Source organism: Sceloporus undulatus, chromosome 5, assembly GCF_019175285.1.
Source record: "Sceloporus undulatus isolate JIND9_A2432 ecotype Alabama chromosome 5, SceUnd_v1.1, whole genome shotgun sequence".
Classification (NCBI taxonomy): domain Eukaryota; kingdom Metazoa; phylum Chordata; class Lepidosauria; order Squamata; family Phrynosomatidae; genus Sceloporus; species Sceloporus undulatus.
This window is the reverse complement of record NC_056526.1, coordinates 150,119,602-150,191,334: the sequence shown is the minus strand read 5'-3', so window position 1 is coordinate 150,191,334 and position 71,733 is coordinate 150,119,602. Positions and strand designations below refer to the sequence as shown.

At 39.9% G+C, this 71,733-nt stretch overlaps 2 protein-coding genes across 3 annotated transcripts; one reads left to right on the top strand and one right to left on the bottom strand.

Annotated features, from left to right (window-relative positions):
• The first annotated feature begins 13,032 nt into the window (after positions 1-13,032).
• Positions 13,033-38,053, top strand: SCOC (short coiled-coil protein). 2 transcript variants are annotated; one of them, XM_042469945.1, is made up of 4 exons: positions 13,033-13,240; positions 32,552-32,623; positions 32,710-32,793; positions 35,326-38,053. In XM_042469945.1, the coding sequence occupies exons 1-4, from the start codon at positions 13,177-13,179 to the stop codon at positions 35,466-35,468; spliced, it is 363 nt and encodes a 120-aa protein (XP_042325879.1). In that variant the 5' UTR covers positions 13,033-13,176; the 3' UTR covers positions 35,469-38,053. The 2 variants fall into 2 exon arrangements, with proteins under 2 accessions (XP_042325879.1, XP_042325880.1); XM_042469946.1 differs by lacking the exon at positions 13,033-13,240 and adding an exon at positions 28,552-28,668.
• Positions 38,054-41,833: 3,780 nt separating this feature from the next.
• Positions 41,834-68,896, bottom strand: CLGN (calmegin). The gene is made up of 15 exons (XM_042470668.1): positions 68,772-68,896; positions 62,561-62,716; positions 60,170-60,240; positions 58,506-58,564; positions 57,187-57,328; positions 56,828-56,909; positions 53,174-53,366; positions 51,619-51,808; positions 50,394-50,507; positions 48,982-49,138; positions 46,697-46,912; positions 44,580-44,699; positions 44,227-44,353; positions 43,914-44,005; positions 41,834-43,018 (listed from the first exon to the last, which is right to left on the bottom strand). Exons 2-15 carry the CDS (start codon positions 62,705-62,707, stop codon positions 42,938-42,940), a joined length of 1,791 nt encoding a protein of 596 aa, XP_042326602.1. The 5' UTR covers positions 62,708-62,716; positions 68,772-68,896; the 3' UTR covers positions 41,834-42,937.
• Between the last annotated feature and the right edge of the window lie 2,837 nt (positions 68,897-71,733).

The following is a 71,733-nucleotide window of genomic DNA, read 5'->3' as shown; positions in this document are numbered from 1 at the left end:
TGATTTTGAAAGGGATTTCAAAAGACCCCTAGATCTCATTATGAAAGATTTTTTTTTGTCCTTACCCTGTGTGATCAGGGTTTTTGTTTGTTTGTTTGTTTGTTTGTTTTTTTGAGGCAATTGTGGTTCCCACTGGCAGCACCGCTTTAAACTCACCTATCAATCATCTGATGTAAGCCCAGCTTGGAAATTGGGAGGGGGGGACTGGAGGCTGAGAGAGTGTGTTCTGAGGCTGAGAGAGTGTGAGGCAGAGATAGTGTGACAAGGAGGATGGCAATGGAGCAAGGCAAGGTGGAGGGGTAGCGGAGAAGAGGAAGAGGAGGAGATGGAGCCAAGGCTGGGAAGGGAGCTTGGAGCCAGGGAAAGGACATCGCTAGGCTGGGAAGGGAGATGAGGAGGAGGAGGGTGACGGAAATGGAGGGCACCAGGACCCAGGGAGGCTTGTGAGAAGGAGGACAGGGCATGTTTTCTTTTCTTTCTTTACTTTTTTTTGTAAATACAATTAAGCGCTTAAGGACAGAGTGGTTTAACACGTTTGCAAGTAGTTGCTAAACCATTCTGTCACTTCATTGCTTAGTTTTATTTTTTTAAAAAGGGAACCAAACATCACACCAATAATGACAAGAAAGCATGGGGGGGTATGACATCTCCAAAAAATGGGGACGAATGGTAAGCACCCCTCTGCCATTAGTCCCTCCCCTCCAGAATGCTGTGATTCCTATCTTTCGTTCCCACTTGCTCGACAAGCTTTGGAATCATATTTTAGCTAGTGTCTGGAAAAACTGTTTTTTTGCCTTTGCCTCACTTCATCATGACATTCAATCACATTGCGACAGGAACCAGTTTTCAAATGGGAATGAGGGTCATTTAATTCACTCAGCAATCCAATTATTTTTATAGTGGGAACAGGGCCATGGATTCCAATCATATATAGAGTATTGTCAGATGTCCAAGCGGGGTCAAGGAAAGGAAGAGACACTGAGGACCACATCAGAAATAGACAATGGATAATGGAGGAGGCCAAAGAATCCCAGGAAAAAAAATCTGCATGTGCTTTATAGATGAAAGCAAGGCCTTTAAGCTACAGAATGCCCTTAAAGAAATGGAAATGCCACTACATTTGCTAGTGCTGATGAGGAATCTATAGTTAGAACAAGAGGCTACTGTTAAGAACAGAATACAGAGAAACAGAATGGTTCCCAAATAGTGAAGAGGTCAGGCAGGATGCATTTTATCACCCTATCTGTTTGACTTGTATGCAGAAAATATAATACGTAGACACAGAAGGAGGTGGCATGAAGATCAGAGGAAGGATCACCAACAATCTAAGATGTGCAGATGACATCATACTACTAGTGGAATGCATGGCAGACTTGGAACAATCATTAAAGAAAGTCAAAGAAGAAAGCACAGAAGCAAGCCTAATGTTAAACATAAAGAAAACAAAAATAATGACCATGGAAGATATGCATAAATTCAACCTGAATAACGAGAAAATCAAAATAGTTAAAGACAGCAATAGCAAATACATAGCAAGTACATTTCTATACTGTTTATTAGTGAATTGCAGTCCCTAAACTAGTGGTCCCCAAACTGTGCTCTTTAAGGGATTTTGGACTTCAGCTGCCAGAAGCCCAGATTGGCCAACATGGCTGAGGCTTCTGGGAGCTGAATTCCAAAATCTCTTAAAGGGCACAGCTCCGCAGCAAAAAAGAAGCTGCTTAGAGCGGCTTCTTTTTTGTGGCATTGTAAGGGCTGTGATGCAGCCCTATGATGCCGCTTGCTGTAAAAGACATGTGGACACTCAGACACCCACACGTCATAGACACGCCCCCCGTGTGGGCAGTGCTGCATAATAATGGTGCCGCCTACACATAGTAGGGCTCGGGAGCGTGTGGTTGGTGCGCGCTCCTGAGCCCTACTATCGTTGCCAGGATGTTGCTTCCTGGTGCTGTGAACCGGGCCAGGAAGAGGTTTCATATTGTTAGTGCCGAATAAAAAGCTTCCTGAAGTGTTGAGCTGCTCTTGTTTTTTTATAGTGTTGGCATCTATTTGTGATCTTTCAATGTTATTTCTGCCTGTAGCACCAGATTTTCTGTTAAAGAAGTAATGTCTTGGAACACATCTTTATTAAATGAGATATATCTGCAGTTGATTTTGCTTACAGTGATAATGTAAGGAAACTCGAGGCTCCCACCTCCTGCCTTTTGTTATTAGTCCTACACCTTCACTAGAGAGGTTAATAGCTTCCCTGTGAAGCTCTCTGGGTACAGTACAATCCAAATGCTCTTTCTATACAGATCAGTTTAGCCTTTTCTTTATGTTGTTATTGCCCAAGTTACTATTATGTTTATAACATTTAATTTTCAGAATCAAGAGCAAGAAACTAAAGATTGACATGCATTAAACAAATATTTTTTCCAGTTAATTATAAGAAACACCCACTAGCAGGTGTCATTCCATCACCACTTCCACTACTAAGATACACGCTTCCAAATTGCCACATTTTGCATACTGCTCATGTTCAAGAACTCAGGAATTCTTTACTCAGTTATGTGGAAGAGAAGTAAATATACTTGCATGCTTTGAACTAATTAAATGCTGAATAATAAATATACAAATATGTAACCTGAGCATGTCATGGGCATGATTCCGCTAGACTTAATAGGTATATTTTTCTGCTCAGAATGTTATGTGACTTGATTATTATGAAAAGAACCTGACATGAGGCACATCAAAACTCTATAATAAGTAATGCCAACTAGGCTAAGAAAAAGGTATATATCATAACTGCAGTCTTATCAGGTAATTATTATGCAGCAAGCACAATTTTTCTCTTGGATATAATGAATGGTTTAAAGGTATGTATCATTTTTATATATATAAATAATGCTACATTTAGATGTTGTCTTGTGTGACAAGAAGTGCCCATTGTGATTTGTGCTGCAATATCAATGTAATGTCTATTTTAATAAGGCTAATAAACATTAATCTCCTTCAGGCACAATAAACTAAGACATATTGAATCCAATGAAAAAGTTACTGACTGATTCTGTCTCTGAGTTAAGCCTGCAACTTGAGATGGGATGTGTGATGGATCTCTGTGTCCCTCTCCTGCTTCTGCCTCAGCTGGATGGGACCCCTTGAGACCAACTATGAATTAAGGTGCCACCACCTATTGAATTTACCATCACCACCTTTCCTAGTAACTCAGTAGGAAATTACTGGTACAGTACTTTTGGGTTACTTTCCATCTCTGATGCTGCAGAGACTTTCCTACTTTCACCCAACAGATGAAACCGAACAAGTGAGGAGTGTGAGAGAGGGAATACTTCCATGAAAATAGTTTTATTCTAAGTAAGGAAATTCTATAGCAAAAGGATATCTCTTACATGAAGAGCCATCTTGACCTTCAGACACAGATGGAAAGTATAAATTACACAATACATCATTTCAGCCAAATCAAGAAAAGAATCAAAATATCCTAATGTGATCAACTGGTACATTGTCCTAATCTTACTCATAGATCAGATGCAGTTTGTAGTCCTTGATATTCATGGGATTATCTGAGAGCCTGGATTCCATGGTCCTGCTCTGCTGGCTTCCTCCCATGGAGTCTCTGCTCCAGATGTTCCTTTAAAAAAACCTCCTCATGGAGCTTCTCAAGCCTTTTAAAAACCTCTGCGCAAAAGCATCTTGAAGGTTTGCGCTTCTGCTTAACTGCCCATCCCATTGGAGAACTGCTATCTCACCACCTGTAATGTTAATGCTCATTAAAATGTAACTGTATCTCACCGCACATTTAACCCTTTGTGATCTGGGAAGAAAGCTCTGATAAATAGAAGGACTCCCATTTATCACAGAATAGCTGCTAAATTTGCACCTATCTTGAGAGGATAGCTTCTCTGTGTTGGCAGAACACAGCACTACTGTTCATGGGCAGGGGGAGGAAGAGATATGCAAGTACAACAATATTGTTGCATTACCAAGATGTCTTTTTTGTAGAACCTATATGCCAGCAGAGTGCCAGCAGTGTAAAGGTCATAAAGTGGCTAGAGCTGGGTTGTGGCAAGGAAAAAGCAGAACTTAGGAGAAAAAAGTAATAGGATTTTTTATCTATGATCTTCAGAGGTGTGCTGTTATGGCTACTAGAGGACTAGTCTCAGCAGAATATTCTTTTTGGAATGAATTGAGAGTGAAATACAGTGGACCCTTGTTATACCCTGGGGTTTGGTTCCAAGATCCCCTGTGGATAACAAAATCCATGTATGCTCAAGTCTCATTAAATATAATGACATAGCAAAATGGTGTCCACTATAAAAAATGGAAAATCAAGGTTTGATATTTGAAATTCATACTTCTTTGGAACATTTTCAAACCGTGGATGCTTGAATGCATGTATAAGAAGGGCCGACTGTATGACTTTTCCACAGAGGTATCCCTCTCTACCACTAACCACCATAACAGCACACTACTCAGTAATAAACCAGCTCATACACTATAAAATTCTAGGATCTTTCACATGAGGCCACACTGCTTTGGGTTCGTGTCACCCACCAAAAAGACCATCTTCATGACTTCCTCAGGATATGTAAGCAAACAATTAGTTTTAGTGTTTCATAAGGAATAAATTGACTAAGATTAGTCCAAAAACTGTCTAGTTGTAACCTTCCTTTCTTTTTGCATCCTTTTTTTAGCACTGGAAAGTCCATTAACTAGAAAAACATGGAAATAGTTGCACAGGGCCTTCTAATTGTTAGCAGGAGAAACCTTCCATCTGAAAACAACCAAACAGAAAAGCTGATTTTATAATTTTCTGGCATGTAACAAGTTATGGCATTGAAGTCTAAATTTCTTCTTTTCTGGTGAATTTCCCCATTTTCTTTTCTAGGAATATACAGTAGAAATTTATTACAAAATTGGACTAACCACACCATTAAATAGGGAGTAATCATTGCATCATTCCTGAATGTCAAGACAATAGCTATGTTATCTCTCTCTCTTTTTTTTTAATATATAAGGAGGAATATTCTGTTTTATGAACAGATGATACCAGCACTACCAGCATTGAAGTGATGAGGATTTATTATTTCTATGTTGATTCCTAATCGCGTAACAAGATCAGACAAGAAAAAGACCATGAATAAGTTACTAACATAAATATTTAAGTTTAGATTTACATTTCTTTTGCACCATCTATTCCTACGCAGCTAATTAAGAAAGGAAGGCACAGTACTCAATAACCTGATATTAACTTTACTAATATTAATCTTACTTATAAGACACCAATGAATTTTGTGTCAATTATCTTCCAAAGGAAAGCCACATGCCCAGAATAATAGAAACCATTTGATACTAGCAAGAAACATTAATTAGACATTGTAGATAAGAGGTACAGATTAACAGTGCGTACTTTGTAGTTCTACAAGCATACAGGTTAACCAAAGGCAGATATAACATCAGCATGTGCTGTAGTGCATTGAGTGTTGGACTACGACCCTGGAGACCAGAGTCTGAATCCCTGCACAGCCATGGGAAACATGGGCAAGTCACTCTCTCTCAGCCTCAGAGGAAGACAAAGGCAAACCCCTTCTGAACAAATCTTGCCAAGAAAACTCTATGAAGTTTATCGCGTGGGCCCTAAAATGCGCCCATTGCGTTGCAAAACGTGTGCGTGTGCAGGCGTGCACGGAACGGGATGGGGCTAAGAACCCCATTTTTACTGTATGAGGGAATGTCGCCGCTGCCGCCAGGTGTTCCAATCATGTCCTCCCTCCGTTCCAGAAGGCGCGATTTCTGAGAACTGTTCTAAAGCGTTCTCAGAAATCGTGCCCTCTGGAACGGAGGGAGGACGTGATTGGAACGCCTGGCAGCAGTGGCAGCATTCCCTCATGCAGTTAAATGGGGTTCTTAGCCCATTTTAGAACAGTTCTCAGAAATTGCACCTTCTGGAACGGAGGGAGGACGCGATTGGAACACCTGGCGGCAGCGGCGACATTCCCTCATGCAGTAAAATGGGGTTCTTAGCCCCATCCCGTTCCGTGCACGCACCCGTTGTGTAACACAACGGACCCTTTTTAGGGCCCGTGTGATAAACTCTAATGATTTGCCTTAGGGTTGCCATAGCTGGGAACAACTTGAAGGCACACAACAACAACCACTACAACTACAACAGCAACAATTATTAAAATACTTTAGCCAGATGCACATCATAGATTATACTTGTTCTGACTCTGCAGAATGAAGCACATAAAATATGTGCAATAGGTACTGTATTCAGAATGGTCATTAAAATGATAATTCTTCATTTCCCTACTTTTCCTAACTAACTTCTGTTAATTACCTTGAGCCTCTTTAAAAAAACAACAACCAAGTTTAAATATTCGTAAGTTATACAACATTAAAGCTTTTACTGAATGATTTGAAACTACACAAGTTCTGAAATACATGAAATGCATTTTGTCATGATAGCAGCCTCAACATTAACTTCTTTGAACAATAACTATTAATGGAAAAAATGCATCTGTTTTGAAATGGCACTAAAAATTACATCAAGATGGAAACTTCAACACAAATAACAACAATTGTGGAACATTTTTGTTCTTATTTTAAACTTGTAATGTCTTCCTGTAGTAGTAGGGAGGAGAGGTCCCTCTACCAAACTATAGATAATAATGAATTTCCCAGGAAACAAAACAAATATTTTTTTTTAGATTTTAAAATATTTTTCCTTCTATTAATTAAATACCATATATAAGGCCTATTTCTGAACCAATGTCTTTTTATTTTTAATGATATTGCAGTATTATGGTAGGACTGGGCACAGCTGACTAGAAGGGCTAATGGGTTCACTACCAGCATGGTGTAGTATTGAACATTGAATTATGACTCTGGAGATCAGGGTTCAGGTCCCTGCTTCGTCATGGAAGCCCACTGGGTAACATTGGTCAAGGCACACACAGAAAACTCTGTGATAGGTTTGCCTTAGACGTGCCGTAAGTCAGATACACCTGGAAGGCACCTAACAACAACAACAAATTAAGTATTTACTATTTTACTCAGTATTTACTATTACTACCACTTTTTACTGATTCATATCAAAATATTAATATCATCAACTGAAGCTGATTTCAGCTTCTTTGAACTTGCAAATTACCTTGTTGAAAGACACTAATCAGTTTCACTACAATAAAATAATCCTACTGCACACAGAATCATGCCATTCTGTATCACTGTTAATCACATTTTTTGAAAATACTTTCAAATAATATAACAATATTATGGAATACAAATGTACATTATTACATTATTATATTCTTCAGTGTTACTATTCCAACCGCTACAAGTTTAGACTGCTCTCTTCCAGAGGTAACTAAAAAAACCAACAATACATTACAAGTACAACTTAATTACAATTGTCTAGATTTTCCCTCACTTTCTAGAAAGCAGTAACCATTTTATTTCATTATGCCACCTGGCTGCTGAAACATATTCACAGACTGATGGATTAATTAATTAATTTATATTCCACCTTTCTCCCAAAATTGGGACTCAGAGGCTTGCAATTAAAAAAAAAAACAATACAGCTAAAAGCAACCAAAAATATGAACAATAAAATGGGATTAAATGATAAATATTAAAGTTGTGCAAAACTACACTTAAAAATATACAATACCATTAAAAGATAATGGTAGGGAGCCCTGGTGGCGCAGTGGTTAAATAATAATGATGATAATAATAATAATAATAATAATAATAATAATAATAATAATAATATTTATTTATATTCCCCGCCTCTCCCTGCGGATCGAGGTGGGATTACAACAATAAAAACAACAATTACAAGATTAAAACTACAATGTCATGCACTCAGTAAAACAATATACCATTACCAATACAATGTATTGACTAAATCAGTGATGGCAAACCTATAGCATGTGTGCCAGAGGTGGCACTCAGAGCCCTCTCTGTGGGCACATGTGCCATTGCCCCAGCACAGAGTTTACCAGAGTTTGTTACTAGAAAGCCAGAGGGACATGGCACTTTGCAATAAATAAGTGGGTTTGGAGTTGCAGTTTGGGCACTTGGCTTCTAAAAGGTTCACCATCACTGGACTAAATCGTCATTTAAAATGCACAGCATTACAAATAGAGGTGGAGGTAAATGCTGGTATTGCAGCCACAATGTTGTAAATGTGATCCTAGAGGAGGGCTCCAAGGTCCACTCAGCCTTCCATCCTTTTGTAGGTTCATAAAATGAGTACCCAGCCTATTGGGGGAAATTGGCTTACACATTGTAAACCGCTTAAGGAGTGCTAGTTCACTGATTAGAAATATACTTGCTATTGCTAAAAGATAAGAAAGCAATTAAAACAGACGAGTTTACAACATTTCCAGTACAGTAACCTTAGCAAATTAACTCAAAACTTACCATTTTAACAGCCTGCTGGAATAAAAATGTCTTTGCCTATTGACAGAAGGAAAGCACGGACTGGACCATTCTGGGAAAGGTGTTCCAAAGTGTAAAGCCACTGAGAAAGCCCTCTGTCATGTTCCTACCAACTTTGGTTGTGACAGTGATGGGACTGAAAGATGACCATCTTTCTCATGATCTGAGGGACCAGGAAAGCTGATATAGGAAAATACAATCTGTGGCTCTAGGGCATATAGGGCTTTATAGATGTTAATTCTTACATGATTCTCTTTAATTCATGTGTTCAAAGCAAAACAAAATATGGCCAACCCTCCATTTTCATAGATGTGGCATCCGCGTCCCTTGCCCGTTCGTGGGGGGCAAACAGAGGGGGACAAAATGGGGTGTGCTCCCATGGTGCATACCTGTAGGTGCCCCTAGGCGCATGTCACTTTTCAAGCCAATTGGGCTTGAATATTGGCGATTTTTCATGGGGGGTGGGTTGGAACAGATCCCCACGAAAACAGAGGGGTGACTGAATATTGATTAGGATCCAAAGGGCCCATCCTTTGCACACACAAAGGCTTTTAAACACACTTTCCTTCTTACAGGGTGAGATTTTCTCTTACAGAAGGTGACTGTCTTTCTTACTTTATAAAGGATAGTCCTCTGTTTGAAGGGTTATCAGAGGATAGTGTTTAGCGACAGGAGGAGCAAAATCAGGGCATTACCCCTCCAAATAAGAATTAAGTTCCCCCCCCCATGAAATTTTCCTTCAGTCCAAAACTTCTAACATTGCAGAGAGTAAGAAACTGAAAAATATCCACACTTAGAACTCTTACATTTTCTCTCTTCACGTTCCCTTGATAAATCTGTCTGCCTTGTTTCTTCAGATGCCTAAACTCTTTTTCTGAATGCTCAACTGATTTTTTTTTTTTTTAAATTGAGTGTCAGTTACCACACTGATGGGTTCTGTTGATCATAGTGAGAAGCGGGAACAGTTGACAGATGCAATTCTTTTATTGTGAGGCATTCATATTCCATGAGTCTTCTGGTGGATTCTAGTTCAACTTAAAGCCATGTCCAAACCTGTTGCTATTATTTATTATGGTGTTCTGAGAGACCTACTTTGATGGGTAGCAGTTAGAGAGGGAAGAGAAGATACAGCTTTCAATCCTTGTTCACCCATGGAGGTCATATGGTGATCGTAAACTAATCCTTCTCAGTTTCACTTAGATCACACTGCTGTTAAGAGGAAACAGGATGAGGAGAGGAAGGGTCAACACTGTTAGCTTTTTGAGGGAAAAGATGTCATATTTACTATCAAACTGAAACCTTTAATTTGTACCCATCATTCCTAGCTTGTTAGTGTTTCCTCAAAATATCAATCTCATTTTGTAATAATTGACACATCACTTGTCTTACTCTGAAATATTAAACAGATAATGGATGCAACTGATATGCTTCCTCAGCACAAATAAAATCTGGTAGTGGAGAATTTCTTTTTAAAAATAATTAAAATTGTTAGTCTTAAATGTATCAATGCAGTTCAAATGTATTAAATCAAATTAAAGTAACATGTTGTTGTTGTTGTTGTTAACTGCCCTCAGGTCAACCATGACTCATGGCAACCCCAGTTGCGCCCCTACCCCTGGTGTCACCCAGTGTGTGTATGTGTGTGGGGTGTCAGGGATGTGGAGGCACCCAAAAGGGCATGCTCGGTCCACTCTTTCACCACCATGGTGAGGAAGCCTCTGCTGCTGTGGTGAAGGTGGGAGGGGCACAGTGGGAGAAGAGCTCAGCCAGGTATCCCCCTCTTCTGGGGTGTCATTCAGTACAGGCCACATCCCCACATCCCCTAGTGATGTCATTGGGCGACCGTATGAATCAGACATCTCCAAGAACTCCTACCCTTCACTGCAATGCTTAGTCCCTGCAGATTCAGGCCCATGATCTCCTTCATTGAGTTAATCAATTTGGAGTGCAATCTGCCACGCTTTCTTCTACCTTTCCTAGCATTATTGTATTTTCCAGTGAGTCATGCCTTCTCATGATATGGCCAAAGTACAACAGCCTCAGTTTAGTCATCTTGGCTTCCAGGGAGAGTTCATGCTTCATTTGTTCAAGGGCCCATATGTTTGTCTTTTGGGCCATCTACAGTATCCTCAGTACTTTTCTCCAGCACCACATCTCAAATGTGTTTATTTCCTTCCTCTCCACTACTACTTCTTTTTAGCCCATTGACCATTCCTTCCACCACTCTGCCAATCTGCCTGTGACTTTTTAAAATAAACCAGGAAGGGTAAGGGTTGAATATACAGTGGGCCCTCCCCTTATGTGGGGATCTGTTCTGGATCCCTCCAGGTAAGGGGAAATCAGCGTATGCTGAAGCCCCATGGGAAGTAATGGGGCTCGTGCCTGTGGCGTGTAGCTGTGTGGGTGTGCACCATGGGGCGCACCCCATTACTACTTCTGGGATGTACAAGGGGCTTTTCCAGCGCAGCTTTCAGTGTATGTGCCTCATGACTTGAGTCTTCATATTTCCCAGCTTTCTGTGGACTCTGTCTTCAAAACAGATAGCCGTAAGACTCTGCTATCCCTTCTATTTTTCTATATCAGTTAGCTCTGTATGCTAGTTGATTGAATGGGTTATCTTCATATACACGTATGGAGCACCCGTGTAAAACGCGGGCGCACTTTATATGGGATAGCCCTCACCCCTCCAAGAATTTTGGACCCATTCTAGGGCTTACAAATTGAAAACGATTAGCTTGGCTTTGTGAGAGGGGGTAACATACGCAGGAACAAAGCACCAGCTATATTGGGAATAACTGATAGAGACTCCAGGCATGGGGAACTACATTCACTTTTATTATAAGAAATATGAAAGAGCACACATACACATGAAGATAACCTGTTCAATCAACTAGCATACAGAGCTAACTGAGATAGAAAAATGGAAGGGGATAGCAGAGTCTTAGGGCTGGATGGGGTAATAGCTATCTGTCTTGAAGATAGAGTCCACAGAAAGCTGGGAAGTATGAAGACTTAAGTCACGAGGCTTGGAATGCATGTTTAATGAGGCAGATGGGAGAAGACAAAGAAATCAGACTGAGGCTTGAGGGCAACAGTCACCATGCATGTGGTGGGAGGAGAAGTACAACTGTAGCAAAAAGGTTTTGTTCTGGGGTACTATATCCTTAAAGCCAGCTCCAATCCATAGAGGTTTTGTGGGAAACTAAAAGTGTGACTGCCCCTCAGCAAAACATGAGAAAGTTTCCCAAAGTAAAGAGTTTGTTTTGATATTCAGGAGGTGAGAAGTTTTGGGTTTGATCAATAATGCTTCAAAGACTTTACAACACCTAGACAAGATCTGGAGTCCCCAGAAATGAAAACTCGGGAAGAGTGTTTGGGGATACACAAGAGATGAAAGGGAGAATCTGGTCTTGTTTAATCTGGCAGAACCCATCTTTTGGCTTTCCTTTTCCTTCAGGAATGCAGAGTGGTGTGTGTGTGAGACAGTGCTCTTTCTAAGTTTCTCCATCTCCACACTTTTCCACATAGCTGGACCTGCATGTGGTTCACACTACCTATTCTGATGCTGTACATGCCACTGCACCTGTGCCCATTCATGCTGATGTCTAATTAAACTACAGTCCGTCCTTCCTATCCATGGGGATCCGTTCTGGATTTCCCCCATGCCTTTGTGGATAAAGAAAAACATGGGACCTGAAGTCCCATTGTCCTCAATGGCGGGCATGACATGCATGCGGCTGCTAATACAGTTGGGTGCATGCACCCCATTGAAAGCAATGTGGCTTGTCATCCACGGATGCTTAAATCTGTGGACGGCAAGCCAACAGATGTCAAGAGTCCACTATACAGCTGGATTGATAAACATATTAGGGGATGTTTGAATGCTTAAACATCCAAGCTGGAATGGATCTGAATAATTTTATCTGCAATGTACTGGGCAAGCTATTCACTGCAGGCTTTTAGTCATCTGGATTCTTCTCATGTGGGCCAGTGTATACAAGACTCCTGACCACTCAAAACAGGTATGATGCCAAAAACAATTATGTGTGGTAAATATGATTACATCAGACATGAGCCATGCATACCAAGTACCTCAGACAGAACCTCCAACATGATGCTTTTCAATAGTGTTAGTTCACAAACATAGCTATGATAAGAAATCATGAATCGTCTCACATATTTGAGCAAGCTACAGGTTTTCATGTCATAATTATCAGGTAGGAGAGGCAGGGTTAAAAATAATTTGTCTAAATACAGTACAAAACAAATCCCGAAAACATCCTCTACACATGATTAAGCATATTCCACCATTCAATCTCATTAGGAGTTATTTCCCTGTTAATGTGCTCAGGATCATACTTGGATAGGGCTTTTAATATCAAGATTCTGTTTATAATATTTCCTGAAGTGAACAACAAATAATCTGGTAAAATACATTGCTAAACTAAAACAATGGTGATTATTCAGCACCTGCTGGTGAAAGCTGTTGTAACTATTTAACTTTGTATTATAACAATTTCCGGGAGGCAGCTCAAGGTTGGTGAGATTCTTCTGTGAACAAGTGCACTGTTGTTCATAAGAACAAGAAGTGTGCCGCCTTTAGGAGAAGGATCAAGTAGCCTTTGGTGGGTGCGCAGAATCATTAAAGATTTAACAAAAGGAAAATAGGATATGCAGCTTTCTCTGTAATGTGTTTCTAAAAATTAAAAAATAACTTGCTGAAACAAAATGGAAGGATCACTGGAAGAAGAGGACGACAGCTTTACCAACATTTCCTTGACTGATGACTCAGGTAAGGAGACATAGGTGGTTTGTTTGTTATATAAATATATTAAACGATACAAAATATCTTGCCTGTTGTTTGAAAATGTCTGCATACATAGAAATGTTGATCTCCTACTCCATACTAGCAACTAGACTGATTTTTAATGCAAAACTCTGGGAGCACACTTGGCTAATAGGTTAAGGCATGAACGATCATAACTGTATGCTTTTTTGTGGAAAGCATTATATCCTGCACAGCTCCAGCTATTAAGTTATCTACAACTGAGAGACAGTATTGTGCTGAACTTTGATGGGAAATGCCCTTAACTATGAGACTGCTGTTTTTACAAGTACAATTATTTTTGCTACATTAAAAAACATGGCCATTGTTGCCCACGATAATAGAGTATTATTATAATCAATATGTAATGACACAGATTAATCACTAACCAGAATTAACTAGCATAATTAAATTACAAATACCAATATTTTAATGTAGTGCACTAATGAAGAGGGTAAGAATAATATTCAACCTGTTTTCCTTGCATGTGAGATTTTTATGGGGAAAAAATTCCACTGAAAAATATGTGTTGTTAATAATATTATTCCAACTAGTGCAAGACTGGTAAAAATTTGGATTGTATAATCTACCATATGAAAACATCAATACTTTAAAACAATATTGTGATAAGAACAATAGAAAATGCAGCACATACTTCCCATTAGAGACCAGTCAACATTGCCACTTAGTCACCAAATGATTGTTCAAATAAAAATGTATTTACGTGCCAGTGGGAGGACAGTCGGGAAGGGGCAACCTAACTTCTTGTGGCAGAGAGTTACAGGACCTAGGAGCAGCCACTGAGAAGAGTTTCACCCATGTCCTCACCAAACATTTGAAGGTGGTAGGATTGAGAGACGGTAGTTGGAAAGCAAGTTTGTATTGGGAGACATGGTCTTTCAAATAGGCTGGAACTAGGCCAAACAGGGTTTTATAGGTCATGACCAGCAGTTTGGATTGGGCGCGGAAATGAATCTGCAGCTAGTTATGTTATTATGACAAAGGAGTTATATATGCTCCTTGTAACCAGTCCTGGTCAGAAATCTGGCCACAGCATATTGGACTTGCTGAAGTTTCTAGTTTCCAAAGGCAGAATATGTTACAGTAAATCAAACAAGATATAATCACTGCTGCAGCTATATAGATGTTGAATATACTATTCTATGTTATCTTCTTGCCACTGGATAAGAAGAAATGTGACCTGGTATTTCTTTTTTAAAAAGTATATTAGTACAGAGTTCTAAAGAGCAATGTATCATTGGAACCACCTCACAAAAACAAGGAAAAACTCTTGAGCCTTCCCCAAGAAAATGCATTGTGCATAATGGTATATAATTTTAATTTGGATACCTTACTGAGCCTGCACTGTTGTAAGAAAAGAATAGAAATGACAAGAAAAGAACTTTTATTTATTGATTCAGAATGTACATAGTAGAAAGTTTCCCAGGGCAGATGAATGTGCTTGCAAACAAAACTTCTAAAGGTGCCACCCCAAGAAGTGACAGGTTATTACTATTTGCCTGTTATGTGAGGGGCAACATCATGCAGAGCTTCTGTGGTGTAATTGCATATATTCCTGCAAGGTGACAAGCAGCCTTTACAAGTCCTGGTGATGACTCTCACACCAAATGTATTAGTATTATATGGGGGGACGGAGTCTTTTCTATTGAGTTGAATAAATTCATTGCTTTTGAAAGCAGTGACAGCTGGTTTTGAGGAAGTCTTAATTAAAATTTAGAATATGTTTAAGTATGGATGATTAGTGCTTTACTATAAAAAATTGCAGTTTCTGTAGGTTGAAGATAATACAAAGTTATGGCACAAATGTTAAGCAAATGTGAGAGAAGAATTAACAGAGAAATAAATGGATTAGCACTGGTTCTCAGTTACATTCAATTTAACTCTGACATCAGGGTCACTGGTATCTTGCCCTCCTCCCAACTTTCTTTGTAAACTGAAATGTGAAAATACGTATTACACAAGTATATATATCTAAATGTCTTAATGAACAGAAAGAGAGCAAAAGCTGTAGGACATCATTCATGGTAATTTTAAGTCATTCCAAAAATGGAATGAATTATTTCAATATTTTCTAAGCAACGATGAGTGGGTATTTCTTGAAGGGATGCTTTATAATATAGGACACTCAGTCTACACCATAGCACATATATTATACTGAATAGCAATGTATTATACAGGTGTCCTTCCCAATTCATGGGGATCCATTCCAGACACACACACCCCTAGTGAATCCAGAAAAATGCAAATGTTCAAGTTGCCATTGGTTATAATGGCTGTATGCCATGTGCGTGCCTTGGACATGGGCACCATTTTATCCCTCCCCGCTTGTCGTCCATGAAGGACTAAGACCGCGGACTCCAAGTCCGCAAATCGGAAGGGATTACGGTGTATACTGAATTTTCTCCATGAGAAATTTCATTAAGACAGAGCTTACAATGCTGCTAACTACCCCAGTGACTTTGAGGGCAATATATTACAAATCATTCTAACAGCTGAAGCTTTTTTAAAAAATGGCATAAAGAAATGTAAAAGGCTTCACCTGATTAGTGTATCTATGGGCCCAAACAGATAGGCCAAAATAAAGTTGCTTCGGGTCTCTTTGGAGGTATGCTCTCTAAATGACATGCACATCTTAAGAAGCCAGAAGTTGTGCCAAAGCTGTGCTCCAGTCCTTAGGGCTGGAGCATGGCTTTGGTGCATCTTCCAACCTCTTAGGATGCATGTATTATTTAAAGAGCATACCTCCAAAGAGACCAGAAGCAGCTCTATTTTGGCTTGTCTGTTCAGGCCCTATGTTAGAATGCTGTTAGAGCCACAAAAATGCCCTGAAAGAAAATACACTCATATATATTTTAATCTAATTTATGTATTAGAACTAATGTGGTGTAGTGATTTGAGCATTGTACGATGTCTCTGGAGATCAGGGTTTGAACCCACAGGGTTTGAATCCCTCTTGGGCAAGTCACACTTTCTCAGCCTCAGAGGATGGCTTTGACAACCCTCCTCTGAAGAAACTTGCCAAGAAAACCCCATTATAGATTTGTCTTAGGGTCACCATAAGTTGGAAACTTTGGCGGGTTACAAACCGCCAAAAAATACGTATGGAATACGTATTAGGGTTAGGAAGGGGTGGTGCTTCCGCACCCCCCTAACCCTAGTACGTATTCCATACGTACAACATGGCGGCACCCCTTCCACATGGGGGCCGCCATATTTACGTATCGGACGCTGTGCGTCCGCACGTGTCGCGGCGTCTATGATGTCGCGAGTCCGCCCCTGGCGCCTCGCGACGTCATAGAGGCGCCGCTTAAAGAAGCTCCATTTTGGAGCTTCTTTTTTGCTCTGCAAGGGAGCCGCGCAGTGTGGCTGCGGCGGCTCCCTTACGGAGCAAACGGCGGCGGCGGCAGACCGCCTCAAAGCGGCGGTCTATAACCCGCCAAAGACACACAGCAGCAACATCTGTATGCGACAGAGGTATAGCTTGGGGTGGAGGTGGAATAAGAACATTGCTCCAATGACATTTTCTTTCAGTCCTCGAATTTCTTGCATTGCAGAGAGTGGGACACTGAAAAGTAAAACCCTTTACTTTGTTCTTATTCACTTGGTAAATTTGCCTTCCCGCTTTTCTTCATAGGCCTAAACTCATATTTCTAAACATTCAACTGCAGTTTTCTCACACTGTGATGATAGTGGAGGGATTGTGTCTCCTCTCTCAAGATGCATGGGCAGTTAATACCTGGGAAAGAAAATTCTCCCCCATATCTCTCTCACTTCCCACATTAAAAATGAGATAACAAATGAAATAATTAACCATTTGCTGCCCACTCATGGCATTCAAAAACAAATAAGACTGCTGAAGTAAAAAAGATGGAAAAACAGAAGAGACTTTGTGGAACCTTTTTTATTACTTAAAGCATGGACAAACAGAAGGTAGACTGGGATCTATAGGTTGATCTATAGATTATTGGGAATATACTGTATGTGGTTCCCTTGGGTCCTCCAGATGGAGTTTGGAGTTCATAATTCCTGACTGTTGACCAAGATGGCTTGGGCTTCTGGGAGCTGAAGTCCAAACAAATGAAGGACCAAGGATTTCTGACTCTCAATAGTGAAAATTAGGAATGGAAAGAAATTTAGAAAACACTTAAAATGTGTTTCTTGAATATTGGAAAACCAGGCTGAAAAGAATCTTGGACTGATGAGAAACTTTGCAGCGGGAACAAAACTCACATGTAGGGTTTGTGTGTGTGCAGAAAACAGCTTGAAAAGAAATACTGTTTTCTGTTCAAAAACCCACAAATGAATTTTGCACAGAATAGGCCCTAAACTGCAGATAATGAAGTTTTGGAAGATCTTCTCATAGCAGGTACAAAATTGCTGAAAATTACTTGTTGCTTCCTTTGAGAACTAGTTTTGCAAAGAATTGCATCGATAGTGAAAATAAAAGATCTCCCCAACCTCATTATAGCTGTATTAGGCAGCTATAATGAAGAAAGCTTGGGGGAAAATAGGAGTTGATGTGTGAGTGAAAGTATGTTTTTTCCCCTGGTGTTGAAGATAAAACTCCTTTTTTAAAATTTCTTTTTAACCTTATAGGGGTAGTGAAAGGAGTCTGGTGACTTCTCACTATTTTTTTTTTGCTTAGTGCAGTAGACTTTGAACCTTCATCTTAGCATTTGTCAGGGTTACTATCTTGGCTTCTACTACAAGTATGCCTCAGTTAATGAAGTGTGCTTGGGACTTACTTTTTAAAACAGAAATGTTAGTGTCAGAGGTAGAAATGCCATGGAAAGAATAGAGATAGGTTCCTTCACCACAAAAAAGAGCAGCTCAAAATGTTTCAGCAAATTTTGTGTTCAAAACTAACATTATGCATATGTGAAATGAAACAGCCAAGTCAGATAAGCCTTGCATAAAAAAAAAAAACACTTTGAAACTTCTAGAGGCCATTTGAAAGTTTCTTCCAAAAGGCATCCTGGGATTCTTTTCAACAGCCTTTACTTTATGTAGAGAGATCTTGTAGCACCTTTGAGACTAACTGAAAGAAAGAAGTTGGCAGCACGAACTTTCGTAGATTAAAGTCTACTTCCTCAGATGCATTTGGTCTCAGAGGGGCAAAACAGACCGGCCTGATAGAGTGGCATCGTGGTGCTCCTTTTAGTGCTAGATTGGGGCAGCAGCAACTGCATGCCGTGGCCCTGATCTGGCAGTTTGGCACTCTAAAAATAACTGGCAAAATGCTGCTATCTTTTAGAGTGGCAAAAAGCTGCCCTTGCCACTGTGGCAGTGGTTTTTTGCCAGTTCTTTGGTGCAGCACATCTAAATGCTGCGCCAAAGAAATGGTGTGATGCTGCCCGCCGTGTGGTGGGGCATGAAGTGTGAAGCTGGCATCAAGGAGGAGTCGGGGAGGGTGGCATGTGTTCACTATGCCACCACTCCAGTTTGATGCTTGCGTTTAGTACCGGTCTGTTTAGCCCCCAAATCTCCACATACTGATTCTAACATGGCTATACCTTTGAAGCATTTACTTTACTTTACTTATGATTTTTATTTTGATGGCCAAACTGATAGACCCCATCTTTTTTTGCTGGTACAACAATTATTTTGCTGTTAGTGACTGACTTCTGAGGTTTCTGACTCTGTTGATTGCAAGCTCAGCAGGTTGTCAGTTCAAGGCTCAAGTGCTGCGTGATGGGATAAGCTCCCATCACTATTCCCAGCTTCTGCCAGTCTAGCAGTTTCAAAGCATGAAAATGCAAGTAGATAAATAGGTACCACTTCAGTGGGAAGGTAAACAGCATTCTGTGCAGTCATGCTGGCCACATGATCACAGAGTTGTCTTTGACAACGCTTGCTCTTCGGCTTAGTAATGGAGATGAGCACCCCTACTACAGCCAGACATGACTTGACAGCCTTGTCAAAGGGGGATACCTTTACCTTTTTACCTGATGCTTACTCTATCCCTATCCTAGGTTTGTCTATTTTTGCTTTTAGAACTGGTCATTTGCCATTATTAAAACAATCGGTTCTTCTTCTTGATATTGTTATTTGCTGTCAAGTCAACTCTGATTATGGTGATCTAATGGATGAGAGACCTCCAAGAGCCCTGATCATCAACTCAGTTCTTGTAAACACTGGGCCATGACTTACTTGATTGAATCAATCCACCTTTATTGCAGCCTCCCTCTTTTCCTACTGCTTTCTACTTCTCTGAGCATTACCATCTTTTCTAGTTAGTTACACTGTTTCATGATGTGTCTAAAGTATGACAGCCTGAGTATAGAAGGAAAGAATCATACTTTAGGATTTTTTAAAAAGGTGCTAGAGGATTCTTTGTTGGTTTTACTCGTCCATCTTCTCTTCCAAAATGCATCATCACTGACAAAACTTAATGAAAACAGTCTCTTTTCCCTGAGCATAATATATATGGTCAGCACTGTTATTAAAACTGGTAAATAAACATAAAAATGATGAATATTATTACAATTTGTCAAAAGATACCTATGTATAATTCCAAAAATATGTTTCACCAAAAGAGAAAGCAGAAACTAAAAGCTGAGAGTCCCGCAAAGTAGTGTCACAATAGTTATATATATTTTCCTTGATAGACATGGAAACAATGTCCTATACATCTGGTGCTAAATTATATAGATAGAAAAGGCATTATCAAAAGAAGACAGCTCTATTTGCAGGCTAATTCTTAATACTACATTTCCCTATTTGTGGTTTTAAACCACTGTATTTCACTTGGCTTTGCATGCTAATTCCCAAAGAGGTCAAAGTATATTATAGAACTTCAGAGAGATTTAAACATACACACACACACACACACACACACACATATTGTAAAAGATAGAAAATAAAGAGTTGGAAATCCACCACAATGAAGAAAAAGAAAGGAAGAAGAAGCAAAGAATGTTTCTGTCTTACTGTCACAAGTAAGTGCATGCAGTTTATTTTCCTTGAGCCCTGGATTAAATCAACTGAGAATAGGTGAACTGGTGCATTCTGACAATATCATAGAAACCATTGCAATGCCAGAGGCCTGAAATGACCTCTTGGTTGCTAGGGTGGTTTTACAACTAAAACATGGTGTGGAGACAAAGATTTTCTTCATTTTAGCAACATATTGCTGGCCAATAGGAGAGTGTCACCGGCAAATTCCAAACTCACAGTCTCACTACTGGATGTGTGTTTTCAGGGATTAAAAAGGATTATATGGGTTTAAAAGGGCCTTTTCTGAAGGCAAACAGCTTGTAGCAACTCTAATTATATTATCTGTATGACAGAAAGGTTCAGGATCAAGTATAAATCCCCTCATATTCTGGGTTACTTGATATTTTTAGATAAACATTTAGATGTGGGTTACAAATGTGGACATAGTCCTCTTGCACACCACACAATTATAGCACTTTGGTGTCACTTTGATTGCCAGTGTTGCCTTCTATATAATCCTTGGCTTGTAGTTTAGTGAGACAATACATCTCTCTGACAGAAAATTCTAAAAATCTTATGAAACTACAGATTTCAAGATTTCATGGGAGGGAGCTACAGCAATTATATCAAAATTTTATAATTGTGTAATGTGAAAGAGATGAGAAAGCAATCCACTGATGCTATATTCTTGTGCACTATACATCTAGAGTCCAACAGAGTCATTCTACCAACACATCTGCTTCCATGAGTGAAATTAGGAGCAGGGCAGTATATCCTGTAGCCCCCATATTTCTGTTAAATATGCCCCTGGTGGCTGGAAGATCCTTTAGAGTAACTTTTGGAGTAGCACGGAGGGCTGCAGAGGAATGGGGGGTGGAATCTCATCATGCTAGTAGAAAGATGTAACTCTGGATTTAGGCCTATGTTTTATACTGGTGAAGAGCCTATCAGCCTGACTGGAGTATGGTGGTTGTGGTACCTTAAGCTTGTTGCTGTGTATCTTCAAATAGTTTTTGACTTATTATGGCGACCCTAAGGTGACCCTATCATGGGGTTTTCTTGGCAAGATTTGTTCAGAGAGGGGTTGCCTTTGCCTTCCTCTAAAGCTGAGTGTGACTTGTCCATGGTCACCCAGTGGATTTCCATGGCTGAGCAGGGATTTGAACCCTTGTCTCCAGAAGCGTAATCCAACATTCAAACCACACTGACGCTACTCTGCTTCAACTATTTTGAACCATTCACAAGATAGTCTCCCGATAAGTTAAGGTTGCTTCAAGCCATGGCCTATTTGTTGCACTAAATCAAGAAGTTATGAACTCTTCCACCTCTTTTTTTCCCTTTTTGCATCCATGACAAGTTTAGCTGTTTTGCATACAGCACATAGGTGAACCATGAACATCTTGAATAGACAAGCCTTTGGTCTGAAATAGGATGACTCTTCTTATGTTCTTAAGCTCTGCTGCAGGTTCTAAGAAGACTAGTGACTAAAGCACAAGGATCACTGGATATTTGTTCACCTCTCTCAAATATATCCCCTATATAATTTAACACTGCAAACAACTACTGTTTAAAATTGGCCTTAAAAACATGTCACTCAAAATAGGTATATGCAACTGCCAGGTGGTGCGGGAGCCACATCCATCCCTGATGTCCCATTTACATCCTCATTTATGCCCTCTGCATCTCCAAATTCTTACACATTACCACAATTTTTTTTACTAATTTTCCTACCTAATGTTATGGAAGGCAGCAACAGGCCATTTCCTACATCATTTTTGTTCTCCCTTTCGTCCTTTTTCAAGACCAAAAGGCCACTTTCTATTTGTGGGGGAGAGCTGTTTGCCCATCAAAAAAGTGGGTATGGCTAAATTTATTGTTCAGAGGTTTGGGGAGGCACAGTTCATCATTTTTGTGAGGAGGTGGGATGGGGATCTGCAAATTTTTTAGGAGGACTGGGAACTGAAAAACAGCAAGGGACATGCAGAATCTGCAGATTGTATTTTTCCCACCAGTGGCTAAACACAAAAGGTCTTCTTCAATGCAGCAAAACATCCATGTGGTTCTTTCTCTTGGAAGAAATGACACTGTCAGTATAAAGAATGTCCCATTGCACAAAACTAAACTCCTGAGGCCTATTATTGATAAATGTTACCTTATAAATGTTGCTTTCTAATTTTATCCAATTAGATATGTGCCAGACTATAGAAATTAATAGCCATAGATATACTGACTGTGCATGAGATTGTAATGTGTTGTAATAAGACCAGGGCAGTGCAGAAGAAAAATTCAGAAGAGGTCTGACTGAACATGGGTAAGAGCCTCTTAGAAGTCCTACTCCATGGCAATGGTAACAACAAAAACATCATACTTTCCAGCTGCCATTGCATCTGCACAGAGTTGTCTAGAACAGTTTTCTCAAGTACTTTGGGGCCTTCTATGCTTTGCACCACAAGAAAAGAATGCAGACCACTTGACAAGTCTCTGTAAAGAATTTGTAAAATATTTTGCCGTCAAAATCACTTGGGTCTGTTCTGACTTGGTTGATATAGCTGATACAGGTCTGGCAGATGTAACTTTGGCTCCTGCTTGTCTTGTGTTATTGGATATATTTCATTTGTGCATCCTGAGGAACCTTGGAGACAGGAGTACAGTTCATATGTATACAGAGCCTGTGCCCTCGCTACATATTAAAAAGCAGCCAGAGAGGAACTGGCCTGTTGGTAATGAGAGCACTGAATGCTTTGCCATGATGAAGCAGGTTTCCATCCTACATAAAAAAGAATATTACTGAAAAACAAACTAACTTACGTTCTGGTCAAGCTGGGGAAATACCCGCCAGCTCTAGTATCATTCTCTTGGGCATGGTCCTAGGCTCTGGTGGCCTTCTTCTCCTTCAGGGGTTCCAGGATAAAATGGATTACATAGATGAGGATTACTTAACCAGAGTTCCTTAGAACCCTAGGAGTCCACGAGAAATCACTAGGGATTCTGTGAAAGATTGGGACTGGGGGGCTTTTTTTTTTTTTGCAGGAGTTCCCTAAGACCTAAATTTATTTCAAGGGTTCCTCCAGGGTAAAAACGTTGAAAAAAGGCTGATCTAGACCTATTTCATTCTGGGGACAGAGATAGATTTGACTGCCTCCATGGATGATTTATGCCAGGAAGTGGAACAGGGTGTATGTGTCCTTGTTGGTTGTGCTGGATGTCTTAATTGTTTTCAGTAGTATTCTTCTGGGCCCCCTTGCTAGATGAGACTTGGAGGCTGTAAGAATGGGACTGTAAAGCAATAACTTTACAGAGGTTCCTGTCCTTTTTGGAGGGGGGAATTCAGAAGATGGTGCTGGTGGATGCTTGTTTGACATCCTGGCCATTGGCCTATAGAATCCTGCAGAACTTGATTTGTTCCCCCATGCATGAAACAGCAAGGAGACATTAACTAGTGTTTTGGGGTTCAGTGTTGCCAGTGTGCCCATGACACCCAAATTTGTCTCTCCATTTGATTCTAAAGAAGCAGTTTCAGTGCTACATTAGTGTATGTTGTCAGTAATGGACTGCATGAGAGTGAACACATTGAAGCTTAGCCAGACAAGAGAGAGTTGATCTAACTGATGTTTTATTATTGCTATTGAAGTATTATTGTGTGTTATTTTAGGAGGGAAGGGATAATGGGGTATGTTTTTACTGTATTTTACTGTATGAATTTTACCAATGTTGCAAGCTGCCTCGATTCTGCTGGAGAGGCAGGATACAAATAAAACTTTTATTATTTTATTATTATTATTGTCAGTCAAAAGGCAGGTTATTATTATTGTCAGTCAAAAGAAAGGGGATATAGCTTGTGTTAGATGGAGACACTCCCCTTGGAGACATGGGTTCCTAATCTGGATGTACATCTGGATTCAGCCCCAAGTTTGGCAATGACCAGAAATGCATTTGCACACTTGAAACTAGTACATGAGCTTTGTCTGCTGATCCTGGAGTTGTCAAATGTAGCTACAGCAACAACTCAGTTGGATTGTTGCAATAGTGCACTACTTTCCATAGTGCTGCTTTTGGAAACCGTTTGGAAACTTCAGCATGCCAAAATTTTGTGGCCACACTACTGACTGGAGCTGGTTATAAACAATATACAACTAACTTGCTGAAATAGCCTTACTTAGCTACCAGCCCATTTCCAGGTACAATTTAAAGTACTGATGACCTATAAAGCCCTTCATTGCTAGGCTCCAGATCTTGTGAAAGACAGTACTTCCCTTTATGAGCCTGCCCAAACCTTAAAATCTTCAAGTGAGGGCCTTCTTTCTGCCACACCACCATTTCAGGTATGTCTGTTGAGGACAGAGGAGAGAGCCTTCTTGGTGTCAGCTCCCACACTGTGGAACATTCTTCCACAGGAGGCTAGGTGGGTCCCCTTTTTGATCTACTTTTGCTGGTAGACAAAGACCATTTTTATTTAAACAGGCCATAGGTCTCTAACTGGATATAGCAGAAGTATATTTTAATAGGGTGGGCTGTACCTTTATCTTATGTTCTAAAGGTATTTTAAACTGTTAAGGATATTTTTATATGATTGACTATTTAAAGAAAACTTTTTAAAATATTTTTAAGAACATTTGAACCATATGCTGTTTTTTTAAAATAAATTTTATTAAATATTAAAAACATACAATAAAGATTAAAAAAAATTCCATATATCAAATATAATCTAAAATAGAAATATAAGTATTACAATGTTCTCCTCCCTCCTTCCCGACTTCCTTGATTACTGACTAATTTCTAACATTATCTACTATTTTCCCTACTGAACTCTAACTAGTCCTATTACTACTGTTGATTCTTTCAAGTTTTCTTGAATAAAATAATCTTCATAGCCTTCCATATTAACGACTATTCATTATCCCTGTTTTTACTTAACCTAATAAACTCTAAGTGTTTCTTCTTATCTAATTCTTATATACCCACAATTAATATAACAACCCTATTTATAATTCTAATTTTAAAATAATCAAAAATATTTGTTATTGTTATTATTATTATTTCACCGAGAAGTAACTAACTTTACAGCAACATTACCATCACATATCTGTCTATCACCTAAAAAACAATTCTTATTTTTACTCTGTACTCTATACATCCTCTATAATAGTATACATCTTATCTTCCTTTAAATTACCCAGATATGTTTTCCAAACCTTCCACTCTTCATAGAAGTCTTCCAACGGTCTGTTTTTTACCCGGTGTGTCAATTTCTCCATCTGTGTATGTTAGTTCCATCCTTTGCAAATGTTCAAGTATGGCATGTTTCAACTGCCAGTCCAGCCAGTTTCTGTATGTGGGGTGGAGATGGAGTATAATCTTGTCCTTTGTCTCGGGAACCAATAGTCTTGGGACAGTCCCGGTGCACAGTTCATTTATTAGCAGCTGCAATGTTCTCATAGTCTTCCCATGACAGACAAGAGCTACAACTTACCACACTCCGCCTAGCTTCTAGATACACTGGAGAAATAAAATTTCTCCATAATGTACAAACACTGCAAAATGAGACACAAATCTTACCATTAAGGGAAGCTTTGAAGAAAGTGATATCATTTGCATTTCACTTTGAATTCTCTAGTAATGTACACAAAATAGCCCCCATGAGGATGGTGAGAGAATTTTCCAGTTCCAACAAGCATCAATCTTAAATACATTCAGGTTCTACTGTGTGCAAACCTATTTCCAAGCAACAGCTAGGATTCAAAGAGAGACTTTCAGAAGACTGAATAGCAGACCAAATATGTCATGTCACAATTTTGCCATTTTCAAAAGAAAATTGTTATGTGTTACTGCTAAGTCCTCCTAGATACGTAGAACTGATTTAACATAGATTTATTTATTCTGGCCAATTAATTGAGAAGGGGAGGCTACAGTATCATAGAATGATAGAGTGTGTGAGTTTCCATATAATAGGGAGATATAACTGGGGGGGGGGGGGGGAATCCAGCAAATGTGTTTGTGTTTCCTGTGTCTAGACAGCAGAGGTCTCCATCCATTCATTCTTTCTGCATACATCCTCAGTACAGTATATGTTTCTGCTATCTCTTCCACCAAAACTGCCACCTAAATGAAGGCTGCCAAGGAAACACTGTGTTCTTTTAAAGCAAAAAGGTGTTTTTAATGTAACTTTAACTCAATAACTGTCAATATTTGAGACAGATATTTTGCAAACATATCAGGAATCTGAATTATGGATTTGGAGAGAGGAAGATGAACAACTATTGTAAGCTAGGTGTTTTGATGTGTAAATTACTGCCCATCCATTGTGTTGCTTGTTTGTTCCTTATAATGCAGAAGGATCAGGTACAGATCTTTGGTGGTTCAACCATGGTTGTTAACTGTTCTTAAGTGATGTATGGTAAGCCCATGAATGAGAGACCTCTGGATCACTCTATCATCAATAGCTCTGCTCAGACTCAGGATTGAATTTATCAATCTGAAATGTGGTCTTCCTCTTTTCCCATTGCCTTCAGCCTTACCAAGCATTATTTGTCTTTTCTAGTGAGTCTTCTCATATCTTCTCATGATATGGCCAAGGTATGACAGTCTCAGTTTAGTCATCTTGGCTTCTAGGGAGAGTACAGGCTTGATTTGCTCTAGGACTCATTTGTCTTTTTAGCTTTTCCAGAGTATAGTATCTGTGTCTTCTCCAGCACTAAAATTCTAATGAATTAATTCTCTTCCTATCAGTTTTCTTCACTGTCCAACTTTCACAATCATACATAGAAACTGGAAATACAACACATATAAAACACAATCTTAACTTTAGTATTCAATTATATGTCTTTATACTTCAGGATCTTGTTAGTTCTTTCATAGCCGCCCTTCCATGTCCTAGCCATCTGCTGATTTATTTTTTTTTACTGCAGTCTCCATTCTGCTTAATGACTGAGAAATCTTTTGCGATGTCAATGTCTTCATTGCCTACTTTAAAGTAATGTAAACAGTTCGTGTGTTTTTATTTTTGTTTTCGTAATATTCTACTGTGAACCTGCCTATGCACTTTCTTCCTTGACTTTCTTCAGTAGTTCTTCCAAGTCTTTGCTATTTTCTGCTAGTAGGATGGTGCCTCTGCATATCTTAAATGGTTGATGAGCCGTCCTCTAATTTTCCTACAAGTCTAAGCTGCTGTACATATGATCTGTTCAGCATACAAGTTAAACAGAGAGGATGATAAAACGTCTGCCCCGTCTGACAGCTTTGCCAATTGGAAACCGTCCTCATTCTCCATATTCTGTCCTGAGTACAAGTTATGCATCGGGACAATGAAATGTTTTGGCGACATCCGAGAAAAATGTAGGACATCTCAGTCATGCTCGCAACCGAGGACATTATCCAATAAAAGCTCAAAACGCTAAGATTATAGCGAGAAAGCATGGGCTTTGTTAGTAGTACAGTAAAGGGTTTTAAGGAATGATAGAATAAAGTGTGTGTGCAGAACTTTGTATTGTTTATGCAAGGATGTAAGCTCAAGGGAAATAATAAATAAAGGCTCAAAACAGTAATGTAAATTCATGTTTCTTCTCATTGTTGTGTGCCTTCATTTCCGACTTATGGCGACCCGAAGGCATTCGCCTCCCTTGGGGATTTCTTGGCAAGTTTCTTCAGAGGGGGTTTGCCATTGCTATACTCTGAGGCAGAGAGTGCGTGCGAGAAATATAAAACCATGCTTCTTAGTCATGCTCAAAATGGAGGATATTATCTAATAAATGCTCAAAACTTTCATAGAAATATAAATTCATGCTTCGTATTCATGCTCAGGATGGAGGGCACGACCCAATAAAATCCCCAAACACTCAAAGAAATATACATCCATGCTTCTTAGTCATTCTCAAAATGGAGGGCATTCTGGAATCCCTCCTGGGCAGAAGGGTGAAAGGCAGCAGGGCAAGTCCTAGAAAAGGAGGACAGTACCCAAACTACAGAATTAACATCACTTTAACTGCCCTGACTCCATAATCCCAGGAAATCTGTAGAACAGAGCCGTGACAGTCAAAATGGTGTCAACCCGCTTTAATTCTTCAGTGCGGATCCCCCTCTGGCCATTGCTTGAGAGGAAGGCAAAAAGGGAGGGGTTAGAACGGAAACGTTTCCTTTAAGCAGCAGCCGGCAAAGGCAAGCCCCGCCCACCGCTTGTGAAACGCCTGAGGAACCCTGTCGGCTGATGAGTCCCTTCTTCTTATTGGCTACTTCCCGAATCGCCGTCGCCATTCCTTCGCTGTGATTGGCTGCGGCGCTTCCTCCGTTCGCTCCCCCATCTTTTCCTCTCGGGTTGTTTTCATGAAGCAAGGCGCGTGCGCTCCCGGGGGCGGGGGGAGAGGAGAGGGAGCCGCGCAGGCGCAGTGGGGACTTTGGAACTGGGCAGGCTAGGCTCAGCCAAGGAAGGGTCACCTGGGCTGCAGGTGAGGAGCGGAGGGGCTGGGTCTCTGCCTGAGGGATGCTGCTTGCTCGTGGCAGAGGGGCTGAGCAGCCTTGGGGCTCTCTGGGTGGGATGGTAATGCAAAAATAAACAATGCCTAATAACCCCCAAAGGTTCATTTGCAAGAACCTTGTCCATGTGGGTGGGTTTCCTGCCACACTTAATTTGCAAGATGCAAAAATAAATGATATCTAATAACATGCAAAGCCCCTCTCTCTAGGTGGGTGGGCTTTCTGCTAGACTTCATTTGCAAGATGCAAAAATAAATAGTGTCTAATAACATGCAACCCCCCCCCCTAAAAAAGGGATTCATTTGCAGGATCCCTGCCTAGGAGGGTAGTTTTCCTATTAGACTTCATTTGCAAGATGCAAAAATAAAATAAATGTCCAATAGCATGCAAAACCCACAAAAGATTCATTTTCCAGATGCCTGTCTAGGAATCAACTCTGAAAGCTTGCATCCTGTTTTTTGCACCTTTTGTTTGGCTGAATCAAGGGATCCTTGTTTTGTGGATTTTACAGGTTATATTGTACTTTGCTATAGGGCCAACCTGGCTACCCCTGAATACGTTTCTTAAAGAAATATTAGTGTTTTGTTTTGTTTTGCTGGGTGGGAAGAAAGTGTGTGTGCGCCATGTGTGATCATGTCCTACATTTTACTTGAATGTCCTTCATTTTGTGGTGCCTTATCCTCCTTTGCAGTTCAGACATCTAGTGTTCAAGGAAGACTTGAGAGAGAGAGAGAGAAGGGTTTCTCCCTAGCCCCATATTTTCATCAAAATAAGACTAGGATGAAGATGGAAAAACATCACTTGTGTACCAAATGTTGCAGATGAGACATTATTACTAGCCATCCATTTCTGTTGGAGCTTACTGTTCTGGACACTTATGCCTTCAAGACAGCATCTTTCTTTCTCTTCCCCTTTCTTTATGATCTGCATCTTTTTAGGGTAGAAATGTATTAAAACAAGACCTTTCAGCCTGAGGTCTTATTAAATTATAGAGGTTTTTTGGGGGGTGGGTACAGTTCATTGTGTGCGGTGTGGTGCCTTCAAGTCATGTTCGACTTATGGCGGCTCTCAAGCGAACCTGTCATAGGGTTTCCTTGGCAGGTTGCATCAGAGGAGGGTTGCCATTGCCATCCTCTGAGGCTGAGAGAGTGTGACTTGTTCAGTGTCCCACAGTGGGTTTCCATGGCTGAGCCAGGATTCGAACCCTGGTCTCAGGGTCGTCCTCCAACAGTCAAACCACTACACTGGCTCTTTTGGAGGGAACTAAAGGCAAAAAGAAGGAAACAAAAATAGCCTCGTATTTCAGCTTAAAGCTTTTGCTGCTTGTAAGAGAGTCTTAGGGAAAGCATTTCAGAAATGGGAAAAAACAAAACAAGAAGCCTGTATTGAGGTTAGGATGTTGCCTTGGGGAAGGAGGTGTGGCCATCTTACATATTAACAAGATGAATAAATTTGAAGGTATGAAAATGTCCCATAATTATCTTAAAGGGTGTTGTGTGCGTACATGTATATGTAATGTGTAAAATTACATTGCAACTGTGATATTGAGATTCCAGGTGTTGACGCTGTGTGCCGTCCTCATTTTTGACTTATGGTGACCCTGCCATGGGGTTTTCTTGGCAGAATTTGTTCAGAGATGTTGTCTTCATGGCCGAGCGAGGATTTGAATCCTTGGTCCAAAATGCATGGCAGAAATAATCCAGTTTGAGACCACTTTAAATGTTCTGGCTCATGCTAAAGAATCATGGGAATTGTAGTTTATTGTAGCACCAGAGCTCTCTGACAGAGAAGGCTAAATGTCTCACAAAACTACAATTCCCAAAATTCCCCAGCATTGAGCCAGGGCTGTTAAAGCGGTCACAAACTGGATTATTTCTGCCTCTCAGTGTCCTAGTCCAACCACTGCAATGGATACCAGGGAATCCATTTAATCGCATCAAAGCAAACTTAGAATAGGATGAAAAATAAAAACCAAACAGCATACAGTGGTGTTCTTGTTATAAGCTGGGGTTTGATTGCAGGGCCCTTCATAGGTAACAAAATATGTGGATGCTCAAGTCTCATTAAATACAGTGGAATAATAATGTGTGTCCTTTATATAAAATGGCAAGATTGAAGGTTTGCTTTTTGGAATTTATATAGTTTTTGGAATATTTTCAAGCCGTGGATGGCTGTAACTCTGGATAAAGAATCCGAGGATACAGAGCGCCAGCTGTACTCCTTTTTCCATAGCCAGCCATTAATGTTAGAATTCGCTGCTATCTGCCATAGCACTAGGTGGTTTAAAATTGAATAAATTAATGAAAGAATATTGTTGTTTTAACAAAGATGCTCCAGGCAGCTATCACCTTTGAAAGTGTGCCTTAAAATGTTGAAAGAGGTCAGTGAGGAATATTGTGGTCCTTTGTGAAATACGTCAGGGTATCAGTACAGTCTACCCTTCCTATACACAGATTTTTTATACACGGATTCAAGCATACACGGTTTGAAAATGTTCCAAAAAAAGTATAAATTTCAGATATCAAGCCTTGATTTTCCATTTTTTTTCCTAAGGGACATCATTTTGCAGAGCCCTCCCTCCGGTCCATCTGCCTTGGTCCAGGCCTCAGAGGGAGAGAAGAGTGCTGGACCTGATCCCCTCCCCCCTCACCATTCCCTTCTCCTTTTGTGTCGTGTCTTTTAGATTGTAAGCCTGCGGGCAGGGAACTGTCTGGTTAAAAAATAATAAATGTAAGCCGCCCTGAGAGCCATTAGGGCTGAAGGGCGGGATATAAATACCTAAATAAATAAATAAATAAATTTTGCTATGTCATTATATTTAATGGGACTTGAGCATACATGGGTTTTGTTATCCACAAGAGATCTTGGAACCAAACCCCAGCGTATAACAAGGGTCCACTGTACTGTCCAGAAGAAGACAGTGGACTGTTTGTCTCTTTCTAATGGCACCTTCTAGGCAGCTTCTTTTTGGCAGCGAGACGTTGCTGCAGTGTGTGGCTGCTGCAGCACCGACTCGGGACAAAGATGAGCAGCGTGAAGCAGCTCCTTAGTCTACTTCCACAGATGCATTTGGTGGAGACTCCACCAAATGCATCTACGGAAGCAGACTTAAGTCTACCAAGACTCATGCTGCCAACATCATTTTTTCAGTTAGTCTGAGACAGGGGTCGGCAACCTATGGCCCGCGGGCCGCATGCGGCCCATCGAGGCCTAGGGACCAGCCCCAGCCCAGCCCTGCTGCAGATTGCCGCGGGGGCCTCTGGCCTCAGGCACGCGGGGCCTCTGGCGTGGGGCAAGTGGCGGGCAAGGGGGCAAGGAGGAGCAAGTGGGGGCAAGGAGGAGCAAGAGGGGCAAGGGGGGCAATTGTCTATAGAAGCCTCAGAAACATGCATTTATATTAACATTTTTAAAAAAATCAGCAGATTTTTTGCGTGTCCTCCATTTGTCTTTATTAAAAAAGTGTCCTCCATTTTAAATTTTTGTCCTACATTTGTCCCGGTTTATTTATTAATTTTTTTTTGCTTCGGCCCCCCGAGTTGTCTGAGGGACAGCAACCCGGCCCCCGGGTCAAAAAGGTTGCCTACCCCTGGTCTGAGAAGTGCTACAAGATCTCCCTATGTAATGATTCTACAAATTTACATGGCTTTATCTTTGAATTTGTTATAATGGGTTCCTTATGAATATAGTTTCCCCCCCTTATTCTGTAAAATGGTAATTTGTTATTACTGTCCCTTTAAAAAGCCATTGGACCTAATCCCTTTTCATAGCCAAAATTTTAAGGCAGATTTTAACCCATCACAAATATTTAGGTAAAACAGTCCATCCCACTGACACTATTTTCTTTCTTTTAAATAGGACACATCACTGACATACAGGATTCAAGAGTGGATAAGATATTTTCAACAATGATGAATTCAGATATGGATGGTAGGCAGCATTTTTACTATCTTCATATTGTCATTCTTGTGCCTTGAAATAGTTAGCTCTTCTAAAGATTATCTGTTTCATTCTAGCTGTTGAGGCTGAAAATCAAGTGGAATTGGAAGAAAAAACACGGCTTATTAATCAGGTTTTGGAACTGCAGCATACACTTGAAGGTTAGTATCCTAACGCAGAATGGTAAGTTTATCTACATACAAAATGACATTATTACTGTTCTAAATTAGTTTGTAGATGCAGTTACAAATTGTTTAATCTGATAGGATAAATAGGTAAGAGGCTTCAGAAATGTGACTAACTATGAATTACAGTCCTCCCTTCCCTTACACGGGGGATCTGTTCCGGACCCCCGCGCACGCATAAAGGGGGAAATCGTGTATGCTCATGCCTCATTGAAAATAACAGGGTGCGTGCACGCGGCAGTGCAGGGTACACACGCTATTGATAAAATTCTCCTGCGGGTTCAGCGTATGCTGAAAGCTGTGTATGAAGCCTACGGGCTTACTGTATATTACATTAAAGGGATATAGCTTAAAACACCATCCTGACATATGTCTATTGTCCAGTCCAGCGTCATAGGATAACTTAATTTTTGAGTGTCTTGGTAGGTGGACAGAATACTTGGAGGGGTGCAGCCTGCTATTTGCCTGCTTGATCCTCACCCATGTTACTTCTTAACATTGAGCAAGGAGTTAATACATGTCAAATTAGAAGAGGGGTGGATCTAGTTGGCCAAAAGTAGGTAGCTCTAGACCAGTACTACTAAAAGTGGTGGTCCTTGTACCAGTGTCAGTCTGTGAGCTATCAGCTGCAGTGAGTTTCTGGAATAGGAAAGAGAAAAAAAAAACAGTTGTAGCTGATGGGTACAAATACGATACCAGTCCCTGGCACATTAGGGAAAAAAGATAAGTACACCCCACCAAATATTGGTTAAGCAGCACTGTTCTAGATAACTTTTAAACCAGTTGAAAACTATAGATGCCTATGATTACTCCAAGTATTGACTTGACTGGCTGGACATAAACTCTTTCTGTGAAAATTATTGCAGTGGGTGGTTGTTGTATACCTTCAGCAGCTTTTATATGACAGTGTGTAGACCCATTTCAGTCCATTTTCCAGCCCTGTTGAAATATTGGTCCACCTGGTGGATGAACCTAATGATGTCCTTAAAGGAACTGTCTTAAGACAGAGGTGCATAACTGGGTCAGGCACCAATTTTCAACCCCCTTCAACCTCCTTCTGGCAGGCTGCAGGGATGTTTCTCAGCCAAACCAAAAGTGACACAATGCTAGAGTTTTGGCTGAAACATCTTGTGATGTTCCTTAAAGTTGTTTTGGGACTGAGCAGGAGCTGCTTCTGACTAAACCACCACATTTTTGTGGTAGCTTTGGGGCATGGGCTTTTGGTTTATTTTAGTGTGGGTTGGGGGTACTGAATCAGTGTCTGGGTTGTGTAAGCACTATTCCTGGTATAGTGCTGTTGGTTCAGCCATGGCAGGAGATGAAACATGGTTAGGACTAGAGGTTGCCTGGAAGTACAATTAGATCCTTCTTTGGGAGGTCAAAGATGATTCCATGATACGGGATGCTATTCCTTCACATAGATTGGTGAGACTACTATGACCTGTACTGGAGGGATTATTCTGGTCATATTAATTCACGCTCTCCAAATGGATAACTGAAATTTGTAGATCTATCTATGAAGCCTATTTGGAAACAAAATGCAAAATATAGCAGCAAAATTACAAATCCAGGAGTAAGGAATAATCTTACTTGTTTTGAAAACAGCTGCACTGGCTCTTTCTCCATTTCTGTGCTTAGTTCAAGCTGTTTTTTTTCCTAATTATCCTGGGACCAGAGAAACTCAAGGATCATTTTCCCCAAAGAAATCTGCACTGTAAGTAAAAGGCCCTTTCCAGGTGCTGCTGCCTTCAGAAGGATAGGACCATTTCAACTGCATTTATTTAGAGGATTTATGCTCCACCCTTCAGCCAAAAAGGCTCCTAGTTTACAAATTCTTGACACTCCCTTGCCCTCAGTCTTATAATTTAGAATTTGTATTTTTGCCTCAGGGATCTCTCCTTGGCACCAAGTGTCTTTTGGTTGTTTGGTTGCTTTGTTTTTAAGTACATGTATTGGTCTGATTTGATAAATTTGATTATACATATTTCCCTATAGTGTATTTACGTTATTATTTCCCTATAGTGTATTTACGTTATTATTTTTTATCTTTTAAATAGAACTATTAGTAAAGTGGGAAAGTAGTCTGTTAGTTAATGATGTTGTAAGACTTAGGACCACATAACTGTTTCCTGTTCACATTTACAATTGTGGCACCATTTCCATGATTGTAAATGTCTTTGAAACCTACCTTGAAAACCAGCCAGTCATCCCAAGCAATGGATTTCAATGGTGCTGGTGAGTGGGGTGCTGCAGGATTATATGGCTAGCCCCAGCAAGTAAATGTGTGAGGAATAGAAGCAGGGAACCTGTCACATTTCTTTCACAGTCTCTCATGGGTCTGGTCATGTCTTCCTGCATCACCAAAGAATTTGGTCATTTGGCTTTTAAGGTAAGTTTGAGAAGTCCGATCAGGAGGTAAAGTGTAGCTACATATCAGAGCTATGCCTCTAATGCAAGACCTCAGCTATGATTTGTGTTTAAGTCAACTGCCTCCACTTGTCTTTACAGATCTATCTGCAAGAGTAGATGCTGTTAAAGAAGAAAACCTGAAACTGAAATCAGAAAATCAAGTTCTTGGACAATATATAGAAAATCTAATGTCTGCTTCTAGTGTTTTTCAGACTACTGACACAAAAAGCAAGCGGAAGTGAGGCATTGATAACCAAACTGCCATGTTGTATTGCTGCTGCTTTTGTTTAATTTTAAATTGCGTAAGGCTACATGACTTAATATTCTAGTTTGTAGCATCATTGAATATTTGAAAATTTTAATGGCAATTCTAGATATTTTAAACTTTTTAATGAACAACTGGACAGTGCAAGTCTGTCGTGTTAGCTTCCTGCAATGTGCAAAGATAATGTAGAGAAAATATTTTACAGTCTGAAGCCAAGTGCTTTTGAAATTAAACATCAGTTTTTATGTTTAAGATGTCATACATTGCCAGGTACTTTAAATATCAAAATTTTTACAGTGATATTAGCAAAATAATAGTGTTGTATAAAGTGGTGTAGAAATCCATGTTTGGAATGAATTGTTTGCATGACTTTTCCTAGGCTTCTAAACCTCTTTCTTTCCATCCCTCTTGATATTCAGAATTATTCCAGATAAAGGGAAATAGCATTTTTTCTGTTAATACTTCAAAGCAAGTTGAAGACTTTATACTGTAGTATGGTGTGATTGCTTGCAAGAGTGTAAAGTGGGGAAAACATTGCATAACTTGACACAACTCTTTAGAACTGATAAATTATAACTTTAAAGCCTGTTTCAAAGTACAAGGAATTCAAAGGGGACTTATTGGGCCTTTTGCAATGCTGCAATCTTTTAAACGTCCTCTCCAAAATTTTTAACAGGTTAGTTGCATGGCAGGTATCATGGTCATTAATACACAACCTTAACCAATAATCTTTTGAACAGATGAATTTTTACTGAAAATGAACTCATTTAGCTGCCACATGTATTTTAATTTTTAGGACCATAATAAAGTTGCACATTTCAAAGCATGAACAGAGATATACTTCTATAAAGAGAAATTAGCAATTTTCCCCAGCCTACCTGATATTATTCAGTTAGTATAGCCTCAACAAGATTTATGGGATATGCCAGCAGTTAGGGATAAGGAATCAAACTGATTTTATGCATGTATAATTGCAGCCTCATATTGTTGAATATACGTAGGTTCTAAAGTAGATAAAGCACGACTACTTTGAATTTTTTTATAAAAGGCTCTGTGGAGAGACATTTCATTTTGCAGTTTAGTTGATCGGACTATGTGAAGTTCAGTTACTCCTAGCTTTGTTTTGGGATCATTCAGGAAGAACTTCCTTAAATTGATTTAAAGGGTTTGTGTGAGATTTGATTTTGTGCTTCTCCTTATGGGTAGGTTACTGAATATGTTTTTGAAACTACTTGTCCAGTTGAGGTCAGAGAGATTACTGCAAAACAGTATTACCATTTTCAGTATTAACTGAACATTGTATAAGAAGCTAAGATGTCCTTGGGTTATGGCTGTTACTGGTAAAAAAAAGCTTAACTCTGTCAATAGAAGTAGGATAATCACCCTCTGACACACTGGTTGATAAGATTACTGGTAAATGAGAGTTTTCTCCATCATTGCAGGGATTTAGGTGGTAATAATGAGAAAGAGCATCGAGGCAAGATTAATTTTTAAAAGGCCAGTCTAATGACCATGGCAGGAAAGTGGTTTTCCACTTGTATGTATCTAGTAAACTGTTTCCACACTAACTTGTTGCCAAAGAGCCTTTGTGTGTCTTGTCATAAAGACTGTTTTGGAAAGGATTATGGGCCATGATTATAGTATATACTTTGTGAGACAAAGATTACTGACTGGTGCCTTGTCCCAGTGAACACTCCTGCTGAAGTGGGGTGTGTGCTATGAATGACATGCAGAAATAGTCAGAGCTAGGCAAGCTGTCTTCTACTAATGAAGCCTGTCCACTTTACTGTGGAAGAACTCCCACTGTCTGTCAGAACAGCAGTGAGAAACCTTTGGCCCTCCAGACATTTTCATTTCTAACTTTCATAATGGCAATACCCATTAGTCATGCTGGCTGGAATTTCTAGCACTTGCAGTCCAAAACATCTGGCAGGCCAGTTATGCTCTAGTACTGCATTCATTTCAAAAACCCACTGCTCTCTAGTCCTGCTTATATGAACTCTTTCAGGTGTGTGCCTGGTGCTGGTTAATCTTGTCAAAATAGCTAGTTCTACTAGTGAAATTTGGAAACTGATGTGGATGTAATTTTTTGAGTTGGAGACCAGTTCTGTTAGTGCAGGTAGTCTAGGGACAGCTATACAATGTGCTATTGTTAGCTTAATAAAGGCATTAGCATTTTTCCTATTGCCAGCATGTTTACTTCTGCTTTCTTTTGTTGATATTTCAGAAGTTTTCATTAACTGTTGGATGATTCCCCTCCCCCCAACTCTTCAGAATAATATGGATTCTGACAATTGTATTTCTGCAAGTCCAGAAAACAATGATGGAAATGCATGACATACACCCACATGTATTTTGTAGGAACTACTTCCTGCATTTCAGATTTAACATTAAATCATGCAAATAGCAGTATGTGAAACTGCCATCTAAATATGATTGGGTAGATAATTCTTGATGTCCTAGAAATTTATTATTGTGTATATCCCACTCTTGTGGCCTTTGTTTAACTTATAATTGTGCTGTTACTGCAGAATTTACACTAAATAAAAGCATTCACCTTTCTCTTTTGGTTTTCCTCTTTAGAATGCTGAATTATATTAAGAATACAGAAAAGGATTACGCTTTATAGTTTTCTTTTCAGATCTGCAAATCTTTGAAGGACCCTGCCTAATGGAATCATGCGTGTCTGGCCTTGTTCCCCCCACTTCCATGCACCTTCCTCAATATATTTTTATGTACTATAATTGCCTTAAGGGACCACTTTTAAGCATCTAAATTATGTGCTTTAGTGGTTCTCAAAACAGTGCACCAAGACCCCCATGGGGATGCAAGATTTGGAGGCCCTAATCTTCCTCCTCCTCCTTACTTTTTCCTGGAGGGGAAAAGAGACAAGGAGGGCACTAGTAGTCTCTGCCTGAGGGAAGAGAAGAGCTATTTCTTTGTAAGATGTTAAAATATGAATATACATGAATGAGTAAACAAAATATGTACACTAAACAAACAATATTTTTATTCATATACTACATCAAGCAGGGAGGTGCAAAACTCAGATGTAGATGTAAAGGGGGTCACAATGATAAAAAGTTTGGGAACCACTGATATATTTGTTCAGCATTCATGGGAGACATACAGGGATTCAGCCATTATTGCTGCCCTTTATAGTATACCAGAATGGGAATCATTTGGCCTCCAGATGGTATTGAAGAGCTGAGAGTTGTAGTCCATCAGCGTATTACTACAGAACCTGACACAGTAATACCACTAATTTCCATGAACTTATCCCTCTCCTTTGGGGCAATAACTTCATGTTTTAGATGCTAAACCCAGAAAAGCATTTTGTTACCAGGAGTTCAATCTTCAATTTCTAGATCAAGGACCTCAAAATATGACTTTTTAGGTACTTAATTAGTATTGGCATCCTGGTTAACAGAAAACAAGCAAGCCCCAAGAATGCAAAACGTCAGTGGCTGCTATTTGAATAGGAGCAGATAGTCTACAAGTCATTAATTTCAGCTAGCCTTTTGGAACAAGCTGTTGGTAAGAGGGAAAGGATGTAGTTTCTTTGCAAAAGTAAGTCAGGACTTTAAGGCTTGCGTCTCTAAAATTATTTGCTGGGTTGGAGGGACAGAAACCACGCACACACCTAAAGGGGTGGTCAGACAGTTCCGAAGAAGTGGCATGGAGCCACCCCCGTTTCAGCCAGATCAGAGCCGCAGCAATTGCACACCACAACCCCGATCTGGCCTTTCCAGGGTGTGAAAAGGAGCTATTTGCACCATGGAAAGGGCGCCGTAGCCGCACTGCTGTGGCTTGGCAGCACTCCTTCGGGCAGTGCATCATGGATGCAGTGCCATGACACCATGTGTCATGTGGTGCAGTGCGCAGTGTGATAGTGTCCTGGAGGGCAGAATTGGGCCGTATGTCATGTGGATGCGACACCCTGACTCCGCCACCAGGCTGGCCTTAATGGCTGGTCTGAACAGGGCCAAAGTTAACATCTTCGTATAGAAGCAAGGGGCAGAATTCTTCAATTACAGAATAAGCCAGAAAAACAAACAGCAATTCAGTATATTAGGTACATGGGGAAAAGCAGAAATACTACTTTTTCATATATCCTGGGCCCAAATGAAAGAATTAAAAAGCATTAGGACACTTAAAACAGAGCACTCTCACAATAAAGGATCTGACAGTATTTACCTAGAAGGGGAGACCACTTTTATACACAGCTGATTTGCAATATTCCCAGCAAGAGTGGATCTTGCTATCTAGTCTTGCTGCTGGAGTTAAACAAGGAACAATGACTTTTTGCCAGCTTTGACTCATGCAAAAAAACAAAATGAAAAAACCGGTTGAATGCTCAGCACTTGGTACACGGGTGTAGAGTCAGCTTCTCTTGAAAAAGGTGAGGAAAAAGAAGCATATTAGCAGCAATTTCTCCCTTGGCCAGATTGTCCCTCCGGCAGGGTTCAGTTCCCCATAGCAAAGCTATGTCCCACCACACTCAGTGTATGTTCACTGAATGTTAATGGCATCAGCATCATGTGATCTGAGCATTGGACTTTAACTGTGGACACCAGAGTTCGGTTCCCCATTTGAGCATAAAAACCCACTGGGTGACCTTGGGCAAGGGACACATTCAGTCTCGGAGGATGGCAATGGCAAACCCCTCTGAAGAAACTTGCCAAGAAAACTCACTGATAGATTCGCTGTAGGTCAAAAATTACTTGGAGGCACACAGCAACAAACACTTCTGAAAGAGAGGAATAATACTTCAATGCAACAAGGACGCGGCCTGAACAGACAGGCCAAAATAAAGCTACTTCTGGTCATTTTGGAGGCAAGCTTTTTACACGATGCATGCGTCCTAAGAGGCTGGAAGCTACTCCAAAGCCATGCTCCAGTCCTAAGATGCGTGTGTCAGTTAAACAGCATACTTCCAAAGTGACCCGAAGCAGCTTTATTTTGGCCTGTCTGAGCCCTCTAAATACTGATATAATCTTGTTGCTCTTTAAAGCTGCTTACCAAAAGTCAATTTCCCTGGGTTCAAAAAAATCGAGAGGATTCATTTTGTTATATGTGCAGTAGCAAGTATCAATATACTGTATGAAGCTATTATCTTTGTTCATACCTCTGCTAATGGACTGGAATTTGTGACTAATTCAACCCAACTATTTCTCTTTTTAGTCTTATTTTGTAACCTGTAAATCCTTTACTGTATGTCCAGAAAGGTTGAAATGTTATGCAACTGGTTTCTGGGTATTGCCATTTCTAATGTCAGATAATATCTATTTTAGCAGTTCTTGATAGTTTTAACAATTCCTGTATTTACTGCTTTCACACATCTACACTGACAACTGTAAAGATCTGAAAGATCTGGATCACTTTGCCCAACCCTTTGAAAGTTAGGACAAGGGCAGCTTTCTGGATCCTATTCTATCCCAACTCTCACAACTGTAAATATGCTTTATAATCTGGGTTTTAATATCATTCTTACTGCATCTAAAGAGGGAAGATCATGATAAAATAAAAACTAGTTAGTTTTAAGGTAGAGTCACATTTCTTTTGTTCTCCCCTTAGCTTTCTCTTTTTTTATGCTGCAAGGGATTAAAACGGTTACTTATCTGAAAAATTCAATAAACAATAGCATGCCAAATTATGGTTACCTGTATTCAGGCTTACTGGATCCAAACCTATCTTCACAACTAAACTGACAAACAGATGCAAACCAAAATAAAAAAAACATGCTTTGTGTTTGCTACTAAACTCTGGTTTGTTTAAACCATGGCATGTTACATCCAAACCCTAAACCATCAAGCCATCCCGGAAGTAGCAGCTGAGAAAAGGGATAGAAGAGAAACATCAGAAATGGGAAAAACCAACTGGTTTGACTTGTTATCTGTAAGCAATTCATTGTTAATTTTTTTTTTAAATGTAGTTTAGTATAATAGGAATGTAGTCCCTGAAACAAATTATTTCTGGAAGCGCAAATGCTATTCTGAAACTTGGAAGATACCACAAGCCACTGTGAATGTGAAGGTCAGACCTGCACAACTTGGCAGTAGGAAGGGGCCAAAATTAAAATAAGCTAAACCTCTTTGGGTCGCATATAGGTTTTAATTAAATATTAATTAATTAATATTAATTATTAGTAATTAATAATAATACATATTATTAATATTAATTCCAACCTCCTCCTCCTCTGCCCAGCCCTCTCCTCAGAAGAAAACCAAGCTGCGGAGGAGCCTTGCAGGGCTAGAGTTGCCCTTCCTCCTCCCCTGCATGTCTTTTTCCTCAGGAGAAGGCCGAGCAGCAGAAGAAGAGCCTTGAAGTTGTTCCACATCTTCATGGGCCGCTCAAAATTCTTTGGCGGGCCGCTTGCGGCCCCTGGGCCATATGTTGTGCAGGCCTGGATTAAGAACTGTATGACTGCATTCTTCACAGCAGCTCTCAACTTGCTGGCCACTAGATACATATTTTGGACTACGGTAAAACTCTCAGGGCTACAAGGCATGCAGCCTTACACTGATGAGAGCTGACTTCCAATACAGTACCATATATTTGAAGGACAGCTTAAGTAAGGCTGATGTACCACATGATGACTAGTTTACTTATCTGGTGAACCTTTTCAATAACATAGAATTTTTAACTTGAGCAGCAGAGACTATTAAATATTTTTATTCAGGAGGCAATTTTAGCATTTTTTTTGTAAATGAGTTACGCCATTTTGAATTGAAACAAAACTATAAAAATATGAAAATCTCCCAGACACCATTTTACTTGAATATCATGAACATTGTTGCATTTAAAAGTAAAATACATGCTGTTGCATCAATTAATGACAATGTGTTTGTCTATGAAACAGAAACAGCAGCAACTGTAATAAATGTCAAACTAACATGACAAATAAACCATAAGTAGACTTTACAGTAAAAATGTTAATGTAATAAATAAACACAATTATTAAATTCAGCTCAGCACAGACATGGTTGTCAACTGGTTCTATCAAGACATCCCTCAGTGGATGTTATAATGGTATATTCCTTTATATCAAAACAGTAGAAGCAGTATTTGTGCTACAGCTAGAAAAAATATATTCCAATTTACATGAACTTTCTAAAAGGTAAAATTTTGAAGCCAAAATTATTTCCAAACAATATTTATTATCTAAATAGCTTCAAATCATATTTACAATAAATAATTCATCTCGCCGTTTTTCTTTTATTTTATGAAGTAAAGGAACAGGTAATTTCACAAATAGGGGTGTTTCCTCTAAGTAAAGGAAAAATCTTACAAGATTAGGAGGGGCTCGAAAAGGGAAACAGAAGTATAAGTGAAGTTCAGTCTTTTAATTTAAGACTCAACAACCTGGATACTGTTAGACAAGCCAACATAGCATGCTTATGTCTGTGTTCTGAAACCAGGAACCATCAATATTAACTGGAAATGTTAGTCCTTTCGTACTCTTCTTTTCCGTACTAATTTTGATGGTCCATCACCAGATCCTGTGCTTTCATCTGCTTCTTTCATCTGTGTGGGAGAAAATATACAGTCAAAGCAGCTTTTCAAAATACAACATGGTTCATATTCTTTACCTAAAGTGCATCTAAATGTTAGGTTTGATTCTTAAGGTATTCTACTGTTGTGTTAACATGATACTTCCTTAGCCTGAAATAGGGGGAAACACCGAGGAAGAAAAAAATGACTTCACATTTATTAATAAAGTTTCCTCATGTTTCTAAGTTCTTAAATTTCCATTTCTTGAATGTAACTATGGAAAAAGAAGTGGGCAAGGGAAGCTGAAGTTTGGGAGACCTTCCCAACCTAAAATAATTTATCTATATAGAAACATCCCCACATTATCTACTGAGTAGGTCTGACATATCTGCCATAGAATATTTGTACACTGCAGACCATTCTGGAGCATGTTGTAACAAAATGTAGTTCGTGCAAGTCTATATGAATTCTGGGATTCAATCTCCTCACATAAACCAAAAGCAAGCTCCTAAATTTTGTTGAAACTACCCATTCTGGGGAAACCCTACAGCCACTGTAGAATGTTCTTAGTGAAGAACTGCTGATAGGGAATACCAGGGTTCTTTGGAAACACAAGATGAGTTTTAACACAGTTTCTGACTTGAATACATTATATCAAGTAAAACAAATGGAATGACAATTTGGTAGCCTTCAAGCAAAAGCAACAGAAAACTGCTTGCAAAATTACTAGGTCATGACTATTACACAAAAACACTTTCAGCATGGTGATGGCATTTATGACTTTTATAGTCCAGCACAACTCTGTCTTCCACAGAATTTGTATTAGAAGGGGAGGAGCAGTTTATTAAGCTCACTGTTAGACAAGGCTTCAACTTTTCATATTTGTTAGATCATATTTCTAAATAAAACTAATTATATGAAACTTCACCTCATCTTCCTCTGAGACAGATTTATTCTCTTCTTCTTCATGACTTCCTTCAGCAGTTTCATTTTCATCTTCATAATCTTCATCTTCAGCACCTTCATATTTTAAAATACAGCAATAATCAAGTGTTGAAGGGTAAGTAAATATCTTTAATTGACAATTTTACTCTAATTGACACTAAAAATTGGATTTGAACTTCTATGTTTAACTGTAGTTTTCCAGCCTGAACTGTGTAGCCACTACTTAGAAACAGCAACTATTTAGTTAGATTATCATAGCCATAGCCTTAGTGAGTATAGCCAGAGGTTCTTCCTACCTTCACCAGTGTCTTCATTTGTTTTCTCTAGTTCTTCATCTTTTACATTCATCTCTTGTTCTAGTTGTCCTTTTGTAAGTGGCTTGGCTAAATCAGTTTTTTTGTACTCCACATCTTCATCTATTTTCTAAAACAGAAAGAGAATTGTACAAGAAGTGAACAGATTTAAATACTAAAGCACATATATTTTAAGGTCAGAGAGGCATGATTGCCAAATTTTCTTTTCCTCTTACTCTGGTGGATTTTTACACTAAAGACTTATGACAGGGAAACTGAAAAACTGGAGACACACCGCCTCCCTTTCTCGGTCTAAATAAAAGAAAATGGGGATGTCAGATGAGTTCTCCATGTACCTTGGATGGCCAGCAGAACAGTATGCCCAATCCAACAGGAAGTGCTAAAGTCAAGACGTAAATAATCCAAAGCCATGGGCGTTCTTCTGCAGCAGTCACCAACTGACTAAACATTCCAGGCTAGATAGATAAGAAAGCAAAAGAAAACAACATACAATTTGCATTGTTTATTATTGCTATAAAATATTAATTGTTTAATGTGCTGTCTTTTTGTGGAGCTTTTATCTCAAGGCATTCATTAAATATTGTATTAGTTTTGAGCAAAACTGGCAAAGAGAGGCATACGAACCATCACATACCACAGAAGCCACCATTATCCCTCCTTGTATCTCATTAAATCAACAAAAGGTTACTTTGATTAGTTATCTAGGCATATATTCAAACGAGTATAGTAAAATCTCAGTATCTAGGGCATCCTAGAAAGCTGTGATTTTGGTCTGCTGTGGGAGCTGGAACTGACCAAGTTAAGCAATAACAGTACCTTAGGTACTAAGATTACTGGAATCATATGTAGTCCTTCACAGCTTTGAAATGATTTATAAAATATTAAGAAATATTCCTTGCACTGAGGAATCTTTCTATTGTTTCTTTCCCCTCTACATTCTTTGAACAAAGTTTAATAACATCCTCACAAGTAAGCATCAAATAAAATTTGCAAAAATGACCACTGAAAGAAAAAGCATAAATAGGATTAACAGAAAATGAACTATAAAAAAAGGAAGGGAAATGAAAGTGGTCTAGGGCACTAGAAATTGCACGCATACATTTTCAGCCGTTCATCCAAAAGCATAACAATCAGGAATGCCAAGTGTTAAAGACTAATCATCAGTTTGCCATGTGTGTTTGTATGCATGCATTTAAGTTGCCTGTTGACTTATAGTGACCTCATAAATTTCCTAGCGTTTCCTTAGGCAAGGAATACTCCGAGGTGGTTTTGCCAGTTCCCCCCTCTGAAATATAACCTACAGCACGTGGTATTCATTAGTCCCCCATCCAAGTACTAACCAGCGCTGATCCTACTTAGCTTCCAAGATCAGATCTGGTAGCTTCAGAGTATTTAGGCCCTCCATGTTTACTTTACTGTGAAAAAACGCAAGTATGCTGTTGAACTGCATGGCTCAAAGAGCAGCTAGCCATAACTAGCATGAAATGCACACCAATTTGTCAAACACACTCATACCTGTGAAATGATCACCACACTTTATTTTGAACTTTCCAACATCTGGATATATTTTGAAGTTATGTTTGCACAGTAATGTTGCCAAATTCTTAGTGCACAGTACAGACAGAAAATCTGTCACAAAATTAAGACTGACCTTTTTATATTAAGACACGACATGGCTAACTCTTATAAAGGAATTCAGGGACATAGCTGTGTTAATCTGGAATATCAAGTACGCAAAGGGATCTTGTAGCACCTTTGACTGTGAATGAAAGCAGCTGTAGCCTAAGCTTTCATAGACTTCCTCAGATGTAGAAAGCTTATGCTACAATTTCTTTCACTCAGTTAGTCTCAAAGGTGCTACAAGGTCATTTTGCATTCTTATAAAGGAAGACAAGATGTAGTCCAGCATATAGCACAGTCGCTCACTGTCATAATGACTGCATGTGTATGTGCATTCAAGTTGCCTGTTTACTTATGACAACTCCATTAATTTCATAGCGTTTTCTTAGGCAGGCAAGGAATACTCAAGAGGTGGTTTTGCCAGCTCCTGCCTTTGAAATATAGCCTACACAGCAGAGCCACATAAAAGAAAGTTTGTGGGTATAGGGTTAAATAATTAACTTCTCAACAGTTCTATTCTGCTTTTTATAAATAATTTTAAGCTTTATTTCTCACACAATGGGAAACAGTGTATCGCTATTAAACCATGATATCAACAAATATAATGTTTAGCTTGTTTGTGGGTTTTGGGGGCTATGTGGCCATGTTCTAGAAGAGTTTATTCCTGATGTTTCACCAGCATGTGGCTGGCATCTTCAGAGAATGTTGGCATAGCAAGAAATACCCACAAAAAACTATGGATGCCATGAAAGCCTTCAACTTCAAATTATAATGTTGATTGCAATCTTGCAAAAATCACATGTTTGGGACACAAGATGTATTAAGTTCTTACTTCATTGGAACTAGCAACCAATTTTTTAAAACCCCAGCCATCTGCTGCCCATCGGTCAGCAACTTCCTTTTCTGAACAGATGATGAAGTTATCAAAGTAGATATCTGATGTCATAGACCAAAGCTCTAAACCAATAGCACTGACAGCAGTCATCTTGAAAGGATGAGAATCTTCAAAATAATCAGGATTAGAGATTTTGTGAGGACTCCATATCCCCTGCAAGAGGAGAAAACAAAACAGAACAACTATATGAAAGATGGGGCATTTAACTATGAGTTCTTCCAAATGAGACAAATATATTAGGAGGCTGTGATAATACTGCTGTAGTTCTCTGGTATTAAAAAATAACCAAGTAGCATTTCTATTGTCCTAAACAACTTTCTCATAAATCCCAGCACCCAGTGCAACCTTTTATTCCCACCCTGTGTGGGTTTGTTTTTAATTATGAAACGACTACAAAAAAGAATTGAATGAGTGGATGTGGAGATGACAACAGCTGGTAAAACCCAAGCAGTTATACTGTGAGAATTGACACTTCTTTAAACCAATCTGCAATAGTCCTAAGTCAGCATGATAGGTTGCATCAGTACTTATAGAGAAATTAAGTCAGCCATGGTTCCAACCCAGCTGTTTACTGGCACATAAAGAAGTGACAGAAAGCCACTCCTTTTTGAGCTGGCAAAACGCCAGCTTTTCCACCACCGCCGCTTTCTGGTGGTCCTATGGCGTGTGGTGTCTAAATAATAATAATAATAATAATAATAATAATAATAATAATAATAATAATAATAATAATAAATTTGTGTTTCCCCGCCTCTCCCAAAGGATCGAAGTGGGGTTACAGACTACTAAAATCAATACATACAATGCAATACAATACACTATAAAAACATGAAATGGTACATCTATACAAACATCAGTAAAATACAACAATCCAACAGTATCCAACATCCAGGGGTAAGACAAAATATCATTGTCGGCAGGCATATTGGTCATGTAGACATCACTCCTCGGGGGGGGGGGGGAACACTTGGCAAAAGAGTACGGTTTTCAATCTCTTTTTAAATGTTTCCAAAGAGGTCATGAGGTGGAGCTCCTCCGGAAGGCTGTTCCAGCTCCGCGGGGCCGTTATTGTAATGGCCCTTTGGGAAGAGGAGAAGTATTTGGACGATGGAGTTTCCAATAAGTTCTTCCTGGATGTTCTGAGTGTGCGGGGCGGATTATATAGGGAGATGTGGTCCCTCAAGTAACTTGGGCCAAGCCACGTAGGGCTTTACAGGTGATAACCAACACCTTGTATTGTGCCCGGAAGCAAATAGGCAGCCAGTGCAGAGCTTTCAGTTTAGGTGTTATATGGTCAAACCTAGATGCACTGATGACTAGTCTGGCTGCCATATTTTGTACTAACTGAAGCTTCCGGACTTGGTACAAGGGCAGCCCCATGTAGAGCGCATTACAGAAATCTAAGTGAGAAGTTACCAAAGCGTGTACCACTGTTTCAAGGTCCCTTTAGCCCAGGTAGGGTCGCAGTTGGCGTATCAGCCGAAGCTGGTACCAAGCACTCCTGGCCATCGCATCTACTTGAGATGTCAACTGCAGGGACGAATCCAGTACTCCTAACGCTGCACTGCAGGGACACTGCAAAGCTGCCCGCCATGTGGTCAGGCAGGTGGCTTCACAACAGCTTTCTGCCTGCTTGGAGGTGTGCATCGTCTAAACAATGTGCCCCAAGCCACTGGGAAGCTGCTGCAGAAGGGCTGTCTGTTTCACGCCCAAGTTTAAAAAGAAAGAACAAAACATTTGAGAAGCCTCCTCCTTCCTCCTTATCGTGGATGCTACACCCATTACTGTTTCTATTTCAATTGCTGTTCACATGAGAATTTATAGCACTGAGAGGCTCAACATAAATAAAAAATATTACTTCAAACAGCTAAAATTGTCACCCAATTAAGCTGAATTAATGGATTTGGGAAAATAGCATATTTACCTCAGTGGCTACACTGAAGACTTCTAATTAAATTCTGGGATGGACCCAACCTAATTGTACAATCCTATACATGTTTACCTAGTTGAAAGTCCCCCTATGGTTAATAAGACCTACTCCCACATCAAGTGAATTCTTGCATTATTTTTATCCCACGTTTCCACACAAAAATGGTAGAATTCCACTACATTCAAACCCAAACCCTTTACTCTCTCACTGCCCTACCGGGCACACTGAAAAAAGAGAGGTACTATTATAAAATAGCAATAATTCAATAGAATAGGTTTTATCTTGCTATTACCTGATAATTAGGGTTTTCTATCATAGGTGGTTTCCATTTTCCTTTATATTTTGGATTGGTCATCATGGGCCGTGTCCATGTTCCACAACCAGGTGCAGTCTCACATTTTGGATTAGAAACTTGTGGAGCTTCCCACTCACCATCCATATCCTCATCCCTAAAAAAAAGAAAACGTGTACAAATACCACCTCCTTCTTGTATATATATTATCCTATATATTTTAAATTATTCCAGCACATTGTTTCTACCAGCTTCAAACAAAAGTGAATCATCTACTAGATTTCAGGTTAAAGTGAAATATTCTTTAAACATTTGGTGTTAGTGGAGCTATCAATAGTTTTCTTCTTACAAATTCAGGCCACTCTGAGAACCTTTAAATAATAAATAAAATAAAATTTTTATTTGTATACCGCTATTCCAATACAGATCACAGCGGTTTCCAACATTCAAAGTTCACAAAACAATGGTAACAACAATATCCCAACAAAGTGCAAACCCACCCTCTGTACAAACGAAACCCGGCATAAACAACCAAAGACTATACAAAACTACAACAAAATAAAACCATAAAAAACCATACTATAGCTGGGATAACAATATACATCATCGAGGGGGATTAGAATAACATTGGTGCTCATGGGGGGGGGGGGAACACAGTCCATGAGCATACAATCCCCACACACCGACAATGTAAGAGAGCTGCAACAGAGTAAGACTACTATCCAAGTCGTTCCTCTGCTGCAGACGCAGCTAATAGGATCCTTTGTTGTAGAAGAGCAGGGTATAAATATTCTAAATGAAATGTAGATGAAATTACAGTTCAAAATACAAAGTTGGCATTAACTACATGTGTATCAATTTTTTGTACGTCACGACTTGCATCATTTTAGATAATCAAACTTACAATTACACTTTCCCCAAATCTTTAAGTTTTAATTGCCATTCACTGTGACACTGAACTATACCACTATATATAAAAGATAATAAAGAAAGAGATTTGTGTCCTGTCTTCTTAACTTCCTTAATACTTTTTTGCTGGTGTATCAATAAAATCAATATTTATTTATTTATAATTAGGCATGCTATTTATATATTATTGCTGAATCGTCAAGGCAAATGTGGAAAACATATATTTGAGATCCAGGACTTGGATGGGCCAATTAGATTAAGCAAGCAATCTAACATACACATGCTGGGGTATAATGTCTATTGATTTTCTCATTCAAATGTGCAGTATTTGTTTAAAAATTCTATCTCATCTTTTGTGTTAGTCTTCAAGGAAGCTTAAACAGATAATTGAAAGATAGCAATATTATATATATCATGAATATTTTATAAAACCAACTAAAAGACAAATCAAAACTTATACTAAAATGCTTACACATGTTACCACCACAAATAGACATTCTTACCAATCTTCTGGTTTTTCTGCATTAGGATCTGGAATATATTCTGGTTCATCATCAAGCCAACCTTCAGGTTTAATAGCACCAAGATCTTCTATTTTGGGTGGCTCATCTTCATTCCTTTAAGTTACAGAACAAATTTACCAGAAGATGGTAATACAATAGTAATACATACACAAAGCATAGTAATACATACACAAAGCACAGCTGAATTTTTCTTAATCATTAAATCAAAGTACTGTATATACTCATGTATAAGTCTAGAAATTTTAGTCAAAAAATTGACCCAAAAAACCTGAGTCGACTTATCCATGAGACAATGTAAAAATTATTCTTTAATTCAAGTAAAAAAGGAACCATTCCTGGAGAAACACTGAACCCCCTTTACTTTCTTATTCATCCAGCATTTTGTTTGAGCATAAATAGTTAAGCCTGCTGGAACTTTGTAAGTTCATTGGCATGGTTTCTCTTTGCTTCATCCTTTAGTTCCTTTATTACATGCCTCTAGGTTTTACCCTTGACTTATCCATGGGTCATAACAAAATTACTAATTTTGGCCGCAAAACACACCCTCAACTATACATGAGGTTGACTTATAATCAAGTATATATGGTATATATCTCTTTAGAGCCAAAAACTCTTGTATACACAGTCTCCAAGGCACAGGCCCAAAACAGCTAGGCAGGAAGGAGTGGCTTCTAGCTACTCTGGGCATGCGTCGTGCAGACAACACATGCCCCTACCTAGAGTAGCCGGAAGCCACGCAAAGAGTGCACCCGGCTGGGAAAAGCCAGGATATAAAAGGAGCAGGAACATCTGCTTTTTGCCGGCATTCTGTTCAGGATCATGGCAGCGTCCCGGATTGGGACTGGGCTATGTGGTTGCTGATTGGGACGTGACCGAGACTGGAGCGTCCTCAGGCCACTCCAAGCTGTCAGTCTGCATGCCCTCACAGTTATATCTAAGATGATATACTATAAAAATTAGCATAACTGAAATGTTCCAGAAGTTCCTATTCCACTATATAAATTACTGCTATCAGGAGAAAGACACCATAGTATATTCCAGCTACAAATCTTAACAGCTCAAAAACTTTCTTCAAAAGTCATTTCCACTCCCATAAAGTCAAAATGCAAACCAAAGAAAGTTTGTTTACTATTAAGCAATGGGGTAGAGAGAGGCAAGGAGGATGGAAGATGGAAGGGATACAGTATGTTCCTGGTTCTCTTACCAGTCATCTGGCTTGACAGCATCAGGATCAGGAATTTTAGCTCTTTCATCCCAGTCCTCTGGCTTTCTATCATTGGGATCTTCTATTTCTTTGGGGGGGTTCACAGGGGGAACCATATCTTCCAGGAGACTTCCTTTGCTGACCACTGTTTGATCAATTAATATTTCAAATGTGTCATCAGGTTTTAGCACTAGAACACAAAATAAGTGAAGTGGAAAATTAGACAAATGTTAAAACAAAACTATTTTAATAGAATTTACATCATTATAGTAAGAATGGTCTTTAAGTCTATTTTGGATGCATTTCTGTCATAGCACTGAATTAAAGTTTAACATGATTTTCAACAGTTCAGTTTATTACAGAAATGAAAATATAAACATCTATTTGGAATCAAACAGACTTATTGACATGAAAGGAATGCGATTCTAAATGAGGGTTTTTTTTAGTCTTGCTACTTTAATGTGAAAGGGGTTGATATTTAGCTATACATACTGTATATTAACATAACAGTAGTACACAAAAGTTTGTTTCATTAGTCCTTAATAGCAGGATAATATAAAAAATAATCGCTATCTGGTTAATATCCATTAGCAGTAGTTATAAGATTTAGCTTTTTTCCTCTCAAAATGTTCCTAAGCCAATGTAATATTTTATAGGCTACATACTCCTCTAAAGTACTGCACATAACACACATGAAACACAATCTTCTGCATGTTTATTCAGAAATTAGAGCCCATGGTGTTTAATGGGACCCTCTCTAGGAGCAAGTTTTAGGATTCTAGGATTATCTAGGAACTGCACACAAAATCAGTTACTTTCTTATCTGCCATAATCTACAAATGCTTTTCAGTGTTCAGTAATGGTCATCAGAAAGATAACGTTGGTGGGGGGGGCAGAGATAAAAGTTGAGAGGCAGAGTTTTGAGTATCTATCAAGATAAGAGTAATGGTTTCAGTACAAAAAGTTTCATAGGTAATGTCTTGAAACCCAAATTTTCCAGAGGTTCCAAGGCCAAAAGCCATGGTTATAGAAGCATAAATCTAGATCACACAGAATTCCCACACATCTTGCACAATGGAATTTAAACATTAATATTATTGGTTTTGGAGACTTTGAGGAGTACTGTATCACCATTTTGATTGTACACATAGAAACTCTATTCAGGCGTAGAGTTCTTTCCACAAAAAGGTAAGGAGGTCTTTTGAAAAGAAGATTCCTTGTCATACCTTTATGCAAACGCTGGCTACTTGTTGATCTGAAGAAAGTAATCTTACAGATGCTGGTGCTACCCTAAGAAGGCAAGCAGTTATTTGGGCTGTACTTTTGGACTGATAGTTTATCTCTGCTCATTTGAGACCAAAACTGATGGCAGCTCATCCTGCTTCTTCCCAAATTAGAGGGAGGATTGTCTGACTGAAGAGCAAAGTGGTGCATTTTCTTTCAATGCCCAATATTCTCAAAACTGACTAATATCCAATAGTACATTCCCATAATTGTGTAATAGTCATGGATATAGCTGTATCTTATATTTGTAAATGTAAGCATTTAAATGTACCAAGAGTATACAGATGGGTCTTTCTGTCTGAGTAGATTTTTTTAAGGTCTACATCAGGACGTTTAGAATGTTTTTCTTCGTAGTCTCCAGTTTTAGGATGTTTATGTCTGAAGATAAAATGCAATTTGTAATCTTCTCCACATTTATCTGGTCCAAACATAATTGTGTATGATGTTTTGTCATAAAAGTATTCCTGTAAGATGAAGAGGAACATAGTATTCAATTTATATGATCAAAAGCATTTTGTATGACATTATTCCGGCACTTGTTAAGAGCTTGGTTTTAACTCCTTTGTGACAAATGATAATGCGAAAGAGTTAATGCTCTCAGTCATTTTAATCTATACCTCAGTTCCCCCTTAAAACGATGGGCACAATAGTGTGAAGATAAAAGAAAGGAGGAACCATTTTAAGATCTAAAAAGATAGCTGCTTAACATTTTGTTGTAGTGTGTATTCAAGCCATTTCCAACTTATGGCAACCCTAAGGTGAACCTATCACCTTGGGGTTTTCTTGCAAAATTTGTTCAGAGGGAATTTGCCTTTGCCTTCTCTCTGAGGCTGAAAGAATGTGACTTACCCAAGATCACCCAGTGGGTTTCCATGGCTAAGCGATGATGTAACCTTGGTCTTGAGAGTCATAGTCTGACTCTCAAACCACTCAACATTTTGCTCAACCTAAACTGATTTCAGATTTCCAACATGTGGCTATTATCTCTAGCAAGTCCTGAAGTTTTCTCTGAAATGTAATATTTCAGACCCCACAAATAAACTACTATGTATGAAAGCAGAGCAAAACAAATAGCTGTCTAAAAGGTTAAGGAAAAGGTTTCTCAGTCCTTCTCCCACCATTTATCTGCTCTACAAGGCTACCTTAACCAAAGATGTGGAATGGATTTTTTAATTTTATTTGCAGAAAACTTTCCAATTCTATATTTTTCCATGGAAAATTTTGCATACCACATCTATGTTCCTCCATAGTTTTCTGGGTTGTCATACTGCAATCACTCTACCAGTGAAACATATTGTTCAACTAGTTGTTGTTGTTCTCAACTTAAGTTATATCCCACCTTTTCCCCAAAACTGGGACTCAGGGCAGCTAGTTGTACTAAATTCAGTTTTTTTAAAAACATTACTGCAGTCTGAGTGAAGCTAAAAGCACTACAATTAGATTCTTTAGCTGTTTCTAAAAAACTTTGTATTCTTTCAGGTATAGTCAATTTTTCTTAAATACAAAAGAAGTATACATCTTCTCTTTATATCATTACAAATATTCCAAGTAAAATTTCCACATAAGGCTTTGATTATGTTTTAATAGACATTTAAGTGAAATGTGCAAATTAAGCATAAAAAAAAGGGTGGGGGAAGAAATGTGGCAGCACCTTTAAAGCTTAACACTTTTTTCTTCCCCCTCCTTTCCTCCTTTTTATATTGCAAGAAACTAAGGCCCGTTACAGACCGCCTAAAAGTGGCGGTCTGCCGGCGCTGCTGGTTGCTCCGCGAGAGAGCCTCAGCAGCCAAACCGCGTGACTCCCACGTGGAGCAAATAAGAAGCCCCAAAATGGCGCTTCTTCCCGCGGCGCAGTTGATGCCTCGAGGCGCCAATCACGCACTCGCGACATCATAAGCACTGCGCGACGTGCGGATGCTATGCGTCCGACACGTAATAATGGCGGCGCCTGTGTGTATAGGGCGCTGCCATTATTACGCCCCTGTCACGTGATAGGGGTGAAGCCGGTGTGGACGCTAGGTCTCCAGCCAACCCCTATCACGTGATGGGGGTGCCTCAAGAGCCCATGTGTAACGGGCCTAACATGGCTATTTCTTTCTGTTAAATCAGATTATTTAGAGCATTCGAAAATGTACACACACACACACATGGAAAAGTGGAGTTTTCCAATTCTACTTTTCTTAGAAAACTTACATCACTGTTTTTAACTTTTATAAAAAGGTATTGAGGTTAAAAAAGGTAATTGTGACTAACAGATATTACTCTTAGACTAAACAATGTACACTGGTGCCGGATTATTTATATCAGTAGATGTTATCCTGTTTTTGTCCTCAGCTTTTAGATCTTTATGCCTCAGTCTTCATTGTGTATAGTTGAATGATGTTCAGAAAAACTGATGTTAATGGCAGCAATTATTCAGTGAATTAAAGAGAAGAAAATTCTGGGGAGAACTGTCTTGTTTGCAACTGTCTTGAAAATTTTACTTAGGTATTAATGTAGATATTGAATTAGAAACAGATCCTGTCAGTTCATCTGGAAACAACTTGCCAGCTTCCCAGTCTACAAACTCCAAATGTAGAATACTACTGCCATGCTTCGTAATATTTTAATTTTATTCAAATAATGACACCATATTCTCTAATAATGGGGGGGGGGGAGGAAAAAAGGAAAAGAGCAATGTGGTAGCACTTTTAAGACTAACTTGTCCAGTCCTAATAATATTATTGAACACCTGACACACAATCTAGTCAACCTTACATTTTAATGATAGTTTTCTGCTTTCAGTGTCCTCTCTTCACCTGTAATATTCTTAACAGGAGAACTGCACTTGCACAATAGCTGCAGGTACAGTGACATATGTAATGGAATGGCTGCATTTAGTCTTAAGACTTTAAAAATAACCATTCAAGGAGGCATATTAATATAGCATAACACAATTCTTGAAATGGCACCCCAACATCTCCAATGAGGAAAGTTTTTAATAATCAACATATTTACTCAATTTACATGATTGTACTTTGATAGACGAGAATAGCATAAGCTATCAATAACTTAATATTAATATATTAGGGATTGTGTATGTTTAAATGTTTTTAGATACTAGCTTCCAACTACATTTTGTGTTTTGAAGTATAACACCACTCCAGGGAGCACTGGGAGCACTTTATGGCCCATTTTTACTTTAATTTTTAATGGGTGGTGTATAATGTCTTTGGGGAATTTGGAGGGCTATAGGATCTCTCATGGGCTACACTTTTCTTACCCCCTGCTTTGCAAAGTTATTGTTAGGATAATACTGGGGCAAAGAGAACTATGCTTGTTGTCTTGAACTACTCGGAAGAAAAGTGAGTTACACATATAAAAAGGGCTCTGGCACCAACTTTATTGTCTTTTCAATGTCTGACAAAAGCAGCTGTATCTTCCCGCACCTTTTAGATACAATTTAAATACTGCTTACTGTTTTATATTTTGGGGGGGGTTGTATTTACATTTCAAGTGTTTTATTCTCTCTTATAAGACTATTGGGAATATAATTGAATGGTGACAGAAAAATACAGATAAACTGTGAATATTTCAGTTAAAAGGTCTACCCCCATCGGTGCACTGCATCTTCTGAATGTATTATATAACGTGTAACTTAATAGTGTCATAGGTATAGTACATATAAAGATTGAATTACACTTTATATATATATTAGTTCCTTGTACCTTATTAGGTGAGCATTTTCTTCCACTGGAATCTCATTAGGCCCTTAGACTATTCACTGTTGTCTCATTTGGGACCACATGCAGACTTCATCAATTTCCCTTAAGGGCATAGGGCACATTTAGCCAACAACAACTGGCACAAGCACCCAAAGATTTTGGTGGTTTCCTTCCCAAAATTAAAACATTTCTCATCACTTTCTCTCCCAGTGACTACATACCAGATTCAAGTCATCACTTTTGGAAAGAAGTTTAACATATGCACCACCACAATCAATGCCTTCTTGAAAATTCACTTCATACCTGCACAACAGAAACACAAGAACACTCATCTAGAAATAAGTGCTGATTAAATGTTCACTTAGCTATTATTTTTCAGTTACTTAGCTTTTGTGTGCAACACTATTAAATTTCATTGGCTCCTCTCTATTTCCCCCTCTATAACTGACCTAAAGAATCATTTTAATCTGTTTCATAAGCTTAAAAACTATACACAATTTCTATGGTGTTTATATACAATGCAGAACCTCAACACAGAAGTTTATCTGCAAAACCATTTCAACTGTAAAGATATACTTACTGAACAATCAGTGGTTTACTATCAAAAACAAATGGCTGTGTTAACATAGCTGATATTGCATGATGCTTTGCTACTGATTTCAAAACCAAGCCCCTGTCACCAGGCACCATGTTTTCCTTTAATGGTTCTATTTCCCATCTTCCTAAAAGATAATATAGCAAGACAAATGCAAACAAAGAAAACAGTCAAGCTTTAGTAAAAGTTCTGTGAAAATTATTCTTCTTAGATTCATTTACTTCTCTGGAGATTTTGAAGTAAAAACTTTACAAGGGCAACACATATACAAGACACTTAAGGTATCTAGGTAAGCAGATCAATGCAAAAACATACTTTGTCTACAAAACATTGCAGGCTGAATCCCCAACATTTCCACTTAAGGAAGGGAAATCTTTCGATAAACTCTGCTAGGCAGTACAGACAACTGTCAAGCTTGAATCAATAGATCTGTCTTAGTAACTTCGAATATTCCTCCATGTAAAACAGCATTATGGCAAAGGCATTTTAAAATTTGTTAGTGGGAAATGCAGACTTCAAAGTAATTCCAGTGATCTTCATCACCATTACCACTTCTTTACTACAATCAGGTGTCTAAGGCATTTAATGAAACAAAATGAAGACATAGTTTGAAATTGTGAATTTAACTCCATGAATGATAACTTATCTCATACTTTCTTGAATGCCTGAAATGTTGCATCATTTAGCCATACCAGGAGGTGCAGCTGGCAGTCCAACCCATATTGCATTGCTCTGAACTGTTAGAAACAAGAATCTGAGGACCTTGAGTCCTTTGCTCCAGTAAGCAATACATGAGCCTTATTTCAAACTTTTAAAAAGCCAATAAGACTGCTGGACACTGTTATAATTAAAGAAAGATTCCACCCTCCACCTCCAGCCCAGCGAGCAATGTAACAAATTACTTTTTCTTCTTTTGAGAGGAGCAATGCAACGACTAATGCATTACTTTTTAAATATTCCAGGTTCTGGCTTGTTACAGTGCTCCCTTTCTGGCCAATGAGTAGACCCAGGTTGGTCTCTTTCTTTCCCTGATGTTATTCCTGGATAGTAATATCATCTGACTTCTATGTCATTTCTTTACCAGATAGTCTCCTCTCATAGAAGATGCCAGAAGATCTTTTTGGTGGGAAAGGTGATTAATGTGAAAGATTTCAAAATGTGAGGAACATCGTAAGTGGAACTATTAAAGAAAGGAAACATCCCCTCTCCCAGCAATATAAAAGGAAATATACATTGAAAGCCCTGGAAGAAAATGAAAAAACATGAAAAGAAGGAACACGGAAGGCATTCAATTTATGCCTTACCATCATATTTAGCAATATCTTCATCTGTATCCTCTTTTTTGGTTTGAGACAGAACCCACCTATTGAGAAAAACAGTATGAACAGATCACACCAGTTTCTGCAAAATGAAAGGAGTTTGTTTAATGGGTATTATCTAACATTTCAGTAAGACAACTGATGCAATTTGATTTGGAGCAAGGCCTTGTCTAATGCTACAGATTTTAGGTGACAGAATCCTCACTTGGCAGAATGGTCAGACTGTAGATGTCAGAAATTTTTTAAAGTGTTCTACAGCCCATTATAAAAATTCAGAATTTCCCACTTCACACTCCTAAATATTAAGGCCAGAATCCTCTTGGTGACTTACTATGCATGGCCATTGTAACTATGTTCTCTGATATTGCACAGAATTATTTAAATGTAGAAACAATGCTTCAGATAACAGAAAATGCCTGATCAGATCACATTAAGAGTAGTGCTTCCTATTTTCTGCCTTATGACAAATGATAGAGTGCTCTCAGAGTGTCCAGTCTATCTTAAGGCATATGAGTTCTAGTCAACAGTGGACTGAAGCAGACGGTTAGGAAAGTGGATCCTGCCCATTCCAGCCACTATTGGACCAGGACCGTGGCAACCGCACAGCCTGCTCCCAAAATGGGCTGCCACCACTGGTTCCAAGCCACGCCAGCCAGGAGTCGGTTTAAACTTTTTGATCCAGTCCTTTAGACTGAAGTGTGGCCTTGGTGAGGCTTCCAACTGCTTTGGGGGTATGTGTTGTCTAAACGAAATTTCCCCAAAGCGGCCTGAAGCTGCTTCTTTTGGCCTGTGTGTTTTGGGCCAGAGTGAAAGTGAAAAAGACCTTTTTCTTCCCTCTTCTCACAGTAAGTCTTCCTCTGCCCTGTTCACTCCTCTTGCATGCAAGGGAGGTGGATTAACTTAGACCAGCTTTGGGGGGGCTGGTTTGAATGTTTTCACATGTTCTGCAGGTGAGGGGGAAGATTTGGGGTGGGTGGGAAGAGAGCCAGCATGATGTAGTGGTTTCCACACTGGACCCTGCTCGGCCACAGAAATCTACTGGGTGAACTTGGGCAAGTCACACTCTTAGTCTCAGAGAAAGGTCAAGACAAACTTCCTCTGAACAAATCTTGCAATTGTTCACCTAAGGGTTGCCATAAGTCAGAAATGATTTCAAAGCACACAACAACAACAATGTGGATCCTGTGGATACATAACAACGGCCTCCCTGCCTAGTGGGCTGTAGTGGAGGGAAGCTATAGAAGGAAGGGGGCATCTAAGATTGGATCTATGCCTCAGAGGTTAGACAACTCTCTCTACCCTCTGAGGTTTGCTATTTCTTTTGTCCTAAAGATTTCCTCTCCAAGACTACATGGCATATGTCTTAACAGATTTTCCCTAATGGTATGATAGCCACTGTGCTTCTACTTTAACACAGTTCTTCTCCAAAATGTGAACCACTTGAAAGGAAGAAAACCTTGCACAGTGTACAGTTTTTCCTTACTATTTCCACTGACTCTTCAAAACAAATAATTTGCCAAATACACACACATACACATACATACAGATCAGCAAATGAAATCAGTAGTAAGCAGCTAGATTTAGTAGATCTTCCTGTTTATTGAAACTTATACTTTCAACAGTTAATATTCTCTTTTAGATACTCTTACCCAGACATGGTATCGTCAAAAGTTTCAGCAAAATAGACTTCTCCAGTTGGCTTTGGTGTCTTGTACACAACCTACAAAATATTTACAAAAAGATATTCAGAAGCAGAATTCCTATGTTAAAGACAAATATATTAAAAGTTTTAAAGATAATTCAATACTGCTGCATGTTTAGCCATCTGTTCCAAATCATATTTAACTCATGTTTAATTCTCTGAAGATGCCAGCCACAGAGGCTGGTGAAATGTCAGGAATGAACTCTTATAGAACATGGCCACATAGTCCGAAAAACCCACAAAAAACCATATTTAACTCATTTCAATCTAAGTAATAATAATAGGAAATTAACAAATAATTTTCTCAAGGAAGAAGCATGTCATGCTCACATGGGATCCACTGAAAATTAGTGAGACTTAAGTTATTTGTGACTAATTTGTCCCATTGACTGATGTGGATCTATTCCAAGAATTTAAAAAGTAACACGTCCTTTAACTTTCAAGATAGCAAGGGCCACAGTGATTACACTGAAAACAGGCCTAATATTAGAAAAAGCTCAGAATTCTACTAAGGAGTAAAACCTCTTTTTCAGGAGCTAGCTCCTTGAATTCCTACCATTTGAATAGCTGATTTGAAAACCAACTACATATCCTTTAGCAATCTGTAATTCACTGTAAAATCATTGTGGTCTAATATTCCTTAGTAAGCAGCTAATACAATGCTCCAGGCAGACTCACTATTTGAACCTAAAGTGTGCACATTACTTTTAATTTTGCCCCCCCCATACTCTTCACCTTCAGTTATTTAGATATTTCCTGAATTACCTGCTTACAAGTAAAACCCTCACCTGAATGGGAAGGCAGGTGACTTGACATTTTACTATCTCATTAAGATACAATATGTGAATATGAAATACTTTTTTTTTTTAGTATTAAGTCAGTCCTATAATACAACACTGCACTTTTCAAATGCAAAGGTAACATGAAAAGTTTCATCGAAGTAAACTGCTAAATGAGAGCCAGAGTGGTGTAGTGGTTATACATAGTTAGGATATTAGATATGGATGTTCATAAAAGATACAATGCTGTATTATTCTACTGTGATTATTAGATTAAAGGAACATTTAAATACTAAAAACCATACTTTTATTATACTATTAATAGTTTTAACTCCTAGAGTGTGCTGCCTTTATTAAGTCGAGTAGTGCTACTGTTCTTTAGAAACAGTAACATAAGTATTCATAAGCAGTCTAATTCATAAGAAGCAAAGATAGGATTAAGAAGTGAGCCATCTGTAGGTTTGCTACAGTTTGGATTTTAGCAAACACTATGTATATGCTTTTAGAATTAGTCCCTTTTAAAGGTGGCAACTTTGTGCTAAAAATGTAAGATATGATTTATTTTAAAAGTTTGTGTTACATAATAGAAAAAAATATTCTCAAAAGCAGCAATTAAATTTTTAGATTTTGAATTTTAAATGACACATCATCTAGCTTCTAAACATTACAACTACTATGAATTACTGTAGTACAAAGACAAACTCAACAGTTGATACTTAAACATCCTCTAAGAAAAGCAAAAGTCAGCTGGGAAGTAGGGTTGTTGGTTTTTTCCCCCTGCTGGAATGGCAGTAATTTAATCCTATTTTAACGTAATGTTTTGTATGTTTTTAACTGCATGGTGGTTTTTTTTAATGTTGTAAGACAGTCTTGGGAGAAGAGCAGGATATAAATAAATTTAACAACAAAAATAGCAAATCAAATATACACTCTAATATGTTAAATTACTATTTCACATTATATGAATGGATTATATGGATCCAGTTGTCAAACTGGATAGGACTATGCAAAGCACTAACAACCATGCTCAGACATGCAAAAAAAGAAAGAAAAAATGTCATCATAAAGTAGAAGTGGCTTATCTCTATAATAGGACAATACATATTTGGCACAGTTTTACCATTTTTTTTCATCACATCTTGTTCTAATGGTGCGATTCATCTCAGTACAACTAGGTTTTCTATTTCAGGTTTCTAAAGTTCACCAAGCTCACACATACTTCTCACAAGAGAATGTGGGGCAAAAACATGATGGATATTACCTTCTATAAGCCAAGACCAAAACAACTTTATAGTGAACCTCTAAAATAATTTGCATATTAAAGGAGTGCATAAACACAAAGGAAAGAATGAAGCACAAACCACAGAAACTTTGATCAATACAATCTTACAATATACCTAAACGATGCATAGCTTTTCATATCTTAATAATATCCAAGATCACAGAAAGCTTAATAGAGCTATTTGATTTCTCAAAGCTGTAATTAACTTTATTATGTTAACTCATGGTAAAAATTTTATCCCATATTTTAACATAAAGCATATTAACTAAATTCTTACCTCTAAGGATGGTCTACTTTTGTCAACATTAGCTTCTTGTGTGTTCATGCCAATATTTTCCACTTCGGATTCTGAATCTTCAGATTCTGCACTTATTGAACTTAATAGTAGCACACTCAAGCAAAACCAATCCCAATGAAATTGCATTCTGGCTACCTGTAAAGTACAACTATTGTAAGCACATTTTGTTTTCACTCCTAGTCAACTATCCAGAGTCCTTACAATAAATATAGTATTTGGAATATTGGGGAAATAGTTTGAAGGTAATGTACATTATTGTTTTTTTAAACTTGCTTTCTAATTTATTAAAACAGAAGAAGAAATGAAAGTTAAATAGAATTATACAGAATTAAACAGGTGTATCAGAGATGTATATCATGCAATGAATATACTGCATGTTACAATAAACTTTGTATTTTGAATTAGAAATATCAGAGATACCTTGAGACTGTCTATTCTATTCCTTTCATTTTTATTTCTCTAGAGCTGTCTCTTTCTAATTAGAACCCTGTGCTGGCTGGCCCTTTTGGCCCCTCTGTTTAGCCCCCTTCCCAAACCTGAGTTACATAGAAAAATTAATGAAATAATAAAATACACCACCAAACCAATGATAAACAGTAAAATATATTATAAGAATGTAACCACAAATTTTAGTAGGAAAATGAAGAAAAGGCACTTCCCAGATAACAAAAGATTATAAAGGCAAACATCAGGCAAGAATCCAGGGGAGCATTTTAGAGGCGATGATAAAGCATAAAAACACCTCTTCTTTTAGCCCTCATTGGTTTTATTTCGTAGAACCATAACACCTATTGTGAAGGGCCAACAAACATAACCTTGGCACGCAGGCTAATTCATAGGGAACTCATTATTCTTTCTTCAGTTTGTTACACTCATTGGTCTATTATTTCCATTTTCTATAAAGCTGGAAAAGCTGCCAACATAGAATGAATGAAGGGTAAGAGTGTATGAGTTGAGACACATTTACCAGGTATGGATACATTTTGTGAGGTCCCTATTCTGCCATGCCCACCCTCCACACCAGAGCCCCTCTGGCAATAACCATTACTGCTTTTGGACAGCCAACAGTGATACAAAAATAGCAATACCTGTACTAAGGGCACTGAGAGGAGAAAGAGGCTAATGACTGAGAAACAGTCAGCACTACTGTTTCTGCACAGCAGGGAAAGGAAAAGGATTAACTCACATTTCAGGGTGAAAGTGATTCAATTCCTTGTGTAAGAATCCCATAAGACTCTAATGACAACCGAGTAGGAAAGTGAATGGATCTTTCACAAAGTCAGCTGGGATGCTGTCTAAGTAGACATGCCAGATTTGGTTACTACTACGGTATATCTCAAAGTGGAAGAATGAAAAATGGCTCCAGAAGTTTTCTACCTATTCTGATCTGAGATCAATGGAAGCTGCTTTGGTAAAGATCTGAACCATATTAAAACTGCAGTGCACATTACAATACTTAGGCGGGTTACAGACGGGCAAAAAGGGATGTACTCATGACGTCATGAAGGTAGAGCCTTCAGACGGGCTTTACCTGAATGCCGTCATGAACACACCCCCCGCACGCCCCAAGCGGGAAGAAGCGGCATTAAAAAGGTGCTGCTTTTTTCCGCTTCTTTTCTGTTTGATGCGTACCTGCACAGCTCCGTCTGTAAGCCCCTGCACCGATACGTCAGAATTGCTACGCCGCAAATATAAGTTGCCGGTTTAAAAGCTCCGTGTCAGCTGCGTCGCATAATGGGTCGGGTTCCCGGGACATGCGCGGTTTGCAGTCAAGCTTTAATTGCAACGTCCGCTGCCATGGAGCTGTGGAAGCTGAGGCACAGCTGCGGCGCATTTTAAGCCTCGTAACCCTAACCCTAACCCTAGAGCAACATGTACGCATGCGCTGCTTGGAAAGTTTGGACTTTAAAGTGCACCCCTACACACATTCCTGTGCCATTTTCACCTAACAATAAAAAACGCTAAAACTGTAAATATTGACATATGTACAAAAGAGGTGAGGGGAGATGGCAGGGGGACAGCGGTGGCAGCGGAGACAGCTGTGGCTGCGCATTGCAGATTCAGCAGGAGCGCAGGGACCAAAGGAGAGGAGGCATCCATGATGCTGGTGACATTGGCAACGTGCAAGTGGACAAGGATGCCAACACCAGCTGATCACCAGCTGGCAGGAGACCACCATTGTTTTTGGGCAGAGCGGGGGGGAAAGTTTAAAGGGGCTTGGGCACTTTAAATGCGCACATAGGCTTTCTGCCGCTTCCTCACGGGCGGCCCAAACCACGCACTGTAGCTGCGCAGCTGCGCACCTCTCATGCGGCAAAAGGAAAAAAAAGCCGCGGTTTGGGCCGCCCGTGAGGAAGCTGCCTCTCTTTTTGCAGCGTCCTCCGAGGCGGCGGTTTGGAAACTCCGGGTCCGAAACGGACCCAGGTGAGGCGTCTTCACTGCCCCCCATGTGGAAGCTCCAACACCTGAAGCACGCCCCCGGGGCGGGCCGTCTGGAGGCTCCGCATTCAGCTAAATACACCTCCAAGACGTCCTCCCCTGCCCGTCTGTAACCCGCCTTCGTTTTCAGAGTTTGCAAATGCTTTTGAAAGCAATCTCAGATGCTGCAAAGGAGTATCCTGTATTTTACTACAAAGCAACAACACAATTGGCCATCTGAACCTCAGGCTAGCAACAGCAACCCCCCTCTGAAGAAACTTGTCAAGAAAACTCCATGATAGTTTCACCTTAGGGTTGCCAGGAACTGGCACTTGGAAGGGAGGGAGGGTGCTCTGGGCCCATACATTGGAAACTACTTGGAGACACACAACAACAACAAGCATAATAAAGCACAGGAGGCACAGCACAAGAACAAAGAGAGCCAACAGTTTGAGCATGCACCTCTGGAGACCAGGGCTTGAATTCCCAGCTCAGCCATGGAAACTCACTGGGTGACCTTGGGCAATTCACAGTCTCTCAACCTCAAATGATGGCAATGCCAAAAATCCCCTCTGAACAAATCTTGAAATCTTGAAGACACAACAATATGTAATATAGATGTAAATAAACCTGATGAACTGAATTTATATTTCTGACTGTTGTTAGCTTTTATATTGTCATGTCCTCTATTTTTCTTGAACATCCCCCATTTTGAGCATGGGTAAGAAGCATGAATTTACATTTATATATGGGTGTTCTTAGCTTTTATTTTGTCATGTCTTGAGCTTATATGCCCTCCATTTTGACCATGGATAAGCATGGATTTATATTTATAGAAGTGTTTTTTTTGTGTGTTTATTTTGTAATGTACTCCATTTTGAGCATGGCTAAGAAGCACGAGTTGACATTTCTAGGAGTGTTTTTAGCTTTTATTTGGCCAGGTCTTCCTTAAATATCCTCCATTTTTAGCATGACCTGGGCGCGTTACAGACGGGCCCATGAGGCGCCGTCATCGCGCCGTCATTATGCATGAGGGGCGGTGCTCCCTGACGCGCCTTGCCCCTCACGCGTAATGATGTCAAAATGGCGGCAGCCATTCCACACGGCCACCGCCATTTTGACATAGCGGACGCTCTGCGTCTGCACATCGCCTGGCAGAAGTGACGCCGCGAGTGCGCGACTAGCACCTCGTGGCGTCTCTTCCAGGGCCAAGGAAGGAGAGCGATTTTCGCGCTCCTTCTTTGCTGTGTCCGGGAACCGCGCGGTTTGGATGCTGCAGTTCCCGGACGCAGCAACCAGCAGTGGCGCGAGACTGCCCTTTCTGGGCCGTCTGTAACGCACCTAAGAAACATAAATTTATTGGAGTGGGTATTTTTTTAGTGTTTATTTGATCACGCCCTACATTTTCCTTGAATGTCCTTCACAGAATACCCTGTGCATACTGATATTCCAGACTAACAGGGCTGGTTTTCTGAATTCCTACCCACTGTAGAAATGTAGTACCACTGGAAAACCATTGCAGGGGAACCTTGGTCAGGATACACTTTCTCAGCCTCAGGGGAAAAGGCAATGGCAAAAGCTCCTCTGAACAAACCTTCCAAGGAAACCCCAGGATAGCGTCCCCCTAAGTCAGAAGGGGCTTAGAGACACACAACAACCTCAAGGCGCCGCTCACCTGAGAGGCACCGGGAGAAACTCTGCAGCTGGAGTCTAGGGAGCGAAGTTCCTTGCAGAGATGCAGGGTTTCTGAGAGGAAGGAGTGGGGCTCCTTGATGCAACCAACAAAAACCCTTGAGCTGGGCTGGCTGTGCGCATGCCTCCCTACCCCTCCATGGTGGTGTGCCTGCTCAGATGTCTCTGTGTGCCAGTGCTGGCATGTGTGTAACAGTTTTGCCAACACAGATATAGGCCTTTATAAACTAGAAGGCTCCAAAATACAATACTACACTTTGGAGAGCACCTCTTCAGTGGCCCAGCCCACAATCTTGTCCTTATTACTCACTTCTATTCCTTCTGTCCAATATTACCAAAAACCTTAAATAGGATCGGAGCATGCTGTGTTCTTGAGCTTCCCCCTTCCCCACATTTATTTCTCATTCCTGAGGACCTTAGGTTTCTCCTAAGCCGGCTAATACCTGCCTCTTGTACATGGATGGTGACCTTTGAGTGCATAAAGGCAGGTATTCGAAGAAATGAACTTATTAGTACTGTATACGCCATTTTCTTATTTACAGTGGGCCCTTGTTATCAGCTGGGGTTTGGTTACAGGACACACACCCACACAAACACACGGGTCCCAAAATCTGTGGATGCTCAAGTCCCATTAAATACAATTGTGAAGCAAAATGGTGTCCTTTATATAAAATGACAAAATCTAGGCTTCCTTTTTAGCATTTATATATTTTAAAAATATCTTCAAGCAGTGGATGGTTGAATCTGTGGATAAGGAATCTGTGACTATGGACGGCTGAATGTATTTTGATCCCACCCTTCTGCCAAAGGGTCTGAATACAGTATTATATATGGCTCTCGCCCATCCCTCACCCTTAATTTTATTCTCACAACAGTCCTGTGATACCAATTAAGCAGGGAGTCAGCGAAGATTACTGTATGTGGTCAGCTTTGTGGCCAAGCAGGTATTCAAATCCAACAAGCACAGTTTGGCTCTAAAACCAACCCTAATCGCTAGATCCTAGGTTTCTTGAACAGGGAATGTCTGAAACAGTAGTTTTTACTCAATGGCAAGGGAAAGGCCTCCCAGATGTCCGTCCCATGGGCAACATGGCCAATAGTCAGGGCTCTTTGAGTTAAAGTCCGATAACATCTGGAACCACTCAGGACAAGAATCACTGTTTCTAGTGCTGCCAGTCAAAAGCCACTGCGCAGAGACAAAGTAGTTTCAGTGTTCTCTTTCTGACTCTGGAGATAAGGGTTCAAATCCCCACTCAGTCATGGAAACCCACTGGGTGACCTAAGGTCAGTAACACACTCTTGGGCCCAAATTTGTCGGAAACAACTCTATCCGTGTGTGTTGTGAGCCTTAGAGTCGTTTCTGACTTGTGGCGACCCTACACATATGTACATAGTCTAACGACTCTAATATATATATATATATGTGTGTGTGTACATATATGTATGTCTACACACACACACATTAGAGTCATTAAAGTATGTATATGTGTATAGGGTCACCACAAGTCAGAAACAACTCTAACGCACACAACACACACAGATATATATCGCACACACATACAGTATATCCGTGTGTGTTGTGTGCCTTAGAGTCCTTTCTGACTTGTGGTGACCCGATACACATACAACACACAAGGATCACACCCTGAGCGTTGCTGCTCCTGCTCCTGCAGCAACCGCCTCCTCCTCCTCCTCCCTCCAGGCGGCGGAATACGAGGACCAGCTAATTGGTGCTGCTCTCTCTCTCATTCTCCCTCTCCGCCTGCCCCACCAGGGACGGTTCCCCAGAGAGACAGAGACATGGGATGCATCCACACTGGAGAAATAACCCGGTTTGGCACCGCTTTGACTCTTTGTCTGGCTCAAGGCTATGGAATTCTGGGAGTTGGAGTTGGACCCACAACAAACTCCAACTCCCAGAATTCCATAGCCTTGAGCCAGACAAAAAAGGAGAAGACCGGGCAATAACGGCTGCTTCCAAACGCATTATTCTGAACGGGGTTTCAAACAAAGGGTCCAGGTTGGGGAAGCCCTCTCCTCGCAGGCAGCGCCCGCCCCCTTTCGCCTGACAACGCCTCACCTCTCCTTCTTGACTGGCAGGCCGCGACCGTTATCGCCCGTCAATCACGCTCCTCTCAGTGTCTTTTTCCTTCTGTACAGCATCCCTCTCAGGCAACGACGCGCACTGCGCATGCGCGTCGTTCATTCCAAGAAGGAGCAGGTGCTTCGAGAGCGTGCGCCGCCGCAGCCTCCACCAATCGGGACTCGGCGCTGACTTAAGCCAATCGGAGCGCCGCTTTCTCGGAGAAGAGGGAGCGCGTGCCGCCCTCGTCCAATCGGATCCGGCGTCTTTTTTTGGCGCCGCGAGACGGGAGCCAATGGGAGGCCGGGTTAAAAGAGAGGGCGCGCTGCTGCGGTGACAGAGAGGGACAGCGCCTTGTGTTTAGGCTGCGTCCGCACTGCGGAAATAAACCGGTTTAGCAGCGCTTTAGCTGCCATGGCTTTCTGGAAGGGAATTCTGGGAAAGGTAGTTTGTTGTGGCCCCAGATTTCTAGTGGAGGAGCCTCTGGATCATGAAAGAGGAGGACAGCGTTCATATTATTGATAGAATAATGTGATTTTATCTATATATCTATCTATATATATAATTTTAATTACTATTTAATATTAATATAATAAAATTATCATTCATTGCCATAATCATATTATTAATAATATGAAAAGGATATTCATACTATTAATATAATAAATGAGAGAGGATGTGAGAGCTGGACAGTTAAGAAAGAAGATAGGAAGAATCCATTCATTTGAGATGCGGGGCTGGAGAAGAGTGCTACATTTCCCAGAATTCCATAGCACTGAGCCATGGCAGTTAAAGTGGTATGAATCTGCATTATTTCCGCAGTGCAGATGCAGCCTGACTCTCCACTGGAAGAATATGAAATGTAGGCAGCTAGTAGGGGAATCTTAGGAGTAAATCTGGAGGACAGGTTTTTTTCCTTTAAAATAAAGTTCTAATTCATATTAATAACTTTAAACCTATTTAAAACATGGGGTAGCAGTGGTTTGAGTGTTGGACTACTTCTCTGGAGGCCAGGGTTCGATCCCCAACTCAGCCATCTGTCTCCCATGCTATTTAACATTTACATGAAACCGCTGGGAGAGATCATCCGGAGACATGGGGCGCGGGGTTATCAGTACGCTGATGACACCCAGATTATTTTCTCTATGTCTCCGACTGAAGCAGTGACTGAGGATGGCGTCTCTCCTCTCGTGACCTGTCTGGAGTCAGTAATGGGCTGGATGAGGGAGAACCGACTCAAGTTGAATCCAGAGAAAACGGAAGTACTCGTGATAGGTTCCCCTGGTCCAGGAATGGCGGTGGTTCCACCTGTCCTGAACGGGGTCACGCTCCCTGTGAAGGACTCCGTGCGCAGTCTGGGGGTGCTTCTTGACTCGTCGCTTCACCTGACTGCTCAGGTGAACGCGACGGTCAAGAGCACCTGCCATCAGCTTCGACTTATTCGCCAGCTGTGCCCATACCTGGCCCAGAGGGACCTTGAAACAGTTGTACATGCTCTGGTAACCTCGAGACTGGATTTCTGCAATGTACTCTACATGGGGCAACCCTTATACCAAACCCGGAAGCTACAGATGGTGCAAAATATGGCAGCCAGGCTGGTCACTGGAGTTTCTAGGGCCAGCCATATAACACCAGTACTGAAAGATCTTCACTGGCTGCCTATTCGCTTCCGGGCCCAATATAAGGTGTTGGTGATCACCTATAAAGCCCTAAATGGCTTGGGCCCAGGATACCTGAAGGACCGCCTCTCCCCCACATATTCCGTCCCGCACCCTCAGAACATCCGGGCAGCAACTACTAAAGGTGCCGGGGGCCAGACTCTCTTCCGTCACTAGGCGGACTTTCTCCATCGCTGCCCCGGCCCTTTGGAACACGCTGCCCGCTGAGCTCCGCTCGACTACCTTCCTGGCCCAATTTAAGAAGGACCTGAAGACTTACTTATTCCAGCAAGCATTTCCCCCATAAAAATTCCTAAGGGCTTCCCTTCTCCTCCGTGGCCATGAGGATGGGCTAATGGGGTTTTAGCTGTACTGTTTTTATTGTATAATTGTATGGCGTGATTTTGCTTTTAATCTATTGAATGTATATGTATCATGTATGTAAACCGCCCTGATCTAAGGAAGGTGCGGTATATAAATAAAACTTTTATTATTTTTATTTTATTAAACCCCCTCAAGTCACACACTCTCAGCCTCAGGGGAAGGCAATGGCAAACCTCTGGACTAATCGTGCCAAGAAAACTCCATAATAGGTTCAGCTTAGGCTCGCCCTGAGTTGGGAACAACTTGAAGGCACACCTTCCTAACCAGTGCATAGGTTTGCAGGGACTATAAGGAGCACCCTTATAGGCAAGGGGCATTCAGATACTCTCTCTCAATGGGACGCACTGAGAGGACCTTATGGTTTGGTTAGTCCTCTCAATATCATTTTTTTATTTATGGTTTCTCCACGTTCCAGGGAGTCCTTCAGCCCTAACCCCAGCAAATGTGGGGGGACCACTGTAATCTATTCCAACTTGAATATGGCTGGGCATTTTCACTAGTCGTCAATAAAATACAGTCTCTCCATGGGCTTACTTACACTCTTTAAAAATGTTAAAGGAAATGAAAAGATGGGGAGGGATGAGGAGAAAGCAAAGTCTGATACCATTTTCTAAATGCAGCATTTTCAACAACCAGGTGAAATAGAAATTATCCAGGGAACGGAGGCAAATATAATTGGTCTCTTGTATAGCCAGTGGAGGAGTCTAGCTTCCCGGTTGCCTGGTAGAATAGCAACTGCTAGGTGACAGCAAGTGTTGGGAAAAACAGAGGGAACTGGTCTTTCAAGAGTGGGAATGGATCTGCTTCTCATCTCTCCAGGTGCCAGCAAGCAAAAGTTGTGTCGTTATGTGGCAGCATATCACCTTCAGTTTCTTATTCATGCTGGTTATACAGCTTTATTGGGAAGTGATAAGGAA

Excerpts from the sequence above, each read along its gene's own strand:
- SCOC (XM_042469945.1), top strand. The coding sequence starts at position 13,177 with ATGGAAGGATCACTGGAAGAAGAGGACGACAGCTTTACCAACATTTCC. Across the intron at positions 13,241-32,551 it reads TTCCTTGACTGATGACTCAG|GACACATCACTGACATACAG; the intron begins GTAAGGAGACAT and ends TCTTTTAAATAG. Across the intron at positions 32,624-32,709 it reads GATGAATTCAGATATGGATG|CTGTTGAGGCTGAAAATCAA; the intron begins GTAGGCAGCATT and ends GTTTCATTCTAG.
- CLGN (XM_042470668.1), bottom strand. The coding sequence starts at position 62,707 with ATGCAATTTCATTGGGATTGGTTTTGCTTGAGTGTGCTACTATTAAGT. Across the intron at positions 58,565-60,169 it reads TTTGACGATACCATGTCTGG|GTGGGTTCTGTCTCAAACCA; the intron begins GTAAGAGTATCT and ends TTTTCTCAATAG. Across the intron at positions 44,006-44,226 it reads AAATGAAGACACTGGTGAAG|GTGCTGAAGATGAAGATTAT; the intron begins GTAGGAAGAACC and ends TAAAATATGAAG.